Source organism: Pteropus alecto, unplaced genomic scaffold (assembly GCF_000325575.1).
Source record: "Pteropus alecto unplaced genomic scaffold, ASM32557v1 scaffold479, whole genome shotgun sequence".
NCBI classification, from domain to species: Eukaryota; Metazoa; Chordata; class Mammalia; order Chiroptera; family Pteropodidae; genus Pteropus; species Pteropus alecto.
In genome coordinates this window covers 1,870,050-1,942,138 of record NW_006492031.1, presented here as the reverse complement: position 1 = coordinate 1,942,138, position 72,089 = coordinate 1,870,050, and the positions used below count along the sequence as shown (strand labels likewise).

General features: G+C 35.1%; 1 non-coding gene and 2 pseudogenes across 1 annotated transcript; 1 reads left to right on the top strand and 2 right to left on the bottom strand.

The window, feature by feature from the left end:
* Positions 1-16,395: 16,395 nt before the first annotated feature.
* On the bottom strand, positions 16,396-16,534 carry LOC112473524. The gene has a single exon (XR_003044054.1). It is a non-coding gene; the product is annotated as a U4 spliceosomal RNA (small nuclear RNA).
* Positions 16,535-40,828: 24,294 nt separating this feature from the next.
* Positions 40,829-40,947, bottom strand: LOC112473522 (annotated as a pseudogene).
* Positions 40,948-53,608: 12,661 nt separating this feature from the next.
* Positions 53,609-54,282, top strand: LOC102892485 (annotated as a pseudogene).
* Positions 54,283-72,089: the final 17,807 nt, after the last annotated feature.

The following is a 72,089-nucleotide window of genomic DNA, read 5'->3' as shown; positions in this document are numbered from 1 at the left end:
GATCTGATATGTTCCACACTGACTGACAAAGGTCTCTGTAGGATTACATACTCATTGCCCACTGTGGTAACTGGTTCAAACACTCATTCTTCATTACTTTCCTTCCTTACTCCTTTACCCATGTTCCCTTTCATCAACTTCCAAATAAACTCCCTGTGCTCAAATCCTAGTTTCAGAGTCCGGTTTTGTGAAATCCAAAGGAAGGCAGTGGCGAACAAGATATATGAAATTCCTGCCTCCATGTCATTTATATATTATAGTGGGATAAGGACAATGGTGACAAAACTAAATAAAATATTTTCAGCTAAAATTTATGTGGTGCATAAAGTAAAACAGGTTAACAGAAAGTAGTTAGCATGGCAGGGAGGCAGGGGTGAGGAGAGTGAGCTTACATATATCGGGTGTTCAGAACAGGCAGAGTGGCAGAGTCTCTGCATGATTTTTCACCTGTTGCCTCTTCTTGCCTGCACAATGGTTTTGTGCCAATTCCTTCTTGAAGCTGCTGTCTTCCCTTGGCTCCAATGATATTCATCTCCCATGATTTTTCTTTCAACCTTTCTGGTGATTATACACCAATTCTGTCCATGAAGTTTTCTCCATTTGTCTAAAATCCTAAATGTCAGATTTCCCCAGAGCCTTTTCTATTCCTCTTTTACTCTCCCTCTGATGGCTTCAACCAACACCTCATGGTGATGATTTCCAAATTTATATCTATTGTGGACCTCTTTCTTTAATTCCAAATCCAGATGTCCAATATTTATTGCATATATCTTCCTATCTGTTTCACAGACACTTGAAACTAAAAAACATTAAAACTCAACTTAATCTTCCCCCTACTCCAATTTGTGTCTTTATTTAACTTCCTTATGTCAAGAAATGACATCATGCACATCCAATTAGTGAGCAATCTTTATTCTTTTTTGACTTCTGTCCCTTCATTTCCAGTTTCATCGCTGATTGATGTTTAGGAATTCATTAAAAGCCTTTTTCTGGATTATGGCAATAGCCTCTAAACAAACCTCTCCTCTTCTATGTGGCAGCCCAAATAATTGTTCTAAAATTCAAATTTTCTATGTCACTGCTATGCTTTAAAGTATGCACGGGCTATCATTAACTTCAGATAAAGTTCAAACTCCTTAACATTGCAATCAGGATGCTGCAAGAGTTTGAGTTTCAGTTTCATCTTCAGCTGCATTTCCCTGATGCTGTTTTTTTTTTCTTGTTTCTGTGTCATTGCTTATGCTGCTCCTTTTCACACTTCGATGTCTGGTTTATTCTTCAGCATCCTGCAGGATTCAGCTAAAACATCATCACTTTTAGTAAGGATATTTTGACCATCCCAAATGGCAGGAAATTTCTTCCTCAGCTCCCTCTACATGAGATTATTTCTATATCTATAGTGCGTTGTCATGATTTGCTCTTTGCCTATTTTTGTCACTAACCTCTGAGCTTCATAAAAACGGTCAATGAGTTATTGTCTGTACCAGTGCCCGATACTTGTAGATGTGCAGTCAACCTTTGTCAAATGAATTAATAATGTAGCTTACTCCATGTGTAGGTCTGAAATAACATATGACCCAGCCTTGAATATATTTTCTAAATCATCTTATGAAAATTTTGTTTGACATAGAAAAGCAAATTGTTTATAAAGAACGCTCACCCCATTCCTTAAACCACGCAGACTGTTGTCTGCTTTCTGTGATAGAGTACTTCAAGAACAAAGATATCTTCACATTAACTAGCCTATTTCTTGCACTTACTGTAGTTCATAACAGAGGGGGCTATGGTTCAGTCTTTGAATCCTTGTTATTTTTGTTCCATTTATGTGCTTATAGTTTTAGACAACTATAAGTTGGAAAGGATATGCTATGCTTCTGTTCTCCCTGTGTCTACTCAAACCAGTCTTCGAAGGTGACCCATGAAAAACAAATTGGAAGAAAAAAAACAGATTTGGTAAATTTTCATTAAATTTTCTATTTAATTTATTTGCATCTGTGTTGGCAAGGTTTCTTCACTATCCTACAAAAACTTTGCCTTTCTCTGCAGTCAGCTCTTTGTTTAAGCACTGACTATGTTCAAAGTAAAATAATAAGCACTTTTGTACCTATTATCTTATTTAATCTGTCCAATAGTCCTATAAAAGATTAGCATATGGAAACATCTGGAGCCAAGAGAAGGCATGGTAAATTTGGGAAACTGATAGTAGCTCTGTGTTGCTTTCAGCACTGAGATTGTGGGGGTTGGGGAGGGGAAAAGGGAGAAATGGATGAAGCTGTAGTTAAACAGAGGCTATATTTTATCATTCTTGTAGACCGTGTCCAGGAGTCTGGGCTTTTTTTCAAGAGTAATGGAGTATTATTGGTGGTAATCTTATTTGATGTGTACTTTACAGAGATAGCTCTGGCTGAACAGTGAAGAATGGATTGAAGGACCATAAAATTGGAGAAAGAGATCAATGAGGCTAATTTATAATCTAAGTAAATCATAATAGTGCCTGAACAAGCATGGTTGGACCATAGAGTCAAGAGATATTTAGCAAGTAGAAATTCAGTATAGTACAGTAAGCCAAACAAAGCTCATTACAAATTTCTCTGCCATATATTATGGTGACCTTAGATAATCAAGAAATTTTCCTAAATCTGTTTTCTCATCCGCAAAATGGAGATAACAGTAGTAGCCATCTCATAGAATTCTTGGAAAGATTATCAGATAATACAATATGTTCATGTCCTAATCCTCAGAACCTGTAAATATGTTACCTTCTACAGCAAAAGAGACTTTGCAGATGTGTTGAAAGTTAAGGACCCTGAGATGGCGGGAATTATCTTTGATTATTCAAATGACCTCAACCTAATCAACTAGGTTCATAAAAGTGGAGAACCTTTCCTGGCTATGGTCAAAAAGAGATGTGATGATAGAGATGGGTCAGAAAGATGTTATGTTGGTAGCTTTGAAGATGGAGGAAGGGGTCATGAGCCAAGAAATGTGAGTAGCTTTTAGAATCTGGAAAAGGTAAGGAAATGTATTCTCCCTTAGAGCTTCCAGAAAGGAATGCAACTCTGCCAACACTTTGATTTTACTCTGGTGAGACATGCCATGGATTTCTACCCCACAGAACTGTAAGACAATAAATTTTTGTTATATGAAAACTTCAATCTCATAGTAATTTTTTATAGCAGCAATAGAATACTAACTCACATGCAGAGGGCTCAGACTAGTGCTGCATATAGCAGGCATTGAGTATAGTGAATCAGTCAGATGTAGTGACTGATTGGATGTGGGGGAAGAAGGAATGAAGAATCAACAAGACTGTTGTAAAATCCATGCTTTTGCCATGGTTTAATTCAGAGAAAGTAGAGTTTTAGAAATCTGAGAGAGATTCAAGTGGACATGTTCACTAGGTGGTTGGATATAGGGTTGGACCTTAGAAGAGAGGCCTGGGCTACAGATTCACATTTTAGAGTTATCATCACAAAGTGAGTGAGAGTGCTTCACTTCATCACATCCAATAGACAGCTGGAGGAAAATGATCCTTTTTCTGGCCTCTGGTTCCTCAAACTGACTTCTAGGACCTTAGACTCTGGATTGTTTAAATCCACAGGGGGCATATCTGTATCTCAGTCAGTCATTTTTGATTGAAATCAATGTCTTAAATGTGGCCATTTGACCCATGGGGATTCTGGAATTGGATGTTACTCCCCTTTCTTGAAGCAACAAAATCAAACTGAATGGTGTTATTTCATATATGAGAAGCAATGTCGGGCCATGGATTTGGTGCCACTAACTGAAGGGGGCTGATTGTAAGTGGTTGCTCTGACTGATTTTTAAGGTATTGAACATCTCTTTCAACTACCAGCAACCTCAGCTGCAAGGTGATGTCATTTCTTTTCCCTACTTCTTTCTGTTCTCATCTATAATCCTCAGAGCCAGATTTGTAGTACTGTTGCTGTGTCTTGGATGTCAAAATACTGTGTGACCCCCATAAGTGATCCTCTGTCATGAGAATTTTATGGCTCACCATTTCTAACTCCAGCAACAAGAGACTGACAGATATAGACACAGTCATATCTCTGTGCTGATATATTTCATACACAAAAAAGCTTCTATTACTGTCAGGCTAGTATACAAGCACAAATCTGTATGTTCCAACCACAAAATCATGGACACAAGCATTCAGCTGTGTCAAGGCCTTCTTCAGTTTCTGAGTCCTGTGACAGAACTACTTTTTGGATAAGACTGTCCACTAAGGTTTCTGGGGCTTTTGTTGATTCAAAGTCCCTCACAAGAAGATATACCATGTTATAGTCACAACAGCTATCATTTACTGGAGATCTCTATTTGCTTCACCCTGTGCTAGGGCACTGTATATGTATGATTATTACTCTCATCACGGCTTAATGAGGAGGATGTTATTATTATTATCTTTGTATTTTAGGCAAAAAAAAATTTGAGTCTTAAGCAATTTGAATAAATTGCCCATGCAAACGAAATGGCACATACTAAATTTAAAATCATTTTCATCTGTTTCCAAAATAAACATCTTTTTAATGTACATGTTAGCAACGTTTGTAAAAGGATGAAGGACAAACTTGAGAAGATATAGTATCTACTGGCACTCCAGCCCAATCGATAGGTGTCTGTAAGAACTTCATAATCAATTTCCTCCATCTCAGAATTGCTTATTTATTATTTAATTAAAGCCAGTATATATTAAGCGCCAACTGTGCCAGGTACTGTGCTAGTTGAGGAAAATACACGTTTAGAGTTTATTTTCTAATGAGACAAAAATATAAGTAAACAGACAGGTACTCTATGCTCTGAAAAGTGTCTGGATGGAAGAAAGTAGCTTGCTATAGTAACCTGGATAGAGAACTATAACATTCTCTTTATCTTCATCATGTTGTCTGTCTTTCCCTGGAAAGTCTCTGTTCCAGATTGATTGTGGTATACACAAATACAAAAATGCATAGATGCACAGTCACCTGGTTTTCACTGCTCCTGTTTCTGCCACATAATTGTTCCCTGCCCTGTATGTTAAGGGATAGCTATCCTCCCCCATTCATGATACAATGATCAAAAGGGACACCTATCCTAACAGCCAATATTACCTGGAGGCTGAGGAAGAGGTTCACAACTCTCTTTTCTTCCAGATGTTCAGGACACATATTTGAACCAGGAGTAGGACCTCATTGGCCCCTTGGGGCATGTCCTTTAGAGTCTTAGAACTGGACCTTTTAGAGAAGCTTTCTTAGACTTACCTTGCCATTCAAGTCTCCAACCCTTTAAAAACAACCAGACTTCAGTAAGATGCTGTTCAACAGAACAAATTTGGACTTCTCTGTGTTTCTACCTGGACTTGCCATTCTCTGAAACTTTAACATTTGTTTCTATTCTCAACTACACTACAACTGATTGCTTTGTGTGTTAAAGTATTCTTCTTTGTTGTCCTGTGCCCCATCTGCCTGTTTACCTACTCATTGCATTGCCTTGGCTTCTCAGACTGGATCTGACTGACACTCACAGTGGCGATGAATATCAATAACCCGCAAAAACCTGATTTTGATCTTTTTGTTTTTCTTATATGCTATGCCTAGATTTGTGTCAGTTTACTTCTTCTAAATATTGCTTTCATTCAAGAACTTTCAATGTCTCCTTATTGCCATAGCAAATATTTTAAACCCTTGATTCCGTCTGCATTTTAGCTCAATATCTCTCTACTGTGCACCACAGAACTGGCATTATAATAGATATATTATTATTGTATCTTGTATAGATAAACAGATCGGTATTAGCTCCACTGTATGTTTTGAAAATATAATTTAACAGTGGCTGAGGGATAATACTGAAGATGTCACCAGGATGATAATTTCTGATATGAGATCCTCAAAAAGGAAAAGGATTTTTACCAGGCAGATAAGTGAAGAAGGTAATTTAAAGTAGAGGAAATAGCATAGGCCATTCAAGGCCCACAGAGAAGTCTAGTGTGTATTAATGGATGGAGAAGTTGTTGGAAATTACAAGTAGTCATGTCCAGATCCTGAAGAGTCCTGTTTGCTGTACTAAGTTCAGACCTTATCCTGCGGTCAATGAAGGTCCATTTAAGCTTTGTACGTAGAAGAGTAACATGGGACATGTTTAGATACAATTGGTACATAACTCTGGGGTTGTTTCTTTTCTCTTTAAAAAAGAAAAAGAGATGCTGTGCAGCTAGCTCTGTATAGGTTTTCTGGAAAGTGGTTCCAAAAAGTTGTCATCCTGTGTACTAGACTGGAAGGAGCCCAGTGCAAGCATTTTGTCCTCCTGGCTCAGCCAGAGACATACCAGCCACTGGAGGTCACTGTTGCACCAGAGATGTGTATGTAAAGCACGGTGCTGACCTTCCTAAATTGGCTTATGCAAAGGGTATATCCAACTTTCCCTGGGCAGGTTGGAAATTCCCTAATGCAGATATCTTTCTGTTTCCACTGATGAATGGCTTGGTGACCTGAAAAATGTGACTGAGAAATAGCTGTGTCTGAGGCAAGGGGAAGAAAAGCTGGAAGACCTAGTGCTGGAAGGGTGTATGCAGTAATCAAATACAAGGAATTTCATGTTGTCTGGATTTTATTATCCTGCATCTGGCGTGGAAGAGGTTGGATGCCCCTTTGAGTCAAGGCAACTTTTCTCCTGCTGCTTTCTGGCTTGAATCTGGTTGTGGTTAGGGGAGCTTAATGTTGTCTTATGGGTCTGTAGAGGTCAGGGAACATAAAATGAGTTGGGCATCTCAGACTCCATTCTGGGGGAGATCTGGAGATTAAAGGAGACTCTTCTCCTTCCTTCTGCTGGGTTGCAACAGCAGAGATGCCAAGTAAGAGAGGCAAATGGAAAATGAGGCTTGCTCCTTAAACATACCCACCTACCAATGAACTGTGTCCAGGGCCAGGCTTCAACTGAGGCAATCAAAAGAACCACAGAGAAGGGAAGGAACTGATATTTCTAAGGAGAAACTCTCTGTGCCAGGCCTTTGTATCTGTTTTTCTCACTCAATTCTCATAATAAATGTATGCAGTGGGTATTATTTTGACCATTCATTATTTGGAGAGATTAAGGTTTAGAGCCAACATTTGTCTGTTGAAATACAAAGAGCAAAAATGGTAAAACAACTACCTATGGAAAACTTCTGAGAATTTATTCAAGCTTGAAAACTTAGTTTGAGTAATATAAGGGAGCAGAGTCTGTGGTTACATAGTTTCTTTATTGTTGCTGTTGTTGTTGTTTTTATTTCCTTTTTTAATTTTTTTTAAATTTTTGATTCTTTAATATCACCACACATTTGACCCCTTTTACCCCATCTACCTTCCACCTACCCCATCCTCCCTAACTTCTGGTAACCATGTCCATGTCCATGAGTCTCTGTTTGTTTGTCCTGTTCCTTTGTTGCTTTTAGGTTTATATTCCACATATAAATGATATTATGTGGTTTTCGAATTTTTCTATCTGGCTTATTTCACTTAGCATGATTATCTCGAGGTCCATCCATGTAGTTGCAAATGGCAGTATTTCATCTCTTCTTATGGCTGAGTAATATTCCATTGTATATACATACCACAGCTTTGTTATCCAATCCTTTATCGTAGGAAACTTCAGTTGCTTCCACGTTCTGGCCACCATGAACAATGCTGCTATGAACATTGATGTGCAAATATCTTTCCGGATATAAGTTTCAAGACTTTGGGGTCAATACCCAGTAGAGGGATTGCTGGATCATATGGTAGATCAATTCTTAGCTTTTTGAGGAACCTCCATACTGTTTTCCATAGTGGCTGTATCAATTTGTAGTCCTACCAGCAGGGTATGAAGGTTCCTTTTTCTCTTCATCCTCTCTAATACTTGTTATTACTTGTACTGTTGATTGTTGCTATTCTAACAGGTGTGAGATGGTATCTCATTGTGGTTTTGCTTTGCATTTCCCTAAGAGCTAGCGACGTTGAGCATCTTTTCATATGTTTGGTGGCCATTTGTATGTCTTCTTGGGAGAAGTGTCTGTTCAGGTTCTCTGCCTATTTTTTATTGGATTGTTTGTTGTTGTAGTTGTTGTTGTTATTCAGTTGTATGAGTTCTTTGTATATTTTGTATATTAGGCCCTTATCGGAGGTGTTGCTTGCAAATATGTTTTCCCATTTGGATGGTTGTCTCTTTATCTTGTCGATGGTTTCATTTGCTGTGCAGAAGCTTTTTAGTTTGATGTAGTCCCATTCATTTATTTTTGTTTTTACTTCCATTGCCTTTGAGGCCAAATTCATAAAATCCTTTTTAAGTTCAAGGTCCATGAGGTTAGTTCTTATGTTTTCTTCTATGAGTTTTATTGTTTCAGGTCTAATAGTCAGGTCCTTAATCTATTTTGAGTTAACTTTGGTGTGTGGTGAAAGACAACAGTCTAGTTTCATTCTTTTGCAGGTGGCTTTCCCAGAACTGTTTATTGAAGAGACTTTCTTTTCTCCACTGAATGTTTTTGACTTTTTTGTAGAAAATTATTTGACCATATAAACATGGGTTTATTTCTGCACTCTTGATTCTGTTCCACTGGTCTGTGTCTCTGGTTTTCTGCCAGTAACATGCTGTTTTGATTATTGCCGCTTTGTAGTTTAATTTGAAGTCGGGCAGAGATGTCTCCAGCCTCATTCTTATTTTTCAGGATGGCTTCAGCAATTTGGGATCTTTTGTGCTTCCATACAAATCTGATGATTATTTTGTTCTATTTCTTTAAAAAATGCCAATGGGACTTTGATGGGGATTGCATTAAATCTGTGTAATGCTTTAGGTAATATGGTCATTTAAACTATGTTGATTCTTCCAATCCAAGCACATGGAATATCTTTCCATTTTTGTATCTTCTTCAATTTTTTTAATAGGTTCTTAGAGTCTTCATTATATAGGTCCTTCACAAGTTTCATTAGGTTTATTCCTAGGTATTTTATTCTTTTGTTACAATTGCGAAAGGAATTCTTTTTTCCACTTTTTTTCTGACACTTCATATTAGAGTATAGCAATGCTATGGATTTTTGAACATGGCTTTTGTATCCTGAAACTTTACTGTATTTGCTTATTGTTTCTAGTAGCATTCTTGTGGAGTCTTTAGGGTTTTCTATATAGAGAATTATGTCATCCACATATAGTGAGAGTTTGAGTCCTTCATTTCCTATTTGGATGCCTTTTATATCTTTCTCTTGTCTGTTTGCACTCGCTAGGACCTCCAATGTTATATCGATTAACAGTGGTGATAGTGGACAGCCTTGCCTTGTTTCTGATCTTAGAAGAAAGGCTTTTAGTTTTTCCCCATTAAGTAAAATGTTGGTCAAGGGTTTGTCATACATGGCCTTTATTATATCAAGGTACTTTCCTTCTATACCAATTTTGTGAAGTGTTTTGATCATAAATGGATGCTGTATCTCGTCGAAGGCTTGTTCTGCATCTATTGATATGATCATATGATTCTTATTTTTTAATTTGTTTATGTGGTGCATCACATTAATTGATTTGCATATGTCGAACCATCCATGTGACCCTGGGATGAAGCCCACTTGATCATGGTGTATAATCTTTTTAATATGTTGCTATATTTGGTTTGCTAATATCTTATTTAGGATTTTTGCATCTGTGTTCATGAGAGATATTGGTCTGTAGTTTTCTTTTTTAATGTGATCTTTACCAGGTTTTGGTATCAGGGTAATATTGGCATCATAAAATGAGTTAGAAAGTATTGCCACCTCTTGGATTGTTTAGAAGAGTTTGTAGGAAATAGGTATTAAATCCTCTTTGAACGTTTGGTAGAATTCACTGGTGAAGCCATCTGGTCCTGGATTTTTACTTTTCGTGGCTTTTTGATGATTGTTTCAATTTCTATACTGCTGATCTGTCCATTTAAATTTTCCAGTTCTTCTTGATTCAGTCTAGGAAGGTTGTATCTTTCTAAGTATTGGTTCATTTCTTCTAGTGTTATATACTTTTTCATAGTATTCTTGTATGATCCTTTGTATTTCTGTGGTGCCTGTTGTAATTTCTCCTCTTTCATCCCTACTTTTGTTTATGTGTGTCTTTTCTCTTTTTTCTTTGGTGAGTCTACCCAGGGATTTGTCAATTTTATTAACCTTCTAAAAGAACCGGCTCTTTGTTGCATTTTTTTTCTATTGTTTTTTTTTTTTGTTTTGTTTTTGTTGTTGTTGTTTTCAATTTCATTTATTTCTGCTCTAATTTTGATGATTTCTTTCCTTCTGCTGTCTTTAGGCTTCATTTGTTTCTCTTCTAGTTTTTTAAGGTGAATCATTAGGTTGTTTATTTGGGCTCGTTCTTGTTTTTTGAGATAGGCCTGTAATGATATGAACTTTCCTCTTATGACAGCTTTTGCTACTCCCAAAAGTTTTGATATGTTTACTATCATTATCATTCATTTCTGTGTATCTCTTGATCTCTCTTTTTATTATTTCTCTGACCCAGTTCTTCTTCAGTAGCATGTTGTTTAATCTCCATGTATTTGTTCTTCCCGCTTTCTTTTTACAGTTGATCTCCAGTTTCAAAGCATTATGATCAGAGAATATGGTTGGTATGATTATTACTCTCTTATATTTGTTGAGGCTATCTCTGTGTCCCAGTATGTGGTCGATTCTTGAGAATGTTCCATGTGCACTAGAGAAGAATGTATAAGCAGCTGTTTTGGGATGAAGGGCTCTGTAAATGTCAGTTATGTCCAGTTGGTCTAATGTGTCATTTAAGGAAGTTATTTCCTTATTGATTTTCTGTTTGGATGATCTGTCCATATCTGACAGTGGGGTATTTAGGTCCCCTACTACGATGATGTTTTGTTCTGTTTCTCCCTTTAGTTCTATTAGTAATTGCTTTACATATTTCTGGGTTCCCTGATTGGGAGCACAGATATTCATAAGTGTTATTTCTTCTTGGTGCATGATTCCATTTTTCATTATGAAGTGTCCCTCAATATCTTTCTTTACCTTTTTTATTTTGAAGTCTATTTCATCTGATAATTGTACTACTACTCCCGCTTTTCTCTGAATGTCATGTGCTTGAAATATCATTTTCTACCCTTTCACTTTAAGTCTATATTTGTCTTTGAAGCTGAGATGTGTCTCCTGGAGGCAACATATGGTTGGGTTTGGTTTTTGATCTATTCTTCAACTCTGTGCCTTTTTATTGGTGAGTTCAATCTATTTACATTGAGGGTGATTATTGAAATATGAGGTCTTCTTATAGCCATTTTATCTTTTGCTTTCTGGTAGCTCAGTATTTTCATTGGTTCCTTGTCCATGTGTTTCTGTTTTCTTTATTTTAGTTGGATTTTGTGGGATTTCCTATAGTTTTTAAAATAATTTACTTCAACATTGGTTGAGAGTAACTTCTGGTATGAATTGAGTAACTTTCCAATAAGTCTTCATTTGTTTATAGCTCTACATAGACCCAAGCACTTCTAGATCCATAAACTACTTTGATTCTTATAATAAATATCTTATCCCATTTTTGTAGATAAAGAATCTGAGACTCTAAGGATTTGATTGCCTAAGATTACATAGTTAGTAATACATGTGGGATTCAAACTTAGGTCTTTTTATTACAAACAGAACACTCTTTTTTTTTTCTATGACACTGTAATTGTAATCCTAGGTCATTCTTAGATGTTAGAAAGATGTTGTACCATATAGCCTAGTTAGCAGTAGAATTCACTTACAGGTATCATGTAATACAACATTTTATTTTTAGAGGTGAGGGAATTTCAATCCAGAAACAATAAGTTTTTTGCCCAAGTTCACACAGTTCTAGGTGAAAAATGTCTTCTTAAGTTAGAGTTCCCATATTTATAATAAAAATACAGGACTCCTAGAATTAATAGGATATACTTATACTAAAAAAATTACCATTTATCTGAAATTTAAATTTAATTAGACATCTTACATTTTATCTGGAAGCCCTTTCCCAAGTCCAAAAAGAGAAAGCTAGTCTTACTCATCTTTTGAACATTTTTGAATTTTGGAAATGAAAATATTTTGAATAGAGCACTCCAACTATCTTAAAAAAATAGAAACATTTTCTATGGTTTTACCCTAGTTCTGTTAGCCACAGCCTCCCTGAGCTGAGCTTGCTCCACTACATCACCCAATGGGTTCATTTTTATGGACAATCTAAGAAAAAAACAATTGCAAAGCAGTTTGAAAATACAAAGGGCTTCAGGACAATTATGAACGAAACCAGCCCAGTTAATCATACCAACTACTCAAGGAAAGTCAAATCATGGGAAGAAATCCACAAGGAGCATTGAGCAGGATACCATTCCTATGTACACCTTTAATCAAGATTTAAAAGGAAGACAGCTTGTTCCCTTTGGAAACTATTATGTAATGAAATTAACCCAGCTTTCCACTCCCAGACTAATTATGGAATTTATTCTTTTTAGTTGATTTATGTCCAGGTATTTGGACATATTTTATTGATATTCTTTATTATGTTATCAAAACAACAATAAATAGTTATCAAAAATTTGACCTGACTAGGTATAAGAATCCTGATTTTAGAACTGGTTTTAAGGATTTAAATATTAAAGACTTCTCATGCTTCTTAAATATATTTATATTTAATTGTAGAGTGAATTTCTTGATCTATTGCATGTATCAATGTATGTCTAGGACCTGTGAGGATAAAGCTCCATGCTTATATGTGACCTTCAGTCATTGTGGAAAAAAAAAAAAAATTGCTGTTTCTTAAAGTCACATGGTCATCAGTGAACAATGTTTCTCCTTCTACTGCATAAACATTGGCAATTTGAATTTTTTGTTTCTATGTCAGAGCAGTGTCTTCCACTTTTTACCATCTTTTCCATTCACTCACCATTTGTGTTTCACTTTCATCACTCATTATTTCAGCAAATATTTATTGAGCACCAACTGTGAAGCACACACTGGGATAAAAGCTAAAAGCCACAGCCCTGTCCTCAATATGCTCACAGACTAGTGAAGGACCTGTAAATAATGACATTGAGCAGGGTAACTGTGAAAGCATAGAGGAAAAGGCAATTAATTCTGCCCCAGGGAGGTAGGAAAGGAGTGGAAATGTCAGTTTAAGCCAGATAATATTTACAAGGCAGGGACTTGTTGAAATACCTAAGATATTTAGTGAATGACAAGAAGTTTATGATGGATTGGAGGAAAATGAGTCTAGGTAGATAGTTGAGGTCTAAGTCAAAAAGGCCTTTGGATGTAAAACAAAAAAAACAATTGGATTTAATGGGGATTCATTGGATATCTTCAGCAAGAGAGTGACACAAGCAGATTGGTTTTAGAGAAAGAAATGTGAGAGAGAAGTCTAGGATAAATGGGAGAGGATAAAGATCAGCAGAGAGGCTGATGCCATTGCATCCAAAGGGATGATTCGGAACTGGTGAAAAGCCTGGGTTAAGGAGTTGAAAAGAGGAGAATAGAGTCCCTTTGATAGTACAATTTTATTCTTTTGATCCTTCTCATCATCAAGTCCTGCAAAACTCAAAGCAGTAGTTGAATAGGATGATGTAAGTATACTCCAATTAGAAGAGGTATTGCCAGAGTTGGGAAAGGTCCATAGAGAGCTCACAAGGAAAGCAATTACGAGAACATTTCTGGAAATGTTAGTCCAAGTTTAACTTTTCAATTATTTTTATTAATGTTTCAAAGATAGAAACTTTGATCAAGTTTATAGATGCTAGATAGTTGAAAAGAATACTTAATATACTGGATTTAAAAAATCAAATTCCAAACAGATATCTAAAATATTCAGAGATCAGCTAAATCTAATAAAATAAAATAAAATCTAATAGGGATAAATGTAATGTTCCACAATTGGATCCAAAAGCCAATGCATAATTACAAATGGGGGAAATCTTAGCTTGTAAATGTGAGGAGTTTCAGGTGATACAGTATCAGTATAATATTCTTCCTTTCAAAATTAATGTTTTTTTTTAATGCTGTTTCAATAAATGTATGGTATTAGGGTAATAGCTGCTATAAAAAATAGACTCTTAAATCTCAGTGGTTTAATGTAATTTAAATTAAATTCTTGCTCACTTAACTGTCCTTTCTTATGCTTTGTTTTCCTCCACATGGAAACCCATGTCCTAGATTTCTCCCATCTAGTGGCTCAGTGATTCTCTAAGCTTTGGCCTCACTGTCATTTGCATCTAGCTTAAAGATGAGGAAATAAAGTGTGGAGAAGGAATGGACCTCTGATTCATAAAAAAATTTGGGCCAAAGGTATCAGACATCATTTTCTCTCATATTTTATTAGCAAGGAAGAGTAGGAAATATAGTTCCTGGATGGGCAACTGCTTTCTAGTGACATTATGGCAATAGAAAGACACATGCTGAATTGTTAACCATGTATGCTGCTTATGCCACCTAGAATGGAGATGATATTCTCATCTTTGGCCAGTCCCCAGTTCACAGATGAGTATCAATAGAGAGCATTCCATTTTATGAGAGAAATTGGCAAAGTGAAACATACTCAGAAGCAATTGAAAGAAGATACAATTGAAGTGAAACATACTCAGAAGCAATTGAAAAGATCTGTGAATGTTTATTCTATTATAAAAAAGACCCAGGAGGAATTCAATGACTATCTCCAGCTCTTGGAAATCATATTAAATGTTATTGTCCCTCAGAGTTTTATTTTAATGCTTCTCCTTTCTCAGGTTGTGTTCTGTAACTGGATGATCTTACATATCCTTAAGCTCATATTATTCACTTAGATGTTGAATTTGCTTATCTAAGTTCAATACTGAGTTCAATAATAAGTTCTTCTGAGTTGCTGCCTTATATCCAATTACTAACCATTTATCTTAACTGGTATTTTAAAGTTACATCAAACAAATCTAGGTTCAACTCATTGTAACACCTCCAACTTGGTATATCAATAATTGGCAGTATCAACGGCCATCCAGTTGATCAAGTTAGAAGCCAGAGTCATCTTGAAATTGCCGCCTCTCCTTTACCATCTATATCAAATTAGTTATCCAGGCCTGACAATTATATTTCATGAATATTTCCTAAAGGTATATACATTAGTACGAATTGACTCAGATTTTCATCATTTTTCACCTGGATAAATGAAATAAATTTTTGAATGGTCTTGCCTCTTCTACCCTTGTTTGTTTACTCTGCCACAAGAGTGATTTCTGTATCTTTCCTTAAATTTTTTCTTTTAAGGAATTTCTTCGTTGGCTAACTCCTATTTGTCCTTAAAAATCCATTTAAGACTTTCTCTAACTCCCCACATCCGGATTAAATACCTCTTTCTGTATATCTGAACACTCTGAATGTACTAGTGCACATCTCCTCATTATAACGTAAATATCTCTAAAGCAAGGACCATGCCTCATTAATTAATTAATTAATTCATTCATTCATTCACAATGCCTGGCAAACATTCAATAAATGTCTGTTGACTTGAACTGTCATGTGGAGGAGGGAACAGATTTGGTTTCTGTTATCTCAAAAAGCAAAACCACAATCTACAGGATAGCAGTAATGCACAAATTGGTTAGGTGACTTTGGAAAGCAGTAGGTTTTCTCTGATGGTATTCTAGTAGAGGCTAGAAGAGCCACTTCATAAGGTACCACAGTAGGGATTTAAGCAGCCAATAGAAGGTTGGATTTGACATCCTGTAACGTCATAATAAACCATAGCATTTTATAATTGTTTGAAGTGTGTTATAGGGCATAATCGATGGTCTTGGAAGATGTTTTATAGAGGAAATATACATAAAGAACTCTAGGTAGAAAACTTAGTCTAAATAATATATAGTTCAATGAGTTTTGGAAAAATTTTTTTTTGAATAAAACCCTTCAACCTCTCTTTTCTGATGTTTATGTATATTATGATAGCTGGCCCAAAGAGAGGGGTTAAGACCCATGGTTGAGATGCTATAATGAGAAATTATCATTCTATTATGTTACCTCTGCACCCTAAATATCTACGCTTTAGTTTCTCATTAAAGATTTCACAGAAAAAAAAACTAATTGTTTGAGAATTCATGAATATGTTTCTTTGAGGGTTCTGAACAATTGTGTTGATTCTTGCACTTATTTAAAGTAATTGGACCCTCAATATTATGGCTCCAAATTGCAAATTCTTTGGTTTAGCTTTTCTGGGGTAATATTTAGAAAGGAGACTGCAGTAGGTAAATAAAATGAAAGTTTCTTTTCCACAGAAGTGAGATCTCTTCTTTTTTATTTCCTGAGTCAACCTTTGCCTTCAGAAGCTGAAAGTCAGGGAGAAATGTAGCTTTTTGTTATCTAGACTTTAAGCCTGCAGAAAATTTCATTCTCATAATGCATATGGGGCTTCTTTTTCTATCAGTCTTTAAGAAAGATTATCCCATTTTTTCTCATAGTAGAATGAACATGTATTTTTTTATCTTTCTTGGATGAAAAACAATGTTTAGGTTCTTTTTTTTTTTTTCAATTAGCAATAATCGCACCTCAGATAAACCTTATTGGCTACGATATTGCCACTGCACAAAGCTGGGTCCTTTTTGTTTTAAATACATGTAAGGTCTTTGAAGGGAGGCATGTTGCCTATTATTTAAGAGAGTTGAGTGTAGTGAAAAGAGCATTGGATTTGGAACTAAGTACCTGCATTTTAACTCCAGGCCTTCATTTGTGGGGGAGCTCTGCTCACATCCATAAAATGAGGTCATTGGAAAAAGTAGCCTCTAAGCTCTCTGCTCCTCTCATATCCTCTGTGTTCTGAGATTTCAGGTGGTATCTTGCTAGTGCCCATTATCGTGCTTGCTCATTGGGTTTGACCAACTTAAGTAAAAAGAAAAAAAAAATTGGCCCAGAGCTGGTGTTTTACGTTCAAATTTAGGATTCTCAGTTACATTTTGCACAAAGGACACTCCTCAGAAAAAATAATGCTTTTTACTCTGGATTCTCTTTCATGAACACCCTCTGCTCCCATACAAGGACTGCTTATTAATGACTGTTAAATGTAAGCATGGGATTCTATTTATCACAATTCCTTCCAAAGTTTCCCCTCTTTCACCTCCCTACTCTAATTTATCCTACAAGCTATGTTAAATTTAATTTTACTACAGATTTTCTTTCATTCACGTGCTCAAAAATGCATGTGAATTCTTCATTGGTTATGGAATAAAATCCACATTTCTATATATACAATTCAAGGCTCCACTCTATGGCCCCAGTCTGACTTTCCACGTTTATCACTGAACATAGTATATGTATAAAACCTCTATTCTAAGCAAACTGAAATTATCATTGTTTGCTCCAGTGTGGGGAGAAGATGTGCTTTCTTACCTGCACGCTTTTGTACATACTTGTTTCCCTTCTCAAACATCCCAATTCTTATTTTTTTCTGCAATAAAAACTCTTGCAATTTTTTTACAATCAGCTCAATTTTATTTCTTTATTCAACCCCTATCCCCACAGCCTACCATAACAGCTCTCAATTACTATGTAGATACTATATTTATTCACTATCAACATTTAGCCCTAGATTTGTTTTGGATAACTATACATTTGGCACTTAGCAGGAACTGCCTATCAATTCAATGCTAGGGTGTATTTCTCTCTCTCTCTCTCTCTCTCTCTCTCTCTCTCTCTCTCTCTCTCTCTCTCTTTCACCTAGAATAAAATCTTGAATGCAAGGATAGTTTTACCTACCTTTGGATCTTAATTGCTTACTAGTCTGTATTCTCACATTATCTTGCTCAAACTATCAGTAAGTTATTGATTATACAACTTAATATCTATTTATATTTCTGTCTTCATAGGTAAGCTATGAGTTTTTTGATTAAAAAAAATAATTTCCCCTTATGCTCGGCCCCAGTGCCTAGCATAACATAGATACTCAATAAATGTTTGTTCAAAGAATGAATACAGCCAGGTTTAACTTTGTCAGAAGAAGCTGCAAGAAGTTGATACATTGAACTACTTTATGAACAGTCTAAAACAAATAAGGTGATTGCCTTGGAAAAGGGGATGCCTCTTTTCTTTGTTTCTTGGCTTTTTTTCTATTAGGAATGGAACTTGAGCAGATTAAATAGGACTCAATCTTGAATCCACAAATGACACCAAACCTGAAATGACTAAAGTTGCAAGTGATTTAGTTCACTTGAATTTTATTTGGGGGTAATGTTTTCTTTCAAGGAAGAGAAATGCTAATGAAAAAATTGCCTGCTGACTACAACTTAGAAGTAATAGAAATCTGGCCAGATATGTGATCTTATAAAAGCTCTCAAAGCAAAGCATCTAATATTCATGTTTATGCCTTTGGCTTGACATGTTGATGTTTGATTTTCTCTGGTCTCCAGAGATCAAGGTGGAGAGAGGTGCCAGGGTAACAGGCTAAATAGGTCCGTTATGGGATGTTGTGCTCACTGGGCACAAATGCTGTCTCCTAGGACATTTATATCATGTATTACTCATCCCAATTTTAATAACACATGGACAAGCCTGGGACAATTTGAAAAGGATCTGATTTTTTTTTGTTATGAATGTCTGTATTATAGAATTTGTGACTCTTAGGATTGGACTGGGTCGGAAAGATTATCTTATCAAAGGGGCTTCAACTTTCTACTGGAGAAGACCTGCTTTCAATATCCTTGACATTCTAAATGATTATAGGTATTGGGGTTGGGGGACCATTTATAAGAAAAATTGGTAGATGGTGACAGTTAAGTTGTACGTTAAGATACAGGAAAAGATGGCAAATGCTGAGCCTGCCTTTTCTCTTGGAGTCATGGAGAGGTAGGACAGGGCAGGAGTGACCATCTATCCTAACTTTTCTGTTGTAAACCAAAGAAAAGAGAATGTGATCAGGATCAATGATATAAGTCAATCAAGAAAGATTCCAATATCATCTAGATCAGTTCTCAAATTTAATGTTCATTGAATAGCCTGGGGATCTTGGTAAAATTCAAATTCTGATTCAGGAGTTCTGGGGTGGGGTCTGAGTTTCTGTATTTCTAACAAGCTTCTAGGTAATACAGATGCTGCTGATACATGAATCACATTTTGAGCAGCAAGACTCTAGAATCTACCATACTGATCAGTCTGTTGGGAATTGAATCCCATGTTAGCCACCTCAAATAGAAAAGAAACAGACCCTTAGCACATAATGATGAAAGATTATTGAGTTATAGATGATCAGAACTGAACATATCTTAAAAATAATTCAGAGGAACCTGGTCAAGATGGCAGGGTAGGTAAATGCTATATTTGTCTCCCCCCATGACCACATTAAATTATTGAACAATTGACCTGGAAAAACATCAGAAAACTAGCTAAACAGAAGTCCTTTATAAGAATATAAAGAAAAAAACCATGTTGAGACATAGGAGGGGTGGAGAAGTGAAATGGGCTGGCCACAAACCAATATGTGGCAATTGAGAATCTGGAGGGATATCTTGGCTATGGAGGTCCCCTCAGAGGAGAAAAGCATCCTAGCTCCACACTGGGCTTCCTGTCCTGAGCACCAGTCCTCCCACATTTGTCTATGAAAAACAGTGGAGATTCTGTCTATTTGGGTGAGAAGGAAGGATGCTGGAAACCCAGGTGTTCTCTTAAAGGGCCTGCTCACAAACTTTCTTAGTCCCAGTACTCACTCTGGGCTCCAGCGGAGTGATGGTGGCTCAGCAGCTGCCAGAAACATACAGGGAGAGACCAAATTGTGTGGCTGCTTCAGAACGAGGGCTGGAGGAACAGCTGCCATTGTTCCTGTGTTGAGTCTTCCTCCGCTGCAGCCTACAGGAGGATGTCATCTTTCCTTGGTTGAGCCCTCCTCCCACATGGCCATATCTGAAACTGCATTGGCCTGGTGAAATCTGCTCGCTCCACCCTGGTGACTCCCTGGCACCCCACCATCAAATTCATGCACTGCAGGAGGCATTTTCAGTGGTAGGCAGCCAGTCCCACCCCAAGCTACAGTCTTTCTCAGACAACTCTTGGGGCAAACCTAGGTAAACGGTGGCTGGCCTCGGTGTACTCTGAATCTTTTGGTGAGTGGCACCAAATTTGAATTTGCACTAACCTGAACACAACTCTCTTCAACCTAGCGACTCCCTGAGATCCTGCCTCACCTAATTTGAGTACTACCAAGGCTTTTTCATTGGCTCTGCCTTACTGGCAACCAGCAGGCAGCAACAGGCCTTAGGCATGGTGCCTAGGGACTTTTGCTGAGTTGTCCCAGGCCCATATTGGTGGCAATTGGCCTCGATTTGCAACATGCCCTCTCTCACACACCTCCAGGTCCAGCACAGGCAATGACCACCCACAGACTGCTGTATAGCTCCTACCAGGTAGCCTCAGGACAGTCACAGCAGTGCTGAATCGCTCACAAGAGGCCCCAGAACCAACACACCAGAGGCCAGCTTCAGACCACAATAGAGAACAACTCAAATAGACCCACAAGTGGCACACACAAAAGGTGGTAGCAGCAGACACCAGAGCCTGTTGGGGCAAATCTCACTCCTTGAGATTAGCCCCTATAGTAGCTCATATGCTGTGGGCATGGACAATGTTCTCAGTCAGTCAACTTGAGGGTTAATCTCACCTACTGGCATGCCAATGGCTATAAAATCTCAACTACAACAGGAGAGTGCACATAACCCACACAAAGGACAGTTCTGAAGCACCTGGTGAAGGTGATCAAGGATAAAGTCACTGGGCCCTACAGGATACTTACAACATAAGGCTACCTAACCAAGAATAAAGATGTAGCGGATTCACCTAACATATAAAAACAAACAAATAAACAAATTATATCCCAAATGAAACTACAGGAAAATACTCCAAAAAAAGAACTAAAAGCAGCAAGAGAAAGGCAACTAGTTACTTACAAGGGAGCTCTCATAAGATTAACAGCTGATTTCTCAACAGAAACTTTGTAGGCCAGAAGGAATTGGCATGAAATATTCAAAGAAATGAAATGGAAGAATCTACAACTGAGACTATTCTACCCAGCAAGGCTATCACTTAAAATTGAAAGAAAGATAAAGCACTTCCCAGACAAGAAAAAGCTGAAGGAGTTCATCATCACCAAACCAATATTACAGGAAATGTTAAAGAGACTTCTCTAAGAAAAGGGGGCATAAATATGAATAACATAGCGTAGCTGAATGGATAAGAAAATAAGATCCACACATATGCTGTCTACGAGAGACCCACTTTAGACTGAGACACTCACAGACTGAAAGTAAAGGGATGGAAAAAGATATTTCATTCAAATGGAAACAAAAAAAAGTTGGTTTAGCAATATTTATATCTGACAAAATACACTTTAAAACAAAGGCTTAATAAGAGACAAAGAAGACATTTCATAATGACAAAAGGATCAATCTAACAAAGTTATATAACTCTTATAAACACTTATGTACCCAACATAGGAGCACCTAAATATATTCAACAAATATTGACAGGCATGAAGGGAGAAATTGACAGTAATATAGTCATAGTAGGGGACTTTAACATCCTATTGACACCAATGGACAGATCTTCCAGACATATAATCAACAAGGAAACAGTAGCATCAGACCAGATGGATTTAATTGATATTTTTAGAACATTTCGCCCCCTACACAGCAGAACGTACATTTTTTTTCCCAAGTCCACGTAGAATATTTTCCAAGATAGGCCACATGTTAGGCCAAAAAACAAGTTGCAATAAATTTAAGAACATATAAATCATATAAAGTGTCTTCTCTGACCACACAGTATGAAACTATAAATCAATTACAGGAAACACACCCATACACCCACAAACACATGGAGGTTAAATAACATGCTACTAAAAAATAAATAGATTAACAATAAGATTTAAAAAATCAAAAGACACCTTGAGACGAATGAAAAAGAAATAACAAAAAATCTATGGTACAGAGCAAAAGCAGTCCTTAGAGGGAAATTCATAGCGATACAGGCCTACCTCAAGAAACAAGAAAAATCTCAAATAAACAATCTACTCTTACACCTAAAGAAACTAAAAAAAGAAGATCAAACAGAACTCAAAGTGAGTAGAAGGAAGAAAACGATAAAGATCAGAGCAGAAATTAAAAAAAAAAATAGAGTCTAAAAATAATATAAGAGATCAATGAAAAGAAGAGTTGGATCTTTGAAAAGATCAACAAAATTCATAAACCTTTAACCAGACACATCAAGAAAAAAAAGAGAGATGATCCCAAAATAAAACTGGAGAAGAAGAACAAGGACAACTGACACCACAGAAATACAAAGGATTATAAGAAAATAACACAAGCAATTATATACCAAAGATTGGACAATCTGGAAGAAATGGATAAATTCCTAGGAACATACAGTGTTCTAGGTCTAAATCAAGAAGAAACAGAAAATCTGAAGAGACCAATTACTACAAACAATTGAACCAGTAATCAAAAAAATCCCAACAAATAAAAGTCTTAGACCAGATGGCTTCAGGGGTAAATTTTATCAGACATTCAGAGAATTAGCACCTATCCTTCTTAAACAATTTCAAAAAAATCAAGAGAAGTGAAAGCTCTCAACCTCATTTTACAAGGCCACTATTACCTTGATTCCAAAACCAAATAAAGACATTACAACAAAAAAATATCCCCAATATCCCTGATGAACAGAGATGCAAAAATTTTCAACTCAATTCAGCAACACATTAAAAAGATTATACACCATGGTCAAGTAGGATTTTTTCCTGGGATGAACTTTTGTTTACTATCTAAAAATCAGTCAATGTTGATCACCACATAAATAAAATGAAAGATAAATATTATAATAAAATCATTAGATGCAGAAAAAGCATTCGACAAAATTCAGCATTCGTTTATCATAAAAATCTCAACAAAATGGGAATAGTGGGAACATACCTCTACATAATAAAAGTCATATATGACAAATACACAGCTAACAGCATATTCAGTGTGGAAAAGTTAAAAATATTTTTCTTAAGCAGGAATAAGACAAAAATGTCCACTTTCACCACTTTTATTCAACATAATATTAGAAGCCCAACTGCAGCAATCAGAGAAGAAAAAGAAATGAAAGTTATCTACACGGATGAAGTAAAACTGTCATTATTTGAAGATGACTTTATATTATATATATAGAACCCCAGAGATTTTACCAAAAAACTATTTGAACTGATAAATTCAGTAAAGTAGCAGAATACAACATTGATATTCAGAAATCAGATGCATTTTATATACCAATAATGAACTATGAGAAACAGAAAGTAAGAAAACAATCTTATAATTGCATCAAAAAATAAAATACTTAGGAATAAATTTAAACAAGGAGATAAAAGGCCTATACTCAGAAAATTATAAGACATTGAAGAAAAAAATTAAAAAATATACAAATAAATGGAAGCCTATACTGTGCTCATGAATAGAAAGAATTGATATTGTTAGATTGTCCATGCTACCTAAAGCAATTTACAGATTCAATGCAATCCTTATCAAAATATCAATGACATTTTTCACAGAACTAGAGCAAGTTATCCACAAAAAACTACAAATAGCCACAGCAATCTTGAGAAAGAAGAGCAAAGTTGGAGATATCATGCTATCTGATCTCAAAGTATATTACAAGCCTATAGTAATCAAACAGCATGGTACTAGCATAAAAATCAACTCAGTTCAATGGAACATAATAGAGAGCCCAGAAAAAACTTACAACTATATGGTTATTTAATCTATAACAAAGAAGGCAAGAATATACAATTGGGTAAAGAGAGCCTCTTTAATAAATGTCACTGAAAAACCGAACAGATACATGCAAAAAAGATGAAACTAGACCACTTTCTTATACTATATACAAGAATAAACTCAAAATGGATTAAATACTTAAATGTTTACCTGAAACCGTAAAACTTCCAGAAGAAAACGCAGGTAATAAACTCTCTGATATTGCTCTTAGCAATATTTTTTTCTGATATATCTCCTTGGGTAAGGGAAATACAAGAGAAAATAAACAAACGGGACTACATCAAACTAAAATGTTTTTGTGCAGCAAAGGAAACCATCAACAAAACAAAAAGTCATCTAACTAAATAGGAGAAGATATTTCCTAATGACATATCCAAGAAGAGATTAATATCAAAAATATATTCAAAAACTTAGAATCTGGGAAACATGTTAGAGTGAGAGATGTCCTCAGATCTCTCCCTTTGAAACAACAATAAGCTGAATATCTAAAACTGAACAAAAAACACCCAAACTGCACACCAGCATGTCTGAGTATGAGATCTACACATAAGAACTACCACAAGTCAGAACCCCGGGTATTGAGTGGTGGACTGGGAGAAAAAAGAAGCTGCCTCTCTCAGCCAGAGCTTCCTGTAGGAGGAGAGGGAGGGAAGAAGGAGCGACGACTAACCTGATCAGCCATACTTGGAAGTGCTGAGACTTCTACGCAGTTGGCAGTAGGGTCCAGTCATTAGGGCAGAAAGCAGAGAAGTGGGGTGGGACCACAGAGGAACAACAGTTGATTTTGACCAGCCCCATTTGCAAAACTGAGGCTGAGCTGACTCCCAACTCAGAGGGCCCCTCCCCCCATACCCTTCGAGAGCAATCACTGATCACCATGGAGCTCCAGGGGAATCTGAGCAAATGCTACTGAAACTGCTAGGGATCCAAGAGGCTTAGATGCCACCTACTGAAAACCAAAAGAAGAGTGCCTTCTTTGCAGCAGGCTAAAGAGAGATCTTTATTTAATAAATCTTCTTTCTGGAAAAACAACAGAATACACTTTCATTAATGCCTGGGCAGAGAAATAGTCCATTAAACACAATGAAAACTAAGGTGACAAAGCATCTCAGAAAGAAAGAGAAAAATCTCCAGAATATAAGCTTACAGGCAGAAAAATATGCTACTTAAATGACAAAGACTTCAGGATGGTACTTCTGAAAAAACTCAAAGAGATCCAAAACAACTCAAATCAACAATTTCAGGAATTGAAAAAACAACTAGATAAGCAGAGCAAGGAAATTGAAACCCTCAAGAAGAACACAATAGATCTTCTGGAGATACAAAGAAACATACTATAAAAGTTGAAAAATGAAATATCAAGCTTGGGAAATAGAGTTGACCAAATGGAGGAAGGGATCAGTGATACTGAGGACAGAAATCTAGAAATAAATCAGAAGGAAATAGGGAGAAACCGAAGAATGAAAAATAATGAAAGAGAAATACAAGAACTAGCTGATATCATCAGGAGAGGAAACATAAGAATAATGGGCATTACCAAAGGCGAGGAAAAGGAGCAGGACCTAGAAAGCATTTTCAGACAAATAATAGATGAGAATTTCCCAAATCTAAGGAATGAACTGGAGTTTGGAATTCAAGAAGTCAACAGAATACCCAATTATCTCAACCTAAAATGGCCTTCATCATTACAACTTGTATTAGAGTTATCAGAAATTAACAATAAAGATAGAATTCTCAGGGCAGCCGGGGAGAAGAAAACGGTAACTAATAAAGGAAAACCTATTAGATTATTGTCAGACTTCTCAGTGCAGACCTTACAAGCCAGAAAGAAATAGAATCAAAAATTTAAACTATTAAGTGAAAGGAACTACCAGCCTAGAATACTGTATCCAGCTAAACTCTCCTTTATGTATGTAGGAGAAATCAAGACCTTACCAGACAAACAAAAATTGAGGGAATTCTTGACTATGAGACCTGCACTATAGGAAATACTGAAAGGGGTCAGCTCATCTAAAACAAAATAACAACAACAACAACAAAAATACATAATTAGGAGTAAAGTGACTATCAGGCAAATAGAAGCAGAGGAGTGCAACCCTTACTAAGAATAGGGCATTATAAACTTAAATAATAAGAAGAAAATTGCTATAGCAAAATAGTTATGAATATTCAGCATACATAGGGACAAACTGAGATAACAATGACTGAAAAGGAGAGGATTAAAAGATCCAAATTTGCAAAGGAGAATGGAGATAAGGCCCATGCAGAAGAAAATGGACAACTATGTATAACTATGCTTTTCATATTCATAATGGTAACCACACACCAAAGATTCAGAACTGAAGTATATAACATGAAGCAAGAAGAACAAGAGGCAAAACCCACAAAAGCCAATCAAAATAAAGAACACAGAAACACAAGGACAAGGAAGCAATGGAAACACCGAACTACCAGAAAGCAAAAGATAAAATGGCTATAAGAAGACCTCATATTTCAATAATCACCCTATATGTAAATGTACTGAACTCATCAGTAAAAAGGCACAGAGTTGCAGAATGGATCAACAAACAAAACCCAATCATATACTGCCTCCAGGAGACACATCTCAGCTTCAAAGACAAATATAGACTCAAAGTGAAAGGGTGGAAATTCAGTGAAAAACAGGAGTAGTGGTACTAATATCAGATGAAATAGACTTTAAAATAAAAAAGGTAAAGAAAGATATTGAGGGACACTTCATAATGATAAAGGGAATCATGCACCCAGGAGAAATAACACGTTAATATCTATGCTCCTAATCAGGGAGCCAAGATATATGTAAAGCAATTACTAACAGAACTAAAGAAAGAAACAGACGAAAACACTATCGTAGTAGGGAACTTAAATACCCTACTGTCAGATTTGGACAGATCATCCAAACAGAAAATCAATAAGGAAATAATTTCTTTAAATGACGCATTAGACCAACTGGACATAACTGACATTTACAGAGCCCTTCATCCCAAAACAGTTGCTTATATATTCTTCTCTAGGGCACATGGAACATTCTCAAGAATCGACCACATACTAGGACACAGAGATAGCCTCAACAAATATAAGAGGGTGGAAATCATACTATATTCTCTGATCATAATACTTTGAAACTGGAGATCAACTGCAAAAAGAAAGCAGGAAGAACCACAAATACATGGAGATTAAACAACATGCTACTGAAGAAGAACAGGGTCAGACAAGTAATAAAAAGAGATCAAGAGATACACAGAAATGAATAATAATGATAGTACAACATATCAAAACTTTTGGGACATGGCAAAAGCAGTCAGAAGAGGAAAGTTCATATCATTACAGATTTATTTCCAAAAACGAGAATGAGTCCAAATAAATAACCTAATGCTTCATCTTAAAAAACTAGAAAAAGAAGAACAAATGAGGCCTAAAGTTAGCAGAAGAAAAGAAATAATAAAAATTAGAGCAGAAATGAATAAAAATTGAAAACAAAACAAACAAAACAGTAGAAAAAATAAATACAACAAAGAGCTGGTTCTTTGTGAAGGTTAATAATATAGTCAAATCCCTGGCTAGACTCACTAAAAAGAAGGAGAAAGGACACAAATAAATAAAAGCAGGGGGAAAGAAGGGGAAATTATGATTGATATCACAGAAATACAAAGGATTATATAAGAATACTATAAAAAAGTATATAATAACAAATTTAATAACTTAGAAAAAATGGACCAGTACTTAGAAAAATATGATCTTCCTAGACTGAACCAAGGAGAACTGGAAAATTTAGATAGACAGATCAGCAGTATGGAAATTGAAACAATCATCAAAAACCTACCAAAAAGTCAGTTTAGGACCAGATGGCTTCACCAGGGAATTCTACCAAACATTCAAAGAAGATTTAATACCTATACTCCTCAAACACTTCCAAAAAATCAAAGAGGAGGCAATACTTCCCAACTCATTTTATGAGGCCAATATTACTCTGATACCAACACCTGGTAAAGATAACACTAAAAAAGAAAACTGCAGACCAATATCTCTCATGAACACAAATGCAAAAATAAGAGTCAAAGTTTAGGACCAGATGGCTTCACCAGGGAATTCTACCAAACATTCAAAGAAGATTTAATACCTATACTCCTCAAACACTTCCAAAAAATCAAAGAGGAGGCAATACTTCCCAACTCATTTTATGAGGCCAATATTACTCTGATACCAACACCTGGTAAAGATAACACTAAAAAAGAAAACTGCAGACCAATATCTCTCATGAACACAAATGCAAAAATAAGATACTAGTGAACCAAATACAGTGGGCTTCATTCCAGGGGCACAAGAATGGTTCAACATACGCAAATTGATTAATGTGATACACCATATAAATTAAAAAATGAGAATCATATGATCATATCAATAGATGCAGAAAAAACTTTCGACGAGATACAGCATCCATTTATGATCAAACACTTCACAAAATTGGTGCAGAAAGAAAGTACCTTAACATAATAAAGGCCACGTATGACAAACTCTCAGCCAACATTATACTTAATGGTGAAAAACTAAAACCAGGAACAAGGCAAGGGTGTCTAGTATTGCCATTGGAGATCCTAGCAAGTGCAATCATGCAAGAGAAAGATATAAAAGGCATCCAAATAAAAAACGAAGAAGTCAAACTGTCACTATTTGTGGATGACATGAGTCTCTATATAGAAAGCCCTAAATACTGCTAGAAACAATAAGCAAATACAGTAAAGTCTCTGGATGCAAAATCAACATTCAAAAATTCATAGCGTCCCTATACTCTAATTATATAAATATCTAACCACTAACTATGCTGTTTACCTGGAATTAATATAAAATAATATTGAATGTTAACTGTGACCAGAAAATAAAAATAAAAAAAATATACTGAACCATTTAAAAAAGATAATTCAGTTAATTGTTTAATTTTTTGTTTTTATTTTTTTATTTCTTTTTTTTTAAAGCAAAATTATATGCAGAATCTCAATGTATACAAGAGTTAAAAACTTTGATGCTTTAATTAAATCTGAACAGAGAACTTGTAGTCAACTCTTCCTTTCATTACTCCTCTAAAATCTCCTCGGTCATTTCTTTAGAAATTTAGGACTTTGAGTAACACTTTGAAAACTACTATACTTATTCATTGCATTAGAAAATAATAAAATGGAACTAAAATCCAAATCCTGATGGCTAGTCTGATTTTTTTTTTTTCTAGTATGCAGGGCATCATAACTTATTTATTACCTTGGTCTGGAAGCTATCTATGTCTAGCTGCCCTCTGGTCAATTTCTGACACAATATATCCCTTGTATTCATAGCTAACTATGTGGACTAGGGATATTCACTTAACCTTTTTGGGTCCCAGGTTTCTGATCTATAAAATGAAAAAAATTATAACCTTCTTTAAACATATCACCAGCGCAGAGTTTCTAGAAACTTATGGAAACAGAATAAGTATTCAGTGAATGTAAAGTAAATGAAGGCAGAAACTCTTATCTACCATTGTAACCTCTATGAATGCCTTGCATGGCATCTGTCATGAACAGATATTCAATATATATTTGTTAAATAAATGAGGAATGGCGATATATCATAGGCAGGAAACTTTTTAAAACTTGTAAGTGTTATAAAAATTTAAGGGATCATTAGGTTTATTATTAAAATCAAATAATCTCTAAATTATCTGTGGTGGCCCACTGGCTGTTCACAAAAGTGAGCCATGTTATCTCGGTCTCTGACATTTGGTTGTTCACAACCTTTGCCAAACAATGATTAGAATATATAGGGCTAAGTAGAATTGGACATAATCCTTTTTAAAAATGATTAGAAAAGATTTTTTACATTATGTATAGATATGAGAAATGCATTTTATTTATTTATTTATTTACTTACTTACTTATTTATTTACTTACTTATTTTTGTGCCATAGGAAAATGCATTTTAGATAGAGGAATGAGGGCAAATATATTTTGGGTTAAAAGTAAAGAAAGTAGCCACAGTTAATTTTATTTTCAAATTAGGCAACATAAAAGATTTTGTTATTCTTCTGAGAAACTGAAGAAGGCATCATAAAAGAAATGAAATTCTCAGAATACTGTATTTCCCCACTCTTTTGTCAATAGGTTAAAGCATTTGTTAGAGTAGAAGTCAAATTATCTTTTGGCTTGCTTTGAGCAAAGGCCAGTATGAAAACAATTGTACTTTTGTAAAGAAATGGACACCAGACAACTACAAACTCTATTCTTCATCCTCGTCTTGTTTGTTTTACGAGGAGACAGACGTTTGTGATATACTGCATAGATGAGTTGGCGGGGTCTGAACTATGAAACAAAGATTCTGCGGCAAGCATGTGCACTTTAAACAACTGCACCAGGGTTTGCAGTTGTTTAATCTTTTTTTTTTTCTTATTTGCAAAGCCTTGACAGAGCATATCCGTTGGTTCTGTTGGAGAAAAAAAGACTTCCTGAGACATGATGTAATTTTTCCAAAGGGGAAACATATGTTGAGTCCTGAACTACAAAACAATACTGAGGTGCTGATAGCTGTGCTGTCAGTCACGTGACAGGATACAGTGTAGGTTAGGCAGCGCTACTCAGGGGCCTTTGGAGAATGGGGTGTGTGGGAGGGGAAGGGATGAAAAAGTATCTGAAGCTTTTAAAATATAGACTCCATTTAGTTTATGGGAATATGGAAGGAATGCTTTTCTGTTTTTAGTTAGAATGACCTTCCTCTTCAGAACATGACATACCACACATGCACTTCTTTTTTTTACCCCAGAGACACTAGGTACTTATAGTGTTTGTATAAAGTAAAAGTTTCAATAAAAAGTAAGTAAAATAAATGAAGATTTTATTGTCAGCATGATTCATAATGAATTTCTCATAAAATTATTTAGCAAATGTAGCTATCACAGAGTAGTGAGCTGGTACATGGTACAGGGGCTTGACATACTTTTAAGTTTTACTTTATCTGAACAATTAGATACATATCCCTAATTGTCAGGGAGTAAGAAATCAGGGTTTGACTAAGAAGCAGATTGACTAGAATGATATCTATTTATTTCTCTCTTTTAATCTGTCTTATCTATCTGTCTAGCTAGGATCAACTAGCTGCATAGTACTGTATTAGGTGCGATAGTAATTACAAAGGTAAAAGTAACTAGCTTTCTTCTTTAAATAATTACTTTTCTAGTTGATGAAATTAAACACACACACACACGCATGCACACACAAGACCTTACTACTAAAAAGTGGAGTCCTCTTAGACCAGCAGCAGCAAAAACACTTGAGAGCTTGTAAAATCACAGATCTCAGATTCCACTCTGGTGATTCATTTGCACAGTTTGAGAAATACCTGTATAAGTAATATATTATGGGAACATAAAACACGAAGAAGTTGCCTCTGGAAAGATGATAAAGGAAGACTTTAAGATAAGTTGGCATGAAATAGGCCTAGAAAAATTGATAGCTAGAAGTATGCTCAAAGACTTGGAAGTGAGAAGCAGTAGATTAGAGAACAGAGAACAATCCAATAAACAAATGTATTATGGGGAAAGTGGGAGATGAAATTGAAAGATCCATTAGGGCAGATTACCATGCTAAAAGTTTGGGCTTTTGTACTATAGATATAAAAATGTGATTGTTTCACATTTTATTAATAATAATAACAACAACAACAACAACAACAACAACAACAGTAGTAGTATATTATTAAAATTAAAGTTATAGTATATAACTTTATTTTGAGGGTTTTTAAAATAAGATGTAGTATTTTATTAAGTCTTTATGGAAAACATGTGTGATAGGGTTACTCATTGAGAGGCAGATTAGTGGAAAGATATAGAAAGACTTTTTTCAGCACTTTGAAGGTGTAGTTACATTGTCTCCTGACTTGCATTATTTCTAATATGAAGTTTATAGAATTATGTGTTTTTTCCCCCTTTAAGTAACATCATGTGCATTTTTTTCCTCTGCATATTTCTAAACTTTTCTCTCTATCATGGGTTTTTGATAATTTGATTATGCTGTGAATTGATACTTCTTAAAAATCAAATTTAGAAAAATTTCAGCCACTACTTTTTCTGTCCACCCTCTCTCCATTTGAGACTCTAACTATGCATATAATAGACTGCCAAACTCTATTTAATTTCCATTGTTTTTCCATTGTACTTTAGTTTGGATACATTTTATTGTTGTTTTTAAATTTACTGGTATTTCTTCTAACATGCTGCAATCCATACATTTTTTTACTTTGAATATTGTAGTTTCCATTTCTAAAAGAACCATCTGTGGTTTTATTTGTTTGTTTGTTTGTTTGTTTGTTTGTTTATTTATTTATTTATTTTACAGCTTTCATTTTCCCCACATTTTATTTATGTTTTCTTTTAAATCAAGAGTTAGTATACAAAGGCCCATGGATCTAATAGAACTGATGACCTATTTTTGTATAGCCTGTGATCTGAGAATGGGTTTTACATTAGAAAGAATTATTTAAAAAATAAAGAAAAAATGCAATAGAGGCCATTTGTGATCCACCAAGCTTAAAATATTTGCTCTCTGGCTCTCTACAGAAAAAGTTTTCTAATTTCCACTTTAAATCTCTGATTGAAATAATATAATAGCTATTTTAGAGTCCTTGTTGGCTAATTCATTTCTAGGTCTCTTTCTATTGACTCATATTTTCCTCAAACTTTTCTGCTTCTTCACAAGACTAGTAATATTTTATTGGATGCTGAACATTAGAGATGTTACATTGTTAAATATTTGCATTTTGTTGTCTTTCATTAAAAATGTTGAGGTTTGTTTTGGCAGGCTGTTAAATGACTTATAGATCAGCTTGATACTATAGAGCTTTATTCTAGTTTAGCCATATTACTAATGCATGACTTTCCTGGTGCCTTTCTTCAATGTCCTACATTTTCAACAAGGTTTCTCCATGCTGATAGTAGAATATTTTCTAAGCATGTGTGAGTCAGGGAATTGCTCAGCTTATAGCTTCCTGGATGAGTCAGTTTGTGTCCTGCCTTGTAGAGTTTTATCCTAAACTTGAAGAGATTAATATTTACCCAAAGACTTGAAGGGACTGTTATATAGATTTCTAGATCTCTTTCTTTGCATAGTTTCTTTCTTTCCTACACTCTTCCCACAAGTCCCATTTTTCTTATTGTACCTGAACTCTTATTTCTGACTCATCAGCTCAGAAAAACCCTGGGCTCCTACCCCTGTGCAGCAGCCTGGACATTGCTTCCGGAGAGGAAGTTGGGGCATCATAAGGCTCATCTTTCTATTTTCCTTCTCTCATGGATTGAAGTCCTATGCTACCTATAATTCAATCTCTGAAAATAGTTGTTTCATGTATTTTACTTAGTTTTCAGTTTTTTTACAGTGAGAGAGCAAGTTTTATGCCAGTTGCTCTATCATAGGTGGAAGCCAACAGCATGTGTATTTGGGTCAGACAAACTTTTTTTCTAGTTCTGACTCTGCACTTACTAGCTGTGGATCTTAGGCTAGTCATTCGCTTCTATTAGCATCAGTTTCCTTATCTGTAAAAGAGGGATAGTAATAGGACATTTTGTGAAGATTAGTTGAAGAACTGCATGTCAAATATTAGCAAAGTGCCTAGACGATAGTAATAGAAAATAATAGAAAATAAACACATGATAGTTATTATTAACATCTCATTTCAGGGTCAGGCAGAGAGATGATTATACAATAAGTAGTAGAGTTAGTTCAATATCACACAGTAAGCAGTAGAGTTGTTCTCCCTTCCAGGACCTCCAAGTCCAAAGCTCCTCTGTTTTATGTCAGCACTCACTATGGCTAGCTCACATAGAAATAGTTGAGCCACAAAGACCAGACAGTAAAAGGGTCCAAGAAAGGGTCACATTTCTGTAGAATGTGTTATACAAAATGAAAGATTCTGAATTATGATCAGATCTGAATGGAAGTTCAGACTGGGACAGAAATTTGTTGCTTGTTGGGGGCAAACACTGAGTAATGGTGGGACTTATGCTAATATTTAAAACAACCAAATTTTTTCCTTACTGAGCATCAAGTTCCACTATAGTCATCTACCAATTTGTTCAACCAATACGGTTCTAATTGTTCCTACTTTCCACTTGCTCTCCCCACCCACACTACTGGGGTGCTTCAATAAGACCAACTTTATCTTTTATAGCTGCCTAACATTTCCAGCTTCCATGCGAAATATCACTTTAGTTCAGGGGACTCCTGCATTCCCTAAATGGATAGTCAGGACTCGAAAGGGTATCTAAGTAAACATACAGTAAGCATGTTGAGGGGCCTGAGACACATATGCCAAAGGGGGCATCAAGATGGAGTTTAGTTGTCCTGTGGTTGAAGTCATGGAGATGAGTCTGACAGTTTCCAGACACAGAGAGCATGAGTTTTGGTATATGATTGATTTGAGCTGAGAACACTGAGCAAATTACTAACCTCTTCAACCTCCAGCTCCCCTAATCTGTGAAATGGTGAAAGTGGGCACTTCGTAAGAATGAATAAGATAATGTATGTAATGTTCTTCAAACATAGTAAGATTTGAGAAAAATAATAACTCCCCAAATAATAAGAGACTCTACCTACAAAACCTACCTTTTTTTTCCCCCTCAAATATTTATTCCACTCTATTTTCTCCCAGACTCCTGGACAGCTAGGTATCTGAAGCCTATGTTAATGTTACTCTGATAACCACTTTCACTCACAGACACAATCCTAGCCAGGGTTCAATCTGGGAAACAGAAACCATACACATTTTTAAATACAGAGAATTTAATGTTAGGAATTTGTTAAACAGGTATTGGAAGACAGAAAAGGGAAAACAGAAACACCAAGGTAACATGGAGACAATAACTACAGGAAGCAGTAATCATTCCTTGACTTGTTACTCTGGGGAGTATAAAGAGACAAGTTTGCAGTGTTAGAACCCAAAGCTTAGAGGAATGACTCCACAAAGCTGGACCGAAAAGAGGGAGATCTGCCCTTGCTGGTGCCTCAGGTGCCTGGTTTGGGAACCCTGCAGAGCTGAGACTCAGACATCTGAAGAAGAGGTAAGGTTCAGCTAGTGTTGGTGTCTCTGAGGTGGCCTCATGATAAAGGAGGGTGAAAAACTTGGATACTAGGCCAATTGTTACTTGAACTAACTGCCACTGCTGAGATGAAAACGTTGGTGGGCAACATTTACAGAAACAACAACAGAAAAAAATGGGCTTATTCTCCCTTCTCTGGTCTTATAGTGTATTGACAGAGCCCAACAGGGATCTGGCTGGCAAAGGAGGAGTGAGGTTTTCCAAGTTCCTGCTTCAGTGGCGTGATGTAGAGTCCAGAAGCATAGGTTTGGAGCTAAGAAACTGTTTAAAAAACAACACAATGTGCTTTGTACACTGATCCCCAACTTTTTCTTGATCTCCTTGGCTCCTGGCTCTCAGATTCATTTCCTGTTTTCAAGCTTGCCTCCATGCTAGAACTCGATGTTTAGTTCCATTTATGCAGATCTAATCTTTGGAATTCTCTCCTTGATTATAATTTTCATTAGTTAAGATTCTTTTGGGTGCAAGTCATAGAAGGTCAACTTGACCTAAATCAAACACTTTTGTTTAAGGCCTATACTGGATGACAAATAACCGGGAAAGACAAAGTGCAGTTGAGGGCAATTAAGATAAGGATGCAATACTGTTAGCATTCCTCCTCCATCCCTGGTCATATTATCTTGACAAGTTGGCTTATTCTCTCCTCTTTTAGGCAGACTTCCTCACACAATGGTGCATGGAAGTCTGTAGCTCTGGGTTGCAGAAAGAAAATAAAGAGTTTCTCTCTCATGGTTCCAGAGTGAACAATTTCAGGGAATTATGATTGACTGGCTTTGGTTCTGGGCCCTCTTTTTGGACCAGAGAAGGTATTATATTTACGGCTTAGCTGAAGTTTTAAGTTCACCCCTGTGAACTGATGTGACTAGAAGAAATGAATCAATAGTTGTCCACTATAATTTCTGTTTATTTAATTATAGACAAGAATATCCTCATTATCCATGTAAAACAATGATGGAGATTGTGCACTGATAGGTCTCTTCTGGGCAATACTTTGATTGTACTGTCATATCTGCTGACACTAGGTAGTCAAGAGTCTAGATAACATTTTTTACAGGGTTGCTATGAATCTTATTGTTGGGTTATTGGGGCACTCAATAAAAAATAAACCTACTCATTTTTCTTTCTTTTTTTTTAGCCAGAGTTCTGAAACAATTGGAGAAAAAATCATAGGATCTTACTGATTTGTGGCAATAAAGACATGTAACTGGTCTCATTAAAACTATCATCTACTACCTTACTTCAAAGATGTGTCAGGAGAGCAGAAGTAAGGAAATATATTTATAGGTTTACAACGAAAGAATCAGTAAAGTAACAAATATATACCAATCTAGAGACAATGTGCTAGGTATAATGGAAGATTTCAAAATAAATATGAAACATGCAAGCTTAATGTATAATAACATAATCATATAATTGGGGAGACAAGATTAACACATGGTTTATTTTTATTTATTGAAGACTCTCCTGTGGCTTTCCCAAATTATCCCATTTCTCTCAGGTCCTTAGTTCTTCCTTCTCTTCCCTTCTCTTTAAATCTCTCCTTCTCTCTTTCATTTCTTGCCTCCTATTTTACTATATAAATGGAGGCCACCATATCAGTCAGGATTTAACCAGAAAAACAAAACCAGTAAGAGGTATATACTAAAAAATGTATTGCAAGGAAAGGCTTACGTGATTGTGGGGGCTCGCTAGGCATGTCTGAAACTCATAAGTCAGGCTGTGAGGATTATATAAAATTTAACTATTCTTTCTTCATTTAATTCATCTTCATAATTATTTTTCTTCCGAACTATTCTTTTGGCTTCTAAGCTTGGACGATGAAACTGCACTTGATTCTTCCTACTCCCCTATCTCCTATGCCAGTTAGTTATTAAGGCCAATGATTCTTTCTTGCTAATATATTTTTTTTTACATTGGTCCACCCCTTTCCACTCCAACTGCTACTTCTCTAGTTGGAAGTGCTGGTTCCCATTCCTAGAGTATTTTGTTAGACTTCTATTAAGAGATCTATGATTGTTTTGCTCTCCAAATCCTCCTATATAACAGAACCAAGATTAGTCTCAAACTAGTACTTATAGTATGCCACCTCTCTGACACAATTATTCTCTGGAGGGATGGCCATAGGAAATTATTAGAGTAAAACAGGAAGTTGCACAGTATTGTGCATAGTAATATACTATTTTTAATTGACCAAACTCTATATATTGGAATGTGTTTGTTTGGGTATGATTGTGTGAGCATAGAAAGAAAGGATGGAAGAAGACATACACTGAAACATTAACACTAATTCATTGATTATGTAGAGCAATTCTTCTTAATTTTGGCTTTACATTGGAATCATTTGGAGAACTTTAAAAAACACAGAGATTTAATTAGACTTGGATGTGGCTTGGGCATCAGAATTTTTGAAAGTTCTTTATGTGAGTCTAATGTGCTGAAAATCATTTATCTAGAGGATTAACCTGGCTGAAGTGATTTTAAAAGTGTGTTTCTATACATATGACACATACCTCAGTTAGGACTTCCATAGCCAAAAATGTACTCTGACCTTGCTTAGCCGCATGAGCAGAGAAAAGGTAACTTGGCTTAAAAATATACTGCATATGATCTATAAAATTGAATGAATTAAAATATATGTACATACTATATATCTATATTTATACATAACTACACACATATGCATGTATATGTATATATTTGATATTTAATTACAGGTTCCTATGGAGAGATTATATAATTATTTTGGAAACCAGTAAGCAGAAATTACAAGTGTTTTTGTTTGTATTTCGTTTCTTTTCTTTTTTTAATGTGATGTCAATGGCAGGAGAAGGCTTCCCTGGTGTAGTCCTAGTATCTGACACCAGAGAGAGGAGGCCTGAGTGTTGGTATCTGAATAAAAGACAGGATTTATTTATGAAGCTTTGCTAAAGAGGATGTGAATGTTATCTGATCATCACAAATTAGGATTTCAGGTTCTCTGTGATTTCCTTTTCTCAAAGCCAAATAACCCATAAAAGACATGGGACTCTAAAAAGACAAACTTGAATCATATTTCACAAGGGGTAAGTCCAGTGATGAATTGAGGAAAGTGAGCCAAGAAGTCATTGGTCTTGTCCTAGAAACCCTGGAAATCATGAGTTAAGACCTAAGTTTGCTCAAACCTGGAGAACAGTTTAGGCTGAGAAAGCAATGGCATATTTTTTACCTTATTTCAAGTTCTTTGATCTGGACTCTGTTCAGTTTTTGATTTGGCGATCTCTATAATGTATGAAACATCGAGACTGGAAACTCTTATCTATGTAAGATCCATTACACAAAAATGTGAATGATAGGAGGTATTTGGCAAACAATGTGTATGAGAAGGGCAGGCTAGCTCCTTTAGTTTCTGGGACATCTTCTATCTCAATATCAGAGCCCTTAAAGATCTACATTGTTATTAAAGAGTGGGCGAGTACTGTGGCTACCAAGCTGAGATGTATTCATTGATGTGCAGAGCTGGCTCAAGAGATACCTGTTACATTTTCAGGAATTTTGCTTGTTGGTTATTAAATGCAGACATTTGTAAAAATTAAATTGTGTAAACATACAATTAACAACTAATTAAATCACATTGATTGTATTAAAAACAAAACTATTAAATACTACCAGTCATCATTTCCTAATTATTTTACTACATTTTGCTATTATCTATGCCTATAAGGCTATTTATGCCTATTGTATCCGCATGATGGAAATACTATAATACTAGCATAATTCTCATTTCTTCCCAACTCTGCATTCAATGACATCATATTGGTAGCTTGAAATTGGCCACTCTGGGCCATAAGGCGACATAACAGGCCTACGTGGAAGCTCTACAAGCCAGTCCTCCCATAGTCATGCTATAGTCACCTTTATCTACTTAATTGTCTGTGTGACTAGTTACAAAAATGGCTTAGTGTCAGAGGATAATGAACTTGTGAAGTTTGGTATACTCAGAAAGGATATGCAGGAACATTTGGAGCTCAGAATGCACTGCCTCTCCTTATAGCTATGGATACAAAAGTTCAACAAAAGTCTCTAAATGAAAGTATATTGAAAATCAATTGGTTGATGAGATTTATGAAAAAAGTATATAATTATATAAACATTACTTACAAATTACATACTATACATCCTTTGTATCAATAAAATTTTAATAAACACACACATGTACTTTTTTAAAGAGAGCTGTTTAAACAGTTACCATTATACCACTAGATGCCTTTCATTATAGAGTTTGTTAACAAGATAACCTGAGCCTAGAGGTAAGGATATAGGTAAAGAAGGGAAAGGATTTCTCAGTGGCTTCCGTATGATAAACCTTAAAGAACTCAGAGGAAAAGATCTTCATATGTGAGACAGGGACCCAATACTAGAAAATATAAGACCCTATTAGTATGTAGGCAGGCAATCTAAGATGTGTAAATTTCCTCCCTTTGATATCCTTAAACAGATAGAGGGTGTCCCTAAGACATTTACATAGATACATCTCTCTGAAAATGTGAGTTGCCTCCTGCAGCAGCCACAATGGAGAAACAGGGGGCTAGAAGAAAGTGGAGACTCCCTTAAAATTTCTCCCCTTCCTTCTCTGCAAAATATCTAATTTTCTTGTTAAAGTCAACCTTCCATTGTTTATCCAGATTATCTAGGTCTTAATTAATACTAATTAAAATAAAAATAAAATTACAACTGCAAAACTTCACTGGGTTTTGATCCACTACCAGCATACCACAACCAAGAAAGTAACTATATAAACACTCTTATTTTGAAACTCCGGGTATTTTTAAAATAAATGGATGTAAAAAAAAAATGGTATCCTCATTGTAAAATTTCTTTCCAGTTTCTAATGTGGAACATAACAAAAATAGAGCCTAACTAATTCTTTATTGAAACTCTGAGGATCTTTCTTTCTTTAATAGTAAAAAAGTAAACTTGTTGTATGTGTGTAAATATTAATAAAAACCTGGAATGGTTAAATCAATTTTTAGCATTTGGTGTAAATGAGACCAGACTCCTGTGTTCTGTTCCCCTACAGGGTACTTATCTTTACTTTGAGAAAAACTCTGATCCATAATTAGAAAGGCGTTCCAATTTGCAGACTCATTTTGCAGGTGCAATAATTGGTCATTTGGGGACTGGGGAAGAGTTTACAAATGGTTCAAGGCAAATCAATCACCACCACTCCTGGAAAATAACTTAAAAGTGCACCTTTTATTGATACCCTCTTTGGTTAGCTAGAATACACCCTACTATATCACTGAATTGAGTATAAAGCTATGTCTTAAATTTGATCCAAAGGAAATTGTTGGAAGTATCAAAAATCCATGAGGTATAGTAGAAAGAATATACAACTTCAATTTAGATGTGAAAGTTCTGCCATTGATGAGTTAATATTTGTTACTATAGGTTAGCTATAGTAGATATAAATATAATTATCTTACATTTTCTCATTTAATGTTTTTGAAAATCTTATGAGGTAGATACTTCTGCAACTTCATTTCCTAGATAAGAGGAAATTAAGTAACTCACCTGACGTTATATAGATAAGAGAATGAGCCAGCATTTGAACTCAGGTATATAGAGCTTCAAAGGCCAAAGCCTTAACCACTCTTCTATGCTACCTCTATACTGTGTTTACAAGAGAGTTGCTTAAACATCTCCAGGCCTTGGTTTCATTTCTTATATAATAGTGATAATAATGCCTGTTCTCACTTGAAGGTTGTGAGAATCATGAGATAATGTAGGTAGATCATAAAAAATTGTACAAATGTAAAATGTATTATAACTCTAATATTGGCATGAATCTCAAAGAAACATTATATAGCAAGACTATTATTTAAATACAATGTAAATATGTCAACAATTAATGTTAGTCAATGTCTTGGTCGATAATAGTCAATGTCTTGGTCAATGTTTCTGATTTATTCATTTATTTATTAATTTTTTTTTAATGCTGATAGCACCTGGTATTCTTAGGTGGTCTCCCATCCAAGTACTAACCAGATCCAACCCTGCTTAGCTTCTGAAATCAGATGAGATTGGGCACATTTAGGGTGGCATGGCCATAGACAATTCATTAATTTTTTAAACAGATCTTAATTGAGTAGTCAAAAAATACTTGACTTTGGAGTTAATCAGTTTGAAAAGTCTGAAGATCAACTCTTAACTGTTTCTGATAGCTGTGGGAGCTTGGACAAATTACTCAAACCGTCAGAGCCTGCATAACAGAGGATTCTGGCAAGAATTAGTCAAGATGATAAAAGTACTCAATAAATATAAACTTATTTGCCTAACCCTAACTCTTGATGAGGTGAAGGTAATATAAAATTTACAAGATAAATAAAGGACAAATGCCAACATAAGTTTAGAATTAGAAGAAAATTAGAGCTCATCTAATCCAAATTTCTCTCTTTTTTTTTGCTGACGTAGAAGGTGAGCTTAAGGACTGATCCAAGATTTTCACAACCAGTTAGTGAAAACCAGGTTTTCTAACTCCTAATTTTCAATTGAGTTATACCCTGACTCCTGAGTGCCTCTGAATAATGACAACATGCAATCTTCATGTCTTAGCATTAAAGGAACAGACACAATCATTTTAGAAATGCAGTTTGGAGATGCAATATGTGAATCAAGCTTTTCTGAGTCTGAACAGATGATTTCACAACCATGCTTCAATTTCATAGTTGAAGTGCTATGTATAAACCATTTCCTTTACAAAACATCCTCATATTTATATCATAAACACTTGAATCTCAACGTGGTTCTTCTCCTCAAAGAGCTTCCTCAATATTTGTGGACACAAACTGTGAACACATAAAAAAGAAGAACATAGGAATGTAGTCTATAATTACTGCCAGGTGAATGATACATAGAACTACAAAAGCATTCCAAAGAAAAAGGTTTTTTTTGTTTTTGTTTTTTCCCAGAAATATTTCAGGGAGATGGTGAATGTCCATCTTTGCCTTTGAGGATGTGTGATATTTGGGTATAATAAGAAGGAGGAACATTCTAGGAGGGGTCAAAATGTGAGCAAAGGTCTACTAAGAGGTATATAAAGAGTACATTTAATTAATAGTTAGGACTAGCAGAGTACTGGGGACATGTGGGGAACTACCAGGAGATTAAGTTGGAAAAGTAGTTTGGGATAGCACAGAAGACCTTGAATGTTATATTAAGAAGTTTGAATTTTATCTAAAAGAGAATGGTGATCAACTGAAGCGTTGGCAATAGGGAAATGCCATGAACACAGAGGGAAGATTTATCTGGTGGTACTACGATAGCAGAAAGAAAGACTGGAGCCCGACACTAGTAGAAGTTTATACCAATAAGCTGATAGAATGATGGCCAAAATGACACATATCAGAGACATTAAAAAGGATTAAAAAAGAAAACCTTTGTGAGTTAGAGACAGGGAAAACTCAAAGATGATTTTTCAGGTGGTTAACAATAAGATTAACACTAATGTGACAAAAAAACAAAACCAAAAACCAAAAACCAAAAAACAATAAGGAGACAGAGTTTGGGGAAGGAAGTAGGAAGGTATTTTGAAATAATGAACTTGCTTCTAGACTTAAGATTTTTAATGTAATAGTGAAGTATACAAGTAGAGATGTCCAGGAATAAAATAATTATAGAGGAGGCAAGTATGGAAATCTGAATTTTGATGGTGCTAAAATCCCTATGTGCCAGCTTGACGCTGAAACGAAGAGGTTCTGAATAATGGTTTCCTATTCTGAATGGCAGGAATGACTGCTGAGAGAAATGCCCAAGTTTTGTAGAGAGCGTTGAGAAACTGCATCAATAATAGTCATATCAGCCACTCTCCAGAAGAAATTAGTGTACCTAATGGAAATCAAAATCAGCCCCTCTTCATTATTTTTTTCTCTTTTTATATTTTTCCTAGGATGATGCTTATTTCTGGGAAAAGGAGAATAAATACAACTCTGAATAGGTTAGCTGTGAGCAAGCATCTGTGTTCTTGAATCCATAGGCAGGAGGAGATCAGAGCACTTATAAGAGGGACTAAAAAGATTTTAATTAATTCACAGATATGCTTCATATGCAAGTTGATATAAAATGAAAAAATTTGCAACAAATTAATTTATGAAAAATGTGGGAGGCTGCCTTTATACTTGTTATTTTGTTACTAAAGAGTAAAATAAATGTCTTTAATAGTATTTAAGCTTGTATTTGGCTCAAATATATATTTAGTTCATTGCTTTGTCATGTCAGTTGATTTTCTCTATTTTCACTAAGTTTCATTAAAGAATAATTTACATAAAATAAAATTTATTCTTTTTAAGTATACAGTTCAGTTTTAACAAATATTTGCAGTCATGTAACTATTGTCTAGTCAAGATGTAGAACATTCCATGACCCATAAAAGCTACCTAATTTGCCTTTGCAGTAAACTTCCTGCTTCCATTTCTATACCCAGTCAATGATCTGATTTCTATAACTTTAGTTTTGTCTTTTCCAGATTGTTATGTAAGTCAAAACTGGCACCTTTCATTTAACCTAATTCTTCTGAGATTTATCCATGTTGTTTCATATATCAGTAATTTTTTTTCTGAATGTCTTTCCATTGTATGGAAGTAAAATAATTTATCATTTTACTAGTGATGGACATGTGGGTTATTTCCAAATTTTGCTTATTAAAAATACAGTTGCTGTAAACATTTGTATGCAGGTTTTTACATGGATGTATATTTTCATTCTCAGGAGTGGAATTGCTGGATCATATGATAAGTGAATGTTTAATTTTGTAAGAAACTGCTACACTGTATTCCAAAGTGGTTGTACCATTTTGTATCCCCATCAGATAAATATAAGGATTCCTATTGCTCTGCATCCTTGCCACTACTGGATACTGTCAGTCTTTTAAATTTTAGCCATTTTGTGGGTGTGCAGTGATACCTCATTATGACTTTAATTTGCATTTCCCTAGTGACTCAAAATACTATTGAGCCCTTTTTCATGTACTTGAGATGTGTATTTTCGTTGGTGAAATATGCACTCAAATATTTTCCCTTTTTATTAATGGATTTTTTGTATTAATATTAAATTTTAAAACTTCTTTATATATTCTAAATATAAGTTCTTTATCAGATATAAGTTTTGCAAATATTTCTCCCAGTATATAGCATGTCTGTCTGTTCATTTTCTTAGCATATTACAAAAAGTGGAAGTTTTAAGTTTTTATAAACTTCAAGTTATCAATTTTTCTTTTTTTATGGTTCATCCTTTTTTTATGGTTCTATCTTATATACAAAATCTTTGGCTAACTCAAGATCAAAAAAATTTTGTTCTATGTTTTATTTCAGACATTTTATAGTTTGAGTTTTTAGATCTATGTTTTTAATGCATTTCAAGTTAATTTTTGTGTATAGTGCAAGTAATTGTTATTTATTTATTTGTTTATTTATTTAGCACATGAATTTGCAATTGTTCTAGCACTCTGACTTTAAAAGTCTACCCCCTTTTAAAAGGCTTATCCCCATTGAAATATCTTGGTCCCTTCAATGAAAATCAACTGATAATGTATGTGTATATCTAATTTTGTTCTATTGATCTATCTGACTATCCTATGTCAATACCATACTGACTGATATCTGTAACTTTGTAGTACATTTTGAAATCAGGTAGTGTAATTTCTCCAAATTATTTTTATTTTTCAAAATTGTTTAGTCTATCCTAGGTCCTTTGCATTTCCACATAAATTTTAGAGTCAGCTGGTAAAGTTCTAAATGCTTTTGTAATTTTGCATGGGACTGCATTAAATCTTTAGATCAATTTAGAAATAATTGCTATCTCAACAGTATTGAACCTTCTGTTCATATACACAGCGTCTCTTCATTGACTTCTCAATCCTCTTTAACCCATTTCCCATTTGCCCCGAGAATAATCACCTGCAGCACTTGTGGCTGCAGACAGATAACTCATGGATTACAGTCCTAACCTTACCCCAAAGTTTACCACAAAATATTCTGCTTTTATTATTATTTTCGCATTGCTCTAGTATATCGAGAGTTTTTGGAAACAAATGACATCATTCTATTTATAGCATTTTGTTTTTATAAAATACAGTAATTCTCGATTACTGAAAATGTCAAATCCTAGAAAACAGCATTCCTAAGTGTGATGTTAAATTAATGGTGGCAGCAAGCTGCACTTTTTTTTTCTAAATGAGAAAAGGGTTAAGACCTCTAAGTAATGTTTTGTAGTTTTCAGTGTAGAAATTTTATGAATACTTTGATAGGTTTATACCTATTTATATCTATTTAATTATACCTATTTATTTCATATTTTTGAAGCTATTTTAAACAATATTAAAAAGATTTCAATTTCCAGTTGATCATTGCTACTATTTAGAAACACAAATAATTTTTGTATATTGACCCTTGTATGTTAGTTTTCTAGGGCTGTAGTAACAAACTACTACAACTGGGTGACTTAAAACAACAGAAATTTATTCTCTCACGTTTCTGAAGACTAAAAGTTCTAAATCAAAGTGCTCGCAAGATTGAATCCTTTTAGAGGCTCTGAAGGAGAATGTGTTCCGCACCTCTCTCCTAGCTTCTGGTGGTTGCCTGCAATCCTTGGCATTGCTTGAATTGTAGCTGCATTATTCCAATTTCTGCCTATATGGCATGTTGATTTCTTCCTCTCTGTGAGTCTCCGTGTCCAAATTTTCCCCATCTTTTAAGAACCCCTGTCTGGATTCAGGGCTCCCCTTAATCTCATGGCCTCATCTGAACTTGATCACATTTTCAAAGACCCAATTTCCAAACTATTTCGCATTCACAGGTACAGAACATACATTTTTTAGGGCACACAATCCAACCCATAACACTTTGTCCTGCAAGCTTGCTAAATTTACTTACTAGTTTACTATCACTTTTTTTTTTTTTGGTAGGTTTTTGAGGTTTTCTATATAGATGCTGAATCAGTTTATTTTGACAAAACACCAGAGCCACATCCAAACAAAAGTCATTTATGTTAATCACTCCTCTGGTGCATCCACCATGGAATTAAAGCGTTTTTTTTTTCTTCCTTTAAATTGTTTCTATTAATTACAGTTTTGATCAAAAAACTTTAATTTGAATTTCTCAAATTTTTTCAAGATTCTCTTCATAGAAGATGTTATTCAAATCATCACAGGCTTCCTCAACTGTTTAGCACAATAGAGAACTAGGGCGAAGTGAGATGGGCACTTGCCTCGGGTACAAAATTTAAGAATGCACCAAAACCTTCAATAATCAAGATAAATAATATCTTGATGTAATATTTTTTAAATAAAAATTAACTCAAAAATCAACAATGAACAAAATATCAAAATTTTAAATAAAGATAAGATATTATCCTACACTTGCATGATTCTGCCTCTCTCAGCTCACGCTAATCCTGGCCTTGCTATTTAGATCACAATAAACTAGTCTTCACCAGTGTGAACTATTATGGGCAGACCAGTTATAGGTATCTGCTATGGCTTCAGGGGCTAACTTTGCTGAGCTTATTTATATCTGTTTTTATTTTCTACTGTCACCTGATTGAATCCTGTAGTTTAATTGTTTCTTAGTCTTCTATTCTTGAAGGAAATGATGTCTGTTGTGGTAGGTTCCATACAAACCTGGTTTCACGTTAAAGTCTCAATTGCGAGAGTCTACTGAACAATTTGAGGTTATCGGTCTAATTAACAAGGCACTCCCTTGTTCCATTTCTATCTTTCATGTGCCCTATCTCCCAGCCATGTGATCGTGCCCCAGGTGGACAGTTGGTTCAAAGTGAGCTTGCTCCATTTTCTTGCCTTCTAATACGGAATCTGGTTTCAAAACAATGTACTAAATGCTGTGTTGGGTACGAACTGCAGCATGTAAACTGTTATGCACCCACATTCTAGCATGTGGCCTGAGACGCAGAAAAAGTTGGTTAGCAAGGTAAGAAGTTCGAAGCAGACAGGCAGAAAAAAGGGAGATAAAGAGGTAGAGTCCAGCCCGTGTTCCTAATAACTTTCCAGTTCATGCTTCCAATTCCTTCCTTAAACCCAGCTCTATTCTTCTTCTTCTTCTGTTTTTTTAAAAATTCTATTACTACCACATCATTCATTTAACAAATATTGCTAACCCTACTTTTTCTTAAGGCACCTCCAATTAGTTTCTATTAGTTGCAATTAGGGAACCTTGGCTAATATGCTTTCCTTAATTTCCCAAATTAAATGCTTTATCTCCTTTAGCACGCTAAGGAAACTTCCCCAAGCCACTCTTAGTTCTGTCACTGGTTAATGAAATCTTTTCCTCTGATAATACAGACTCCTTTCTCCTTTTTATCTCTCTTCCCCTTCTTCTTTCTTTTACACATTTCCTCACACTCACTGTATTTACATTGTTCTCAAGTTTACTCTTCTATTATATTCTGTTTCTTCTCTGCACACTTTTTAAAAATTAAGTATCCATATCGCATAAAAGGTACAGAAGTCAGATTTGTTCTGATATTTTCCACTCTATTCATTATGCAAGGTCCAGTTTAAACTTCATTTCCACTATGAACTTCTGTCTTACCAATATCTTTCTTTCTCCTCCAGAAAGAATATATATAAATCTATTAGAATATTTCTCTATTATATTTCCTTAGGGCAAGGGATAATACCTTATTCATTTGTACTTTATATTATTAGCACATAACCCATAGTAGGTAATTAGTAAGTGCTTGTTGAATGAATCAGTGAATGAATGAGCCAGTCCCAATTTTGCTACATATAAAATTGGGGGAAGTACCTAATGATCACAAACATCCCTTAAACACTGCGTTCTTCAGGGCTCTGTTTATCTAAGCCCCTTTCTGTTCCTAATTTACCATTTTTTGGATGATCTCAGATACCAGGTCTTCAGTCACCATCTGCCATATGTCAGTCCCTCCTAAGTCTATATTTTAGTCTAGCTCTGTCTTCTGAGAGCCAAATCCATAATTCCAACTCCTAACTAGGTTTCTCCAGTGAGTGTTTCTGCAGGCATTTCAGAGTCAGTTTAGTCTGTGAAATCTTTATTCATTAACTCCTCCACCCACTCCATCCAAATCTCCTTCTTTTCCTTTTTTTCTTTTTCCTCTGATGTTCCCTAAACAGTGAATGTCAGTACTATCTAGTCAATTGAACAGATCTAATGTATCCTTAATACACAGGACATTGCCTAGCACCTACTAGGCACTCAATCAATATTTGTTGAATAAACAAATGCCTTTTACTTAAGATGGCCAAATCAATTGAAAAAGATAAATTTGATAGTTACATTTAGAAAGGGTCTTAGATTCAATAGTAAGCTACTTCTCATCTTTCACTTTTGGTGTCTTTGGAATATCCAACAAATCAATGTCACTCATGAAATCTTAGTTTGTAATCAGATCTAGAGGGTAATTATTTGTCATCTTCCTTGAAACTGAAACATTTTTCTCTAGATCTGTGGGACTCTGTACTGATGCTCTCTCTTGGACAGTCTCTATACAAGTGCCAACCTAAGTTTTTCCGCCTTCTAGAGATTCAGGATATTTTTTGTAATATGTTGGGAACAAGGCTCAGAACTAATTTTTAATTCTTTCTTCTTAGGGCTAATACTAGAGGCATCAATTCAAATGAAAGAGCAGGGGCTTTAGGAGTTAGATTGATGTGTTTGAATTCTGGCTCCTTAATTTATTAGCTTTATGACTTTGGACAAACTACTTAAGTTCCTTGAATATTTTTCATTTATAAAATGGAGACAATATTAGGCATAGAATAGGGTTATCTGAAAGTTGTGTATAATAAACTGAGCGTGGTCTCTGAAATGGAAGTCTCAATAAATGCGAGCTTCCTTCCTCTTTTTTGTTAGATGAGTGGTATTAAGTTACTTAACTTGACAGAGTATCAGTTTCCTCATCAGTAAATGAAATAATACTTATCCACAGGGTTGCTATGAAGACTAAATTAGTTATATTCACATGAAGTACATGGTTGTTTAAGAAATATTAGATTCCTTCCTTTTTTCCTTCCCAGTAAGGCACTGGGAAATGCCTGACTGTATTTTGAGTCTGTTAAAACTTCCAGTCAACATTAAGGCTCTTGTTAGACTATAGAAGACCTCAGAAGATATGAACATGGAGGAGTATTATTGCCTTGCTCACCTGCATGATTCAGTGCTACTCAACAACAGTAATTATAAGAGGAAACATATCATCTTCTTTATGTGACATATGTGAGCCTAGTTTCTGTTATCAGATTTGCCTTGGGGGTTTTTCTTCATGGTGTTTTTAACCAATGGGAAATTACTAATGCCCTGAAACTCTCATTGGTTACTTGTGGGTGTACACATTTTCCGATTGGTGTAAGCATCAGTCAGTTTTCATCCTCTTATTAGCAGCAGTTTAGTTACATATCAATTAAGCATCAACTAATTTTGGCTAAATCAAGATATCTCAGTCATATGGAGGACTCTATTCCTTCCTCTTTCCATTCTTCACAGTGACCCCTGTTCACTCTGCACCCCAAATAGACCAGTGGTAGCCCATTCTCTTTAAATGACCAGAAAATTGAGCTTTCTGTAACTAACATCTACATCAAAAGTAACTAGGTAACAAAAACTACTTGTATTTCTTTAGGAACATATAACTCTAGTAATGAGGGAACTGATAAACCTTCAGTGAGCATGTTTGTATAATGATGTGAGTTGGGCATTTAGAGGCAGGTTTTTCTAGCAGGTGCCACACACTGAGATGATAACCATTACAAAGAACTCTGCTAGGATGAGTTGATAAATGGATGACTCTCACCAAATCTCTGACTTTATTATGACATACTCTGTTCCTCATCAGTTTACTTTACCTGGTTGCCTTAAAAGCCTCACCACTTGAATTTCTCTGAGTGCATCAGCAAAGCAGAATGGTAGAGGGGGCTTGACTAGTAAAAGAGGTAGCAGAACAGAGGCCATGGGGGATGGGAATTTCCTAGTAAGACACTTTCAGAATTTGGAAGCAAACAATTTATTGCCCAAACCTCCCATTTCCTTGATAGATTGCTGTTGGCATCAATGTTATTGCAATAAATAAACAAACAAGCAAACAGATAAATAATATAAAAATGAATTCTCGTTTCTTAGAAAAAAATCAGTGAGGCAAATACAGGGCATTCAAATGCATCAGAGGGAAGGAAAAGAAGGGAAAACATGCACTTGGCAAGAATTCAGAGATAGTCAATTGTCTTTATTGAAATGGCATTGAATTAAAAACTCAAAGGAGGTAGTGGCATCTTCTTTAGTAGAGACATAGAAACAAAACAAAACAACAACAAAAAAAACCCCAGGCTATTAAAAAAATTTTAAAAAATGTATTCAAGGTTTCTTGTTATTTATTTCGTCTTATCTCTAAACTAAGAAATCTATGCTTGATACTGAAACAAAGCAAACATGCTGGCCACAAACCCTGGCCGTTCTGAATCTCTTTCAGAAAGGCAAGGCCGTCATCACCACAACCCCTCCCTCCCAGCCTCCACCCCCATCTCTTCCTGGTTCAAAGTCCTGACTCTTTGCGTGGGTTGAACACGTTCCCCAAGCTCTTGTTTATTCAGAGCTTGGACTTCCGTAATGAGCAGCATTTCTCCCTATGATGAAAGTCAAAAATGGGGTTCAGGGTAAGAACAATTAGAAACTTGAATTACTCTTCAGACAGCTCACAGTAGAAGCTACATTCTTATTTTTATAAGGAATTAGCTACAGACTGGGTAGCACTTGTCATACTTTGAAACATTTCCTGTGTCTTTCTGGCATAACTATGCTCTTGTTAGAATGCCGGAGCTTCTCATACTCCTGTTCCTTCTCCCCATTTCTCTCTTCATTCTTTTATTTTTTTTTTTTAGCTTGCCAATTCCAGCACCTTCACATACATTACCCCGTCCTTTCATCTCCAGGATGACCCGAAATGACCTTTCGCTTGGCACGAGACGTGATTCAACTGATAATAAAAGACTTAGGGGGTGGGGACAGCAGTGGCTGGCTGCGCTGGGCTGAAGAGGGCGGGAGTAGAAGCAGGGAATATCAATTTAAAGACAAATGCTGATGCTTTTTTTTTTTTTTTTTTTTGCTGTGCCATTTACTGCAATTAATTTTCCACATATCGCCTATTAGACGAAGGGGGAAAAATTTTTTAAAGCATACCACCCTCTTTGTTTAATCGGAGATCCTCCATTCCGAGAAGGCTGGGGAGGAAACGAGAAGGGGGAGAGGGAGGGAGGCAGGCAGAGGCTGGCACCCAGCAGGGAGGCCGACTCAACGCTGGAATGTGGGGTCGGCTGCCCGGCAGCTTTCTTTCTGCCTGGGTGTTTGCAGCTGGGAGCTTTTTTCCAAAGCTATGGCTCTTGGCTCCTGCTAAGATTCTTGCACACAGTCCTCTTCCATTTTACATCCGCTGCCTTTGAGGAGCTGGGCCTTTTCCCAGAGGCTTTATTTCTTTGTTTTGTTTTGTTTTGTTTTTTTTAGGAAACTAATTTTTCACTAACTCTAGAACTCCAAATAGAAGCCCATGGTAAATCTCATTGATATGCATTCTCATTCATTCTCATTCTCTCTCAAAAAAAAAAAAAAAAAAGAACAAACTATTTGGATACTCAGCTGAGATTGCAGGAGTTGCCACAGCAACAGCTCTGAACCTTGCACAAAAAAAAAAAAAAAGCCTCTTATTGTATTGTAGGCCTGCCTTCTAAAAGCCCTCCTCTTTAAAGAGACACTGCTGGTGATACTCTATCAGATTGGGATGTGTATGCATTGACATATCATGAACACCATTTGAAGAGACAAATGCAAGGGTTTGCTTGGGTGGTTCTCAGAATATTTTTAGCCAAGCTTGATTAGATGAGATGTGAAAAGAGAAAAAATGGAATTATGAAGTCACTGGGAACCTGAGATTAGAGAACTTTTTGTCCAAAGGTTTGTGAAATGCTAGAACATATAAAGGTGTCCTGTCCCTTCTGGGAGTTGTGACAGTTTGCATGTATGCTGACTGGATTGATTATGCAGCTATCCTGTCGCCCTTTCCTCTCTTGCCACAGGAAACTTAAACATGAGGTGCTGTCAGCTCAGAGAGGTGAGGAACTCATCCTCTGGGATCTGGGAAGAAAAGTTCCATGAAAAAGCAAGAGGTTTGCTCCACAGTCCTTTTCTAGTTTCATACCTTCTGGCTTTCCTCGGAGAACATTAACTCATTAATTCATCACAGACATCTTGAATATTGGCTCTATGCTAGGCACTATAGTTATAAGGTTGCAGGAAAAAAAACAACAACAAAAGGCTAGCCCACACCCTCCAGAAGCTTATAGACAAGAAGTGGAAAGAAACAAACAAATTTAGAAGAGAAGAAGTAACTATACAGTCCTAGAAGTTCCATTACAGCCACCAGCGTGACCCCCATTAGTTCTTTAATTAAAGGCGGTAACTCCTGTAAAATGCCTGATGAAATGCTTTTCCTTCTCTTTGCCAATCAGTATTCCTCTCCTATCCTTCTTCAAAAGTGCCTTCTTATAGGAAAAGAATTGCCATTCTGGAACAGATGAGTGCCAGGAAACTGGCCTTGAGAACCACTTAAGGGCACTACTGCCATCTTTGATGAGATTTTCAGCCCAGTTTCTTTTTAACCTGGTGTAGAGAAGGAAAGGAACTAATTTACTGAGTACCTTCCACATGTCATACATTATTCTGATGTATCACACCTATATTCTATTGAGTCCTCATGCAGTCTTTCTCACCTGGTACCTGGTTTTATCTGAACCACAGAATAGAGAAAATGATTTGAGTTGACTATTTTCTCAATTATCCCAAGGATGGTAAATAATTAGTATCATTCTAAATGCATGGAGAGGAACTGATTCATTATATACAATAGATACTTTCAGATAGGCTTAATTCTTTCCCAGAGTCCCTCTTGAGAAAGTTATCCTAATTTAACAGATGAGGAAGCTGAAGTTGTTCAAGATCACACAGCCAACAGTAATGATACTAAGGATGAGAAACTTTCCTTTCAGACAAAATTTACAATCTTTCAAGATTGCTTGGATAGCTTGCACTATTAAAAACAATAGTCAAAAATTCTAAATTTGGCTATTAAAAGAAAAAAATAGAATGTTGGGGTTAAAATTTTAGTGATTTATTTAAAGTCATAACTGACATAAATTTAGTTTGGAAGCTGTACAAAGATAAGAATTGAGTCTTTTTTTCTCTAATACTATTTCTCTTGGAATTATCTTTTGCATTAGGCAAAGAATTTCACCAAGGAAGACATTATTCAAAGTGACAGGAATACCTTGTTTTTAACTCAAGACATTACCATGCACTCTAATCATTCACCAGACTTGACCTCACACGACTTGTAAAATCAAATCTCTTCTTAAAGGCTCAAGGCCTTGTCATTGAAATAAAAAACTGAGCCTCTAGCTCTAGGACCATTCCAAAAGAAGGGCTGGTTAACTCCCGTGATCAACATTGGCATGTTTGGCAAAAGCAAATGCTTTTCAAGAGACAATAGTAATTTCTAAGAGTTTTTCTGTGAACTTCATGGAGTAGGCTCTCAGTTCAGGTTCTGCAACCTTGGGCAAATTGCTCAATTTGTCTATTCTTTATTTTCATATGAAAAGTGGATTAATAGTATTTATCACATGAGATCATGGTAAGGGTTCCCCTGAAATTAAGCGTGCACATCACTTAGCACAGTGCCAAGCTCATGTGCAGTGCTATTTATTATGCTAGCTATTATGTTAATGATCACCATCACTTTTATTTGTATTGTAACTGATTGATTAAAGTGGATGAAGTGTAATTGATTGATTAAAGTAGATAGTTGGCATAGCTGCAGGAAGACTGTGGAGGGGAAAATGGCAGACAAGAAAGCGGGAGAGGACAAGCCTGAGAAGCCACAGAGAGCTGGAGCCGCACAGGACCAATAGAGGAAGCAGGAAAACCTGAGAACACTGACTGTTTCTTCCAGTATTAGAAGGAAAGTTCCAGTTACAGCATGCGATGGGCTAAAGAAGAAGCTGCAGACCTCCCAGTGAAGCCTACAAAGATCTCCACATCTGGATTTGCCATTAGCAATTAGATAAGAAAGAAAGCTTCAGCCAAAGCATCAAACTTAGATCAAGTATGCCTAAAGAAACTGTTACAACTCTTGTTCCAAAAACTTTTCAGTCGCAGTTGCTTTTAATGAAGGTGAAAATAGTGAACCAAAAGAAATGGCTCTAGAAGCTGAGATGAGGATGAAGAATATTGAAAGGGATACACCAACACCAGTAGGACCAAACTCGTCCAATAAAGGAAAGCATGGGTTTTCTGATAACCAGAAGCTATGGGCATGAAATATAAAATCTCATCTTGGAAATGTCCATGACCAAGACAATTAAATGATTAAATGATGTATTTTGAAACTGGGGTGTGGGATAGGTATAAGGTTAAAAGGAACAGTTTCCTTTTTGAAGAATGTAGTAAGACTATCTTTGGAACAGCCTTTTTTTTTTTTTTTTTAAGAATTGATCGGTACACTAATAAATGAGAGTTTGATATTAGGTAATTTATGTTTTATATATAGATTTCAAGACATTTGCTAATTTTGTAGTTTCATGTGATTTGTTTCCAAAAGTTACAGATAATTTTAAAAAATCAGATATAGTACTTTTTTAAGAATTGCATTTTTTAAAATACAATTATTAGTACATTAAGACTGAAGGAAAAGTTATTGTTTGTTTAAACTGCAAGTATTCTCTAACTTAACTCCCTTATTAACCTAACCTGTCTGGCTTCCAGAAACAGTCTTATAGAGAAGGGAATATTTTATTGCAAGAAAAATGTTACTGGACTATTGACTGAATATAAATTAGATAAAATTAAAATATAGCTTTTTTTTCTAAATGGGCATTTGTTTTGTTTCAAGTCTTAAGCTAGATACAGATGCTTAGCACTTTAAAAAAAATTTAAAATTTTTATGTAAACTGTTAAGTATTTGAAATAGCCCACTTCACCTTAATGAGTCTTATCTACCTTCACTAGTCTTCAAGAACAACTATTTGCTACCAAAGTAAATCAGTATTTCGAATGTGCTTCTCGGTTTTTGTTATTAGCTAGTTCTTGTAAACACTTCCATCAGACCTTGAGGCAAGTCATAAGAAAGCTGTTTCTTTTAAAATACAAACCACAACCAAAACATTTAAATATACATAATAATTATTTGATTATTTTTATTTTTTAAAAAGTAACAAAACCAAAAAAAAGCAACATTGTATGAAGATGGAAAATGAGAACAATGAATTTTTCTGTAATTTCGTCAAAACATTTAAGATACTAACTTGTGAAATCCAATTTGAATATATTACAGAAATAGTTATTTAGTTCAACAGTATGGTTTAAGTGTATACATATTAACCAACGGCCTCTCAAAAGCGCATTTTAGGTACCTAAATGAGAAGGAATAGGGATGGGACTGGCCACCACCTAGTTCAGATGCTTTCAGAGGAGGAGATGAGAAACTTTTGCAACCGCAAAACTTCCCGAAACAGAGTATCCCCACAGCTGCATGAGCACACAACTGAATTGACTGACCTCTGTAAGACCTCCCTGTGAGGAGGTAATGAGCAGCACTGCCATCTTGGGCCTGCCCAGCGTGCACCAGAACCTGGGCATGGACTTCATTTGCACAAGTATCATAACCAGGAAGAAAGGAGAGGATCGCCCCAGCTGATGTCAAGCCCTTCCTCACTGTGACCTGTGTAATGTCCCTAGCGGCTTTTTTTTTTTTTTAGCGGAGCCAGTTGGAGAACTCCTCTCACCATGCCATGCTCTCTCCCTGTGCTGGGGCATAAGCTCCAGTAAACCTTGTCTGAGTTTCTGGTTTGGCCTCTTGTCAGCTTCTATTACATAAATCATCTAAGAACCCAAGGTCAATAACAAAAATAGAAGGAAAGAAAATGCATCTTTAAACATTTAATGGAATCTTTGACCACGTATATTTTGTTAGAGCTGTGTCATTTATGTTTTTTACCCCTGTATTTTTGTATTGTACATGAATTCTATTTTTTCATTTTCTTAAAAAAGTTTTTAAAAAATTAGTTAATTTTTTATGGTGATATTGGTTAATGAAATCCGATGTTTCAGCTGTACATTTTAATAATAGGCATATGTATATTTACATTGTGTGTTCATCTCCCATAGTTAGATTTATTTCTGTCAGCACATATTTGACCCCTTTTACCCCGTCTACCTCCCACTTCTTACCTCTCTCTTACCTTCTGGTAACCACTAGTCTATTGTCTATGTTCATGAATCTTATTTGTTTGTCCTGTTCATTTGTTGCTTTTAGGTTTATATCCCACATATAAGTGATGTCATGTGATTTTCAACTTTTTCTGTCTGGCTTATTTTGCTTAGCATGATTATCTCGAGGTCCATCCATGTTGTCGTAAATGGCACTATTTCATCTTTTCTTATGGCTGAATGAATTCTATTTTAATGTGGCAATTAAACACATCTTTAAAGGCACAGTCATAGATAAAAAATGCAGTACAATTTCTTTGAAAACTCACAATGTTATATTTGCAGACAGCTTCAGACTGTCTTAATGGTGATAACTTCTTGCTCAGCTCTTTTAATAGGTAATAACTCCAGAGAAGCAGCCGATATAGATTTCTAACACTTTGTTCACTTGAAGTTCAGAGTAAGCCCCAAGTAAAACGATGGAAATGTATATAGAACTATTTTTTTTACATGATTTAATTATAACAAGATACACAAATTTAATTTGCTTTAATGTAGGCAAACTTTTCATGTTTGTCCATTTTACTGTTTATGTTAAAATAACATCCCTCTCTTACAAATTCTGTTCTTAACTCAAATGAAATATTAACCTAAGGTCAAAATAGGAGAAATGACTGAGATCGATGTCCTTTCTAAAATACTAATAAATTTGTCAAACTCAATAGTGTTCTTATTTTCTATTCCTAAATAAATAAATAAGTAAATGAATGAATGAATGAATGAATGAATAAATAAATAAATAAAATGAAGTAGAAAGTTGGTACTTTATTTCTCACGCCTACTCTGGTGGTAGGTTTAAGCTACATCATGAGGCAGATAAATTTTTCTTTCTGAAATCTTTGTTTTCCTCTCATCATCATACAATCATCTTTAGACATCCAATCATCTTTGCATTTCTCCCTTCTTCCTTACTTAGCCTTCTCAAACAAAACAAAACCTCTTGCTCCTAAAATGGCTCTGTTACAAATAATTTATACAAGGGATTAGCAACATTTTTTTTCCTGTAAAGAACCAGATAGTAAGTATTTTAGACTTTGCAGCCTATACGATCTCTATTGCAATTGCTCACGTTGGTTATGGTTGTGCAAAAGAAGCCACTGACAAATAAATGAGTGTGAGTGTTCCTATAAAATTTTATTTATCAACATTTAAATTTGGATTTCACATATTGTTCACATGTCAAAAAAATTTTTTTCAAACTTTTTTTATGGTTTGGAAATGTAAAAACCACAACTGGTTCCTGGGCTGTGTGAAAACAGGCAGTGGGTCCAAGTTTGCTGAACCCCAATTTATACTTAACATGACTTTCATTCACTATGATACTCTCAGGAATATTTGCATCTTATTTTCTTCAAGTTCTAGAAGAATATACAGAAAACACATCTTTGAGGGACCATTGCTTTCATGGGTATACACACAATGGCAGCTTGCCCTCTAGGTTCTCTGTGGGAAGGCTGGCTGGCACAATAAAACCCAGCTTGGCCAACTCAAGGTATTCATTTGTGGAAAAGTGTCAAAGCACCTGGGAAGAGGCAGTAAAAAGAGCATCTGCCATCATGTTAATCTTGGCTTCAACCAAATTTGGATTCTTAACCCCTCAGTAGTATTCTTTGACTATCGATTTTCCTAACCATAAAAGTAGAAATAATAATGCCTACTCTGAAGAGTTATTGTGAGAGTAAGTTATATAGATGCTCTATGTGACAATATATATTAAGAGGATGATGACTAGAACATAATATACATTATGTAAAAGTTTGAAGAATATTAATAGGCACTCAGCTCATGTTTCCTTCAGTCATTTATCAGCAAGGGCAGTAGGGGTCAAATCCTGGCTGTTGTGAAATATAAAAGTAGCAAGGTTGAATATGGTGGTACTTCTGGTATTTAAAAAGAAATCTTCTGATCTTTTCCAGGGTATATGTGGGAGGTGATGAGCAGACAGACCTAGGACATTTTTGGCAAAGAAAAAAAATAGATTATTTGACATAAGTGAAACTCAAGCTTGTAGAAGCAATGGCTCTGTCATGAGGCTTGAACTTACCTCAAGATGACATTGGTTTCTGATAGAACAAATAAGGTGCCAGGGCCATTTTTGAAATGCCATCTTCAGGCAGAATGAGACATCAATGGTTGGTTCCTACATCAATCAAGGCTCTTTGAAAGGAGAATCAGGGCTGTTTGAGAGAGTCTGCTTGCTCAGAATATAAATCCCTGATTAGGGATATAGGTAAGATTTTCTAAAATTTTAAAAATTCCTATATAAGCTCTATAAACACAGTAAATTATCATTGTTTCTACAAATTATTTAAAATTACAAGTATGTAGAATCATTTATATGAACTTGTCATAATACATTTTTTGAAAAGGGTGGATCTTCATAAGGTACATAAATGTTTAATCACTATGTTGTACACCTGAAACTAATATAATATTGTACATCAACTGTAATTTAAAAAATACTTTAAAAATGTTTAAGAAATAAAAAATAAAAAGTTCCTCCCAAAATACATAAATAAAAATTATTGATCATGTGAAATCTTGTAATGTCACAAATCATATGGACATAATGTGTTAGCTTGAACTGTAATGCAACCTTAGACTAGTACTAAATTAATTATTACAGAAACTCTGGATATATGGGCAATTTTTAAATAAGAAGATGAAAATGTTAGTTACTAATTTTTATAATGCTAACTATACTAAAACTATAGTTTTAATTGTCCTTTCTCCTATTTTACATATAAATGATATATCATAACAGGATATACAAATGTCTTTAAGTGAGGTAATGTGTATGCTTATTTTACCTTAAAATTTGTCAAAATGATATAAAACGTGTGTGGAAAATTAACTAGACTGTTTTTGGTTGGTGTCTTCCAGTTTTCTCTTACTTTAGCAAGAGAGCAATTAATATAAATTGCTGAGATAATACTAGGTACAATTATTTTGGATAAATATAAATATGTATACAAAATTATAACTGGTTTGTTTGCTTTTTAAGCAAATCATTACAATTTATTAGGATGGTAAATTCAGTTATATACACACATACATATGTGTATATATATATTGTTTTATTTTATATGCTGATAAAGTTGAAAGATTTAGTTAAAATAATCTCTTTTCACAGTTTTATATTCATTATATATAAATACATGCATATAAAGGCACATTAAGATTAATTTTAAAAGTTTAAAGATAAAAAATATAATAAAAGACTAATGCTAAGGCAAATTCTAAATGTTAAAGGTCCAAGGTTTGTAATGTTGGCACATATTTGAAGGAAGCACTGAATTATTTTTTTAAAAATGTTATCCACAAAGTTGGCTCAATGTTACACAAAAAGGAAGAGGCTTGTGAATCTTTTACTACAAATAGATGCATATGGATGATATATGTATATGTTTTAATATATATATGTAAATATATCAAATTATTCTGTGTTCAGATAACAGAGATTCCTTTTCATTGCTAAAATATTCTATTAAATCAAAATTTTTTGGCTTATTTTGAATTATTTTGACAAAAATTTCCCCTTTTGTTGACAAAAGTTAAATTTCTAATAGTCTTTGTTAATTTTTCTCGTGAGCGTAAAAATATTAATTAATATTTTTAATTAATTTTTACTTTTGGATATGATGATTTATCTTTCTGATTTGTTTCTTTTGACATTTCTTCTTGATTTTAGCTTTCCAAGGTAAAAATCTCCAAATCGGAAGAATCCAACTAAGATACCTTTTAAACAAAATTTATCTTTGGTTTTCCTGTTGTGATCTCTGAGTACCTCAAAGATTGTCTTCTTCACCTTATAAATGGAAGAGTAGTATTACAAATTAGGACCTTTTGTATGAGCTTTCCTTAGTAATCAATATTTTTAAGAAATAGAGCTTGAGAACAAAGGTGTATTTTTGGAGATTTCCATTTTTTAAGACCTCACAAGAAAAGTTTATTACTCAAGCTTAATCCCTAAGTTTTTTTGATACCTGATGATTTCTGAATTGCAAACTTCATCTCCTCATGCTGTACCACCCTAGATAAGTGGTCCAACACTATCTTGTACTATTTGATAACCCCAATGCAGTATTTTTTTTAAAAAACAGATCATTAGATGGCCCCTAATATCCACTGTAGAATTTATAGCATAAAACTCTATTGACAACTATCCACAAATTGGTCATAGATCTGCTATCTTACTAAACTGAGGCTTGCATTCCATATAGTCTCTGATATCATCCATGATTTGTTTTGGGCCATGAATTTTTTTTTCTCAGAAAAAGAGATCTTTAGATAATTTAGTTTAAGGAGGAGAAAAACTTGGTATCATTTAGAATTCAAATCTTTTATCAACTGAAGGGGGACTCTGGACTACCTTCTGTTTTAAGACCCTTTATTTTGTTTTACAAGAATCTCTCAAAGAACAGGAGAAGTAGACAATATCACAGTGACTGTGGATATTCTTGCCTAAGAGCCTCATGAAATTTGACAGATGGGTAGTTTAAGATAAATATATAATAATGGCCCTCTCGAGGTAAAATACGTCTTATGAGAACATTATACTACCTATCTCTCCATAGACCTCTCTAGTATCTTTAATATTACTAAAAAGATCTAAGGATCAAAGAAATTATAAAGTTAGGTAAATTGGTTAACACCTCCATATCTGGTTCTCTTCGAACTAGTGATGGAAACTCTTAATTTAATTTGAGTTCTTGTGGATTCTAGCTTGAAAGTGAATTATACACTTTAATTATATTCTTTTTCTTAGTATTTGTCCTAGTTACAGCGCTCAAGTATATGATCACCAGAATCTTGAATGCTGTAGTGCTCCAGTTTCTAAGAAAACAAAAACCTGACAAGTTGGAATAACTACCCCTGGAAACTCCATAAAACACCTAAGCAGACCTGGATTGACAATGTCCACAAACACGAGCAATGACCAACACTGGGGACTTAGAAATAAAACCAAAATACTTTCTTGTTCCTGTGCTAAGTAGTTCTGTGATCAAACATATTTTAACATTTTTGTGCTAAACAATAATGGAACCAGAAAAAAATAACTTATTTCAGGTAATACTTGCCTCTAGAAGATAAGGTTTTTGACCAACTAAAATAGTTTATCAAAATGAACAGATTGCACAAGGCACAAAGGTCACATATTGTATAATTTCATTTAGAGGAAATATACAGAATAGGTAAATCCATAGTCAGAAATCCCTTGGGGTATGGGAATGGGAAGCAAGTGCTGTGAGTATGAATTTTTCTTTCTGTTTTGGAATTAGATGGAGGTGGTGATCTCACAACATTATGACTGTACCCACTTAATTGTTTGTTTTAAAATAGTCAATTTTATGTTACACAAATTTCACCTAAAAAGAAGCCAAAACACAAAACTAAAAGGTTATTTATTAAGGCTCATTTTAAGAACCTTGACTTGCTGTGTCTACCACTGCACAGCTATTGTCCTAAACTTTGCCCATTCTCAACAAGTTTCATACCTTCTAAAACCTGCCTTAAAATAATGCAACCTGGGCTCTTAATCTTTACAAATATTACTCCTAATAACTCCATTTGAGACATTCTTTGTCTTGTTTACTGTAGTCATTCTAATAAACTTAACTTTACTTCATCCATTGATTTTTCTGGTGGTCTTTTGGAAGGTCAACATGATGAGTAAAATCTCTTCCAGGAATTAAAAAAACAAATCACATTTTTTTTTTTTTTTATCTTCAGCATTAGCTATGTAGCAGCTTTATGATTACAGGTAAACATACGATTGGAGCAGGTCTTTACATAGTGGCCAGAGGTAAAAAGGTTAGTTCTGGCTCTCCAAGACAAGAGACAGCAAAGATTAGGCATAGCCATGTGCCCATGTTTAATATAAGTTTACAGCTATTTTGGTGGCCAAATAAGGAGTCAAGAGTTCTTGTCTCAGGATTTATATGAACATGCCAATGGCTAGAGGAAAAGCCCAGAAAAGCTAATGTCTAAGGCTCACTTTGGGTATTAGAAGCCAAGCTTATAGAGAAATCAATTTTAGACCAACTCTATTGGGAAAGACCGACATTAATGTACTTATTGCCTTGATCTAATTTGGCTCAAGAAAAAGACAGCACTAAGCCTATATATGAAGAGTCTCAGTAGCTGTAGATGACTAAAATTGATTTTTTAAAAAATTACATGCATGTGTGTATTTATTGTTTGGAACGACTTATTAGGTATCTATTGCCATACAAAAAAATTACTTCGAAACCTAGTGGCTTAAAATAACACATATTCATTATCTTATCATTTTTGTGAGTTAAGAATTCAGGTATGCCATATCTGGTCCTCTGCTTCGGGATCTCTCAGAGGCTGCAATCGAGATTGCAGCAGTCACCTCAAGTCAACTTGGGAAGTACTGCTTTCAAGCTTATGTGACTCTCGATAGGAATAAGTTCCTCAGGGGCCATTGTACAGAGGCTAAATATTTAATATATACATTGATTTTTAAGGTTCAAGACTTGTTTGAAAGTATTATTTTTCTCAGATAGAGTGCCAGATAGTTTTGAAACAGAAGTATCTGAAAAGTTATGGTGCTCTGTAAGTATTTACTGTTTCCCTTCAAAACGACAAAGCTTGTGTTGTCATCAGCCTTGTTCCAATTAATTAACTGGGCTTTGAGACTTCTTCTTGGAGCAGCTTCACTGAATGAGTCAAGTGTTTTTACAATTAGCAAAAGCATCTCAGAGTGAGAAATCATGGTGTTTGCTTCAGAAACAGGAGGAATTATTGTATTTTCCTTCCATCTGATATTGTCTAACATTAAAAACAGAAATTTGGTTTGACCTACCTGGTAGATTATCAACAGATATTAATTCATTCTCTTTTGGAGATGGAACTCTTTGGTGAATACAATGTGTATTCTAATAGATCAGGAATTAGAAAAACAATTACAAGACCAAGGCATAGAAAACAATTATGTAATGTATCTAGGATGTACTTTAAGACAACTTTTCAATATTATCTTTGCAAAAATTGAGGCACAGAGAGCAGAGTTTTTTTTTTTTTTTTAGTTAAAAGAATATAAAGCTAGTTAAAGGAATGTTCTTGATCTAGTCTAATTCTACACTACAAGTGTTATTAATGGAAAGTGCACTGAATTAAGAACAAAATTCATATTCCATAAACTTTGTCTATTTTGTTCCCTATAGTATTCTATATCTGAAACTGGAAACCTATACCTGAAACTATACTTGGAATTATATATCTGTGATACTTGTTTAATGTATAAACAAATGACTGAAATCCTAGTTCTGTGACGTACTGGTCGAGTGACTATGAACAATTTATTTCCCTTCTCTGAGCTTTAGTTTCTTCATATTTAAAATGAGAGTTTTGGTCTGGTTAATCTTTAAAATTCCTTTCAGCTCTAAATTTCTATGATATAATAATAATAATAATAATAATAATAATAATATAATAATGATGATGTTAGTTGAGTACTCTTTGTGCTTTGTACTTTGATTTACACAATAATGCCATTTAACTCTTAAAACCACTCCACAACAACAAACTTATGTGGAAAGTAGCTACTAGCTAATGGTTATTTTGATCTTATTCAGCACCAGATGCTATTTTTAGCTCATTTTAATACTCATCTCTATCCAATGAGGTACAAAGAGGTTTAATTCATTCAAGGTCACATAGATAGTAAAGGATGGAGCCAGAACTTGAACTCAAGTGGTCTAATTTCAGAGCCCAACTACTTAATCATGTTGTTTTAAGGTCAAGTATAACATGCTATACTGGTGTTTTATGCCTATTCTGTTCAGTTAAACCTGAGTTCGGGCTTCTTTATAGCTACCACCATCTTTTTTATTTCTTATTCATAAAAATTATTTGCACCCCAATACAGTAGCTTTTAAATTTATTTCCACCATAGTCCCAAGCATGTCTTAAATTGCTAAAAGCTGCTGATTAGATAAGTCAGAATTCTATGATACAGAAACACAGAAACACAGAAACACAGTGAGCCAGCAAGTCAGAAACAATGGCTGTGAGTTGCCTCACATGTGCTCCAAACTTTTCGGTATAAAAATGGATGCTCCTTCATTTCCACTTCCGAAATCTCATGCAAACGTCTCCCTGTAACTATACAGGAAAAAGAATTCTAGGAATTATACCTCGTACAAACTCACCACAGTTCGCCCCTTGTCAATGTGACATCTTTAATGCTACTTTACTTCCAAATAAAGACCACAGCAAAATATTTGATCTGCTAATTGGTTGTGGTGCTTGGACTTGTCCCTTAGGTAAGTATAGGCTGGCTGAAAGTGTTCTGCTGCATGTATGGATTGCCAGCCTCAGGGTCATGGCGGCCAGCTGCCTCTGCTATGTATGCAATATACTGCTGTAACATTATGCCACCTGCTCAGTGTAGGCAGGTTAAGTGACCAGTTCAAAACTTACAAGGAGTGAGCCTACAGAGCTTAACCTGGGAGTAAGAAGTCCTGGATTCTAGTCTTTTTTTAAATTACAGTTGAAAATATTATTTTATTTTAGTTTCAGGTGTACAACATAGTGGTTAGACATTTATATAATTTATGAGATGATCCTCCTGGTAAGTCTAGTACTCACCTGGCACCATACACAGTTATTACAATATTATTGACTATATTCCCTATGCTATACTTTACATCCCCATGATTATTTTTTAACTACCAATTTGTACTTATTAATAGCTTCAACTTTTTAACCCACCTTCCCACCCCCACTGCCATCTGGCAATTATCAGTTTGCTCTCTGTATCTATCTGTTTCTGTTTTGTTTGTTTGTTTATTTTGTTCTTTAGGTTCCAAATACGAGTGAGATCATATGGTATTTGTCTTTGTCTGACTTATTTTACTTAGCATTATACCCTCAAAGTCCATCAATGTTGCTGTAAAAGGTAAGATTTTATTCTTTTTTATGGCTGAGTAATATTCCATTGTATATAAGTACCACTTCTTCTAATCTTCTATTGATGGACACAGGTTGCTTTCATATCTTAGTTATTGTAAATAACACTGCAATAAATACAGGGGTGCATATATCTTTTGTAATTAGTGTTTTGGAATTCTTCAGATAAATACACAGAAGTGGAATTGATGGGTCATAAGACAGTTGTATTTTTAATTTTTGAGAAACCTCCCTACTGTTTTCCATAATGGCTTTACCAATTTGAAATTCTATTAACAGTAAATGAGGGTTCTCTTTTCTCCATATTCTTGCCAACACTTTTTTGCTGATTTATTGATGATTGCCATTTTGACAGGTGTGAGATGATATCTCATTGTGGTTTTAATTTGCTTTCTCTGATGACTAGTGATGCCGATCATCTTTTCATATGTCTATTGGCCATCTATATGTGTTCTTTGGAGAAATGTCTGTTCGGGTCCTCTGTCCATTTTTAAATTGAATTGTTTGAGGGTTTTTTGTGTTTTTTTTTGGTGTTGAGTTGTATGAATTCTTTATAATTTTTGAATATTAACCCTTTATCAGATGTATCATTGGTGAATACCTTCTCCCATTTAGTAGGTTGTATTTTTGTTTTATTGATGGTTTCCTTTTCTGTGCAAAACCTTTTAGTTTGATGTAGTCCCATTTCTTTATTTTTTCTTTTGTTTCCCTTGCCCAAGGAGACATATTACAAAAATAGTACTAAAAGCAATGTCAGAGTTTGCTGCCCATGTTTCCTTTTAATAGTTTTATGGTTTCAGGTCTTATATTTAAGTGTTTAATCCATTTTGAGTTTATTCTTCTATATAGAGTAAGAAGGTGGTCCAGTTTTTTTTTCATGTATTTGTCCAGTTTTCCCTATACCATTTATTGAATAAATTGTCTTTACCTTGATGTGTGTTCTTGCTTCCTTTGTCATAGATTAATTTATCACATAGGTGTGGGTTTATTTCTGGGCTCTCCATTGTGTTCCATTGATCTATGTGTCTGTTTTTATGCCAATATCATGCTGTTTTAATTACTACAGTTATGTAGTATAGTTTGATATCAGGTATCGTGATACCTCCAACTTTGTTCTTCTTTCACAAGATTGTCATGGCTATTTGGGATCTTTTATGGTTTTATATCAATTTTTTAGATTATTTGTTCTAGTTCTGTGAAAAACGTCATTGGTATTTCGATAGGGATTGCATTGAATCTATAGATTTCTTTGGGTAGTGTGGAAATTTAATAGTCAGTTCTTCCTGTCCTTGAGCACAATATATGATTCCATTTATTTGTATCTTCTTCAATTTTTTTTTCAGTGTCTTATAATTTTCTGAATACAGGTCTTTTACCTCCTTGGTTAAATTTATTCCTAGGTATTTTATTTCATTTTTTTAAATGCAATTATAAATGGGATTGTTTTATTAATTTCTGTTTCTGAAAGTTTGTTATTGGTGTATAAAAATAGAACCAATTTCTGAATATTAATTTTGTATCCTGCTACTTTGCTGTATTGGTTTTAATAGATGCTTGACAGAATCTTTAGAGTTCTCTCTATATGGTATCATGTCATCTGCAAATAATGATAGTTTTGCTTCTTTTTTAATTTGGATGTCTTTTGTTTCTTTTTCTTGTCTGATTGCTGTGTCTAGGACTATCAATTCTATGTCGAATAAAAGTGCTGAAAGTGGAAATCCTTGTCTTGTTCCTGATCTTAAGGAAAACACTTAATTTTCCCCAGTGAGTATGATATTAACTATGAGTTTGTTATGTATAGCATTTATTATATTGGGGTATGTTTCCACTATTTTCACTCTGTTGAGAATTTTTATTATAAATGAATGCTGGATTACCTCAAACCCTTTTCTGCATCTATCGATATAATCATGATATTTATTTTTCATTTTGTTTATGTGGTGATCCATGTTAACTGATTCCTATCTTGAATCCTAGGAATAAATCCCACTTGATTGCGGTGTGTGATCTTTTTAATGTGTTGCTGAATTCAGTTTGCTGAGCTTGGGAGCCTTCCCTCCTCATGAATTTTTTGGAATGTTTTGAAAAAATAAGCATTAGTTTTTCTTTGAATGCTTTGTAAAATTTACCTGTGAATTTTGTCTAGGACTTTTGTTTGTTGGGAATTTTTTGATTACTGATTCTATTTCATTAGTAGTTTTCTGTCTCCGGATTTTCTGATTCTTCTTGATTAATTTTGGAGGATTGCATATTTCTAGAAGTATGTCTATTTCAGATTGTCTAATTTGTTGGCATAATTCTTCATAGTATTTTCTTATAATCTTTTGTATTTCTGAAGTGTCAGTTGTCACTTCTCTTCTTTCATTTCTAATTTTTTTTATTCTAGTCCTCTCTCTTTTTTTCTAGATGAGTCTGGCTAAAGATTTATCAATTTTTTTGATGTTTTCAAAGAACCAGCTCTTGGTTTCATTGATCTTTTATATATTTTTTTTTCACTCTATTTTATTTATTTATTCTTTCTCACCTTTATTTTTTTCCCTGTTGATTTTAGGCTTTATTTGTTCTTCTAATTTCTTTGGTTGTAAGGTTAGATTGTTTATTTGAGATTTTTCTTGCTTCATGAGGTAGGCCTGTATTGCTACAAATATACCTCTTAGAGGTGCTTTCGCTATGTTCCATAAACTTGGGTTTATGTTTTTATTTTCATTTGTCTCAAGGTATCTTTTGGTTTCTTCCTTGATCTCATTGTTAATCATTCATTGTTTAGTAGCATGTATTTAGCCTCCATGTGTTTTTGTTTTTCAGTTTTTTTTGTAATTGATTTCTGACTTTCTACCATTGTGATTGGGGAAGATGCTTGATATGATTTTGATGTTCTTAAATTTATTGAAACTTGTTTTGTGGCCTAACATGTGGCCTATATTGGAAAAAAATTCCACGTAGACCTGAAAAAATGTATATTCTACTGCTTGGAATAAAATGTTCAAAAAATATCAATTAAATCCATCTGGTCTAATATGTCATTTATAGCTGCTGTATCTTTGTTGATTTTCTGTTGGGAAGATCTGTCCATTGATGTCAATGGGATATTAAAGTTTACTAATATGACTGCATTACTGTCAATCTCTCCTTTTATGTCTATCAATATTTGTTATATATATTTAGGTGCTCCTCTGTTGGGTGCATTAATGTTTACAAGAGTTATTTTCTCTTGTTTAATTGATCTCGTTACCATTATAAACTGTTTTTTAAAATTTTATATTGTAGCCTATGCTTTACAATTTATTTTGTCTGGTATAAATATTGCTACCTTAGCTTTTTTTTGTTTTTCCCCATATCCATTATTATAAAATATCTTTATCCATTTCTTTATATTCAATTTCTTTGTGTCTTTCAATATTTTGGTTGGGACATTTAGTCCATTTACATTTAAAAGAATTGCTGATAAGTATGTAATTATTGTCATTTTATTATTCATATTTTTTATTTTTTCTTCTTTTTCTTAAAGAAGCCCCTCTAACATTTCTTGTAATACTGGTTTGGTGGTTATAAACTCCTTTAGCTTTTTTTGTTGTTGTTTGGGAAGCTCTTTATCTGTCCTTCTATTCTAAATGATAGCTTTTCTGGGTACAGCAATCTTGGTTGTAAGTCCTTGCTTTTCATTACTTTGAATATTTCATGCTAATTCCTCTGGCCTGCAAAGTTGAGAAATCACTTAAGAAATCCCATCTTATGGGAGCTCCTTTGTAGGTAACTAGCTGCTTTTATCTTGTTGCTTTTAAAATTCTCTGTCTTTAACCTTTGGCATTTTAACTATGATGTGTCTTGGTGTGGGCCTCTTTGGGTTCATCTCGTTTGGGACTCTCTGTACTTCCTGAGTTTGTTTGTCTATTTCCGCTGTCAGGTTAAGGAATTTTTCCAACATAATTTTTTCAAATAGAATTTCAATCTCTTGCTCTCTCTCGTCCCCTCTGGTAACCCTATAATGTGAATTGATGGTATGCTCAATATTATCCCAGAGGCCCCTTAAACTATCCATATTTACTTATTTTTTTTGGATTCATTTTTCTTGTTGCTGTTCTGATTGGGTGTTTTCTGTTACCTTATCTTCTAAATCATTGATTTGGACCTCTGCTTTATCTAATCTACATTTGATTCCCTCTAATGTATTCTTCATTTTAGTTATTATAGTCTTCTATTCTGACTGGTTCTTTTTTATGTTTTCTATCTTTATGTTTATGTTTTTAAATTTTTTGTTAAGTTCTCACTGAGTTCATCTACTTTTCTTCTAAGTTCATTGAATATCCTTATAACCAATGTTTTGAACTCATGCATCTAGTAGATTGCTTGTCTTCATTTTGTTTAGTTCTTTTTTTTGTAGCTTTGTTCTGTGCTTTCATTTGGGACATGTTTCTTGTTATCTAATTTTGACTGCCTCCCTGAGTTTGTTTCTATGTATTATGTAGGGCTGTTATATCTTTCAGTCTTAGTAGAGTGGCCTTATGTAGTAAGTGTCCTGAGGGGCCCAGTGGCACAGTCTTTCTTGGTCACTTGAGCCAAGTGCTCCAGGTGTGCCTTTTGTATGGGTTGTGCATGCCCTCCTATTATAGTTGAGCCTTGGTTGCTGTTTGCTCATCATTGAGAGGGATTGACCCTTGGGCTGATTGGTTGCGAAGACTGGCTGGTGAGAGGCTGACTCTACTGAGTAGGATTCTCTTTAGCAGAGCTATGGTGCCTGCCCAGTCTGCCCTTTGGGTGTGGTGTCCTCGGATGCATTCCTGGGTGGTGCTCAGGCTCAGTCTGAAGCTGGTCTCCAGGGTGTTGGCCCTGGAGCCTCCTGAAAGGGGCCCCACCATGGGCCAAGTCTAGCTACAACCTGTCCCCTGACTCAGGTCACTTGGCAAGAGTTACCAAGCAATCTGAAGATGACTACCATCTGCACTGGGTTTGAAGTACCTCGAGAGGCCAAGTTGTGAACTGAGGTTGGCTGCCACTAGTGTCGGGCTCAGGGCTTGTAAGAAAGAGGTTTAGTGCATGTCAAGGTCAGATGTTACTTGTCTGGGTTTTGCAAAACTTTGAGATATTTTAGGAAAGTCCACAGCCAAGATAGCCAAGATAGACCATTTTTATGGAAAATCCACTCTAAGTGTCTTGGGTTGGCCTGCAAGTTGGGTGGAGCAGGGTCTCAGGGAGTCGCCAGAGCAGGGCTTCTAGTGTAAGCTAGGTTGATAGAGACTCAGACATGACAGCTCTCTGTGTGTGCACACTGAGATGGGGGAAGACTCAATAAAATAACAATGGATTCTGCTAGCACTTCTATTTGGGAGAAAGCTGCCCCTTCAGCCCTCATCCTGAAGCCAGACTATTCAGTTCCTCCCATATATCCCTGGCACTTCTTAAGTTGCTGCTCTAGTGCTGGAGATCAGAGCAAGCGAGTCAATTAGCAAGTAGGTTTGCACATGGACTTTTTAAGAGGAATGTCTGCAACTCCAGCAGCCCTTCATATCACTCAGACACAATCTCCACTGGTTTGCACAGCTAGGAGTTGTGGGAACTTCTTTTCCTGTTCCTGGTGCTAGCGAGCCTGGTATGAGGCTGGGTCCCCTTGCTCATCAGAGGGACCTCTGCTGCTGACATATGCTTTTCAGTTATCAACTGCCATATGTGGGTGTGAGACCTGCCCATTTTACATCTCTGTCCTTTCTACTAGTCTCAACATGGCTTCTTCTTTATATCCTTAGTTATAGGACTTCTGTTCAGCTACTTTTCAGATAGTTTTCCAGGTAGATTGATCTGTAGTTTAGTTGTAATTTTGATGTAATGTTAAGGAGGCAAGCTCAGTGTTCATCTACTCCACCATCTTGACTGGAACTTTGGGTTCTAGTCTTGGTAATGTCATTCACTTAGGTGTGCGAATTTGGCTCACATAAAACTTCCTAATGCTTTTAATCTGTAAAAAGACAGAATGGGCACAGATCTACAAAAATCAGTTTATATTCTACTGTAGGTTCTGTCGAGGTATTTCAAGAGTGACCACAATGCCCTACTCCACCCTACAACAAAAGAGTGACCACAATTTCAAGAGTGACCACAATGCCCTACTCCACCCTACATCTCCTATCCAACAAAAGCATCTCTGCATATCACTTATTTTACATAGGCTTCTTTTACTTTAGAGTTTTTTTTTTAAGAAAGTTTTCAGTTCTTAAATCATTTTATAAAATTTAGTTAGAAACTATTTATTCTAATTATTATTTAAAAAAATTAATTGTAGTGAGTTAAAACGTCATTTAAGAGAGTTCTGAATGGAAGGAGAGAAGAGTTTATATTTAATTCTTTTCCTTCTAGCTTTTTAGGACTGGTTTATTGACATGCCACTGTGCATACTTGGGAGCCTGGGACTGTATGTGAATTAACTTTTGTGAATTTCAGGCTTAGCCTGAGAAATGTATGGAAGACATCCTGTTTACATAAAGAAAATACTTTGCACTTTTCTTTTCTTTAGTAAATATCATTTAAAAGAAAGACAACATCATTTCCTCTGAAAGTTATCCTTTCTTCATTGCTCAGAATAAATTTCTATTAAGCTCCTTGTGAAAAGAATGAAAGAAAGTGAAAGAAAATCACAAAGATTATATCTATTCAAAGTACTCAGTGTCCCATCTGAGCTTTTGGGGAGTTGTAAATATTCTTAGCCAGCCCAAGTGACGCAAAGCCTCAAGAGAAATGTCACTATTAGCATATTTATGTTTTATTAAGGCAACTAAATGGAATTTGTGTGCATCAGGCTACTAGTGATTTGGCAAGAAATATGTATATTGCAAAAAATCATTGATTATATTTCATGGAAATTAAAGTAATTTCTGCTCAAATGCTCCTTATTAATGTAGGCAAATCTCATTAAGGTGAGTATTCTCCTTATGCATTTTCCTATTATCTTAACTTAACCATCTTCTCCTCGAGG